General features: G+C 46.1%; 1 protein-coding gene across 1 annotated transcript; it reads left to right on the plus strand.

Annotated features, from left to right (window-relative positions):
- The first annotated feature begins 12,956 nt into the window (after positions 1 to 12,956).
- Positions 12,957 to 52,430, plus strand: LOC119443322 (hemicentin-1-like). Its single transcript, XM_037708384.2, has 7 exons — positions 12,957 to 13,308; positions 38,845 to 39,300; positions 39,634 to 39,927; positions 41,617 to 41,937; positions 46,280 to 46,579; positions 51,752 to 51,858; positions 52,419 to 52,430. The coding sequence occupies exons 1-7, from the start codon at positions 12,957 to 12,959 to the stop codon at positions 52,428 to 52,430; spliced, it is 1,842 nt and encodes a 613-aa protein (XP_037564312.2).
- The last annotated feature ends 19,659 nt before the right edge of the window (positions 52,431 to 72,089 follow it).

Raw genomic sequence — 72,089 nt, forward strand, 5'->3', positions numbered from 1 at the left:
TGTGATGCTAGCAAGACACTACCAAGAAAGAAAAGAAAATACATTTTCTTGCCAAGGCGGGAGTCAAACCCACGTACACCCGATTACAGCACTGCACGGGCCGATTTTTTCAGCCCGGACCCAGCCCGGGCCCGTTTTTACGTTGGGCTGCCCGCCCGAGCCCGATCAAAACATTTATGGCAAGAACCGGGCCCGGCCCGGGTCCGGAAATAATCTACGTTACCCGCCCGGCCCGGCCCGCCACCCCTTTACCTTAGGCCCGAGCCCGGCCCGAGCCCGACTCGAAACCCGCCCGAACCCGGCCCGAGACCGAGAAATACATGTTTTCAGAGTTCAGACACCCGAGAATAACTCGCTGCACGTTACATGCACACCACCAGAAACCCCGAGCCCGGCCCGGGCCCACGTCAAAAAACCCGAGCCCGGCCCGGGCCCGGGTCAAAAAGCACACGCCGTGCCCGAGCCCGGCCCGAGCCCGAGAAAAAGCTGCTCTACCCGGCCCGGCCCGGGCTTTCGGGTAAGCCCGAGCCCGTGCAGTGCTCTACCCCCGATCCCAATACGAGCGTCGTAACCACTAGGCTATAGAGCCACGCTTGGAGAATGTGCATTTATGCGAACCATATGATTGCGTTCGAGCATCGTCGTCTTCGTTCTCAGCTGGCGCGTTCGTACGCTCGTGCACTGCGAGGTGAAGAGGTTTTGCGCGCTACGAGAGCGAGAGAGAGACGCATTCACGGAGCGGGTCTCCTGGAACGCGGTGTCGGTGTTGCAAGCTGAGCTATGCAACGCGCAGTGACGGCCGTAAGTCTGAGGCGCGCGAGAAGAAAATATCATCATCATGAGTAAGAAGATGAAAGTTCGCGCGCACTTCCGGAAAATGCTGGGCTACGATCGCCCAGCTTCGCCGTTTCAAGCCGTTGCCCGGCCAAGTGCAAGGTTAAGCGTTTTTTTTATTGCGATAGCAATTATATGGACACTCCAAAGCAGATTTCTGCCGTCGGCGTCGCCGTCGCCGTTGCCGTCGCCGTCGCCGTCGCCGTCGCCGTGAGGTTCCGTATGACGTCAATGGAGATGAAATCGTCGCCGCGCGCCGCCGAACGCTGTATGTGCGAGTGAAAGGGCGCGAGGGACGCGCGCTTTCACTGGGAGTGAACGCACGGCGGAGAACAAACGCGCGTTCTGTGCCGTGCTCCCTTAAGGGCTGCAGAAGTAGGCGTCTCTTTCCTCCTTTACAATCACCATATATGTAGAGCAAACGCGCCTTCTTCTGACGCACGAAAGGCCGTGGGGGGGAGGGGGGGAGGGAAGGGAGGCGACGTTTAGCTGCGGCACCAAGTGCCTATTTCTATCAGAGGCTCCGGCAACAGTCACCAACGCCGCACGCATTTTGAGCGAACGCGGGCAAAACGCCGACGGCGTCGACAACAGTGCTGTGTGTTGCCGGTGCTGCTGCATGTCCAAGTTTGTACAGCGAATAAAACTGCTATCCTTACTCCGTATAGCTCTCTACTACGTTGCTATCGCAATTGATGCTTCGCCTTTCGGGTGAAACTGCGACAACTTTTTTTCATAACTCACCTAGGATTATGTGGTTTGAAACATCAAGCAACCACCTTATGAGTCACTCCAATTTATTTGCAAAAAATAGCGGCCATTGCGCTGGTACAAAACTATACTAAAGGTCAGTGGCTAATGAGGGTTTATCACCCAGCCAGATAAAAAAATTTAATAGAGATTTAGATGCGAATACGGGAGAAATGCGTTATGCGGTGCGTCGCACCTCTCTGAGGTCCCGGATCCATGAATTAAACCGCGTACACCGCACGGCAAAGTGTGGTTAAGGAGCTCATTCGAAACACGGTGTGCTTGTTCGATGAGCGAAGTGCAACTGATGGTGATCCGGAGCAGACAACCGTCGGTTGCATAGATATATAGCAGAAAAAAGCGATTCTGGGTCCGGGTAAATATTCACAGTGAAGTAGACGCGCGTATAAAGCGGTTTATTGACGTTTCGGCCGGGGTCCGGCCTTCATAAGAATACAATGCATGGCGTCAGTATAGTTTACACACATGTGCATATCAAACGAATGAAGATATGTTTACATGAAAAACGATTCAAATGGGCGAACAAAATGCATGTCAATCGTTGAACGAACAGCTGATACGTGTATAAACAGATGGCGCTTGCAAACACATCATCTACAAATACAAAGCATAAAACGCACAGAACTGAAGTGCAAAAACCAATCGTCAGGTGACAACAAAAAACGTCACCCAATATGTGCTATGTTACCAATCAAACAGACACAAAAAAGTGGATTAGTGATGTACTAGTAGAAAGGAGGAACAAGTGACAGGCTACGAAGACAGGACACTCAATTTTCCTACACTTTCATTCAAACCAAACGCGACGGTATCAAACTTATAGATAAGAGAGGATTCACGGGCTTCTCTATCATAATTTGAACGAAATCCAGATTCAAGCAAGGTGACTTTCAGTTTATGAAATGAGTGGTCAGGGAGGTGCACGTGTTTGAGATGGGCAGGTTGGGCAACGTGTTAGCGTGGGATTTATTTTTGTTAAAGCGCAATCTAAAAGGCCCTCTGTTTGTCCGACGTACCGTTTTTTGCGCACCGTACATTCAAGAATATATATGACGTTGTTAGTGGCACAATCGTAATCGCGTTTGATTTTTAAATGAAAGTTTGAAGTTTAAAAACTTGCACGTTCCATCGCTGCGAGCACGTCAGCGTCAGTGCGTAATTAAGAATAAACACATTGGCTTATATATATATATATATATATATATATATATATATATATATATATGCCAATGTCTCTATCCTTAATTACGCATTGACACTGACGTGCTCGCAGCGATGGAACGTGCAAGTTTTTAATGCAGTCTCCGCTGCATACATACACTTAATCTAACGAGATATGTGCGCCGCAGGGCCAATAGGTCGCGAAATTCGCTCGAGCATGTGCGGCTAATCCTCGCGCGTGAATATATAAATTCATATATTGCGGCGTATTCAGTGCTCTGCGACTGGTGCACGCGTTGGTGAAATCTACAATGAAGTTTAAATTTGTCGATGAGGTTTACAAGGAATGTGCATCCATGCATTTATGCACAAATGAGTGCTAGAGTTTTTTGCTGTGCAACAGTTTACAAACAACTAAGTCACCCCATTCACGCAAAATGCGGCTACACTAATATAATTACGCGTCTGGGGCTAAATGTAAAGCTGAATTTACGGGCTCATTGCTCTCAGCTCACTCGAGAAATAATTGGGTCTCGCATACAGAAGCAATGTGCTCACTCAGGATCTATAGGAGCCGTCTAAATGAGATTAATAAATAATTATGCTAAGACCTTTTTGTAAATATTTGGCCTAACCCCCATTCTGATCTCCTAGCCACGGGAGTTTGATTGCACTCACGCTTAACATTTAAATAAAGTAATATTAAAAACGCCCATTGCCCCCAATTTTTTTCTTAACTCTGTTATGGCCGTTTTCCATTTTGAGGGACTTAGAATGTAAAGCCACAAGTGTCTGCTGCTCAATATATTGCTTATTCAAGAGCTAGACAGTTACGCAAACATGTTAAAGCTCCTTAAAGTGAAAACGCGGTGTGATACAACGTGATGTTTACTAATTATTTCGGGTGGCTGGTTCGTGACCGAGTGTAACAATGTTTTGAAGTGCGCAGCGAAGTGCACATAATGCAGATCAGTACTTTGAGCATGCGTTTTTTTGCCATAGCGGGGCCTGTAACACATCGCTGAGCACATCAAAGCTAATACATAAGCAATCTGAAGGACACAATAAACTTGCGCATACATGACACCACGCTAAGGGGTTGCCTCCGAGCAACGATGTAACTCATTAACATTCCGGTATTAGATCGACGTAATGCTTTGTTTTTGAGTCCCTATAGTTCCCCGAAGTTTCTGGCCTTACATGTACCTCCCGACCACGTGACCGCAAATTGCGGAATTTCACCACCATGTGAAAGAACACGGACGTCAAGATGCTTTTAATGTCGCCGGGATAATTGGCAGCATAAACGGCACTGAGTGCGCCGACAAGCCCTCTCGATCATTCGACAAAGAAGGCCATTTCACTATCGACGACATATACTGAACCACATGCGGTGTCTCTGGATGCATAGAAAGCTTTGACCGCCGATCGTGCCACTGTGCTCAAATTCATTTACTGAGGCAGTCCTTCTCCAACGCATTCAGACGAATGAACGCTTGGCGAATTGGTGAAATAAATTATGTCACAATAAATGACTTCAGAGCCGCATGGATTGCCGAAGTGTTCCGGTTCTTTAGCGTCATTAATCGCTAAGTCTCTCCAAGTGCTTAAGGTGCGGATGCTTGGTAGTGCGACCAATCCACTGTACCGCTGAAAGTCTTCAGCATCAACTATTTATATGTCCGTTTGTAGCACCATGGCAAGGATTGGAATATGTGAGGGCAACATAAGTAGCGGGGAAGTTCAAATAAGAGAGAGAGAGAGAGAGCGCCGCAATGTTCTATTACTTCTGCGAATAGTTAATTAGGTATTTGTCCCACATTAACCATGAAATGGTCGTAAAAGACAAGGTGTTCAAAAAAATGTCGCAGTTTCGCCCGAAAGGCGAAGCAACAATTGCGATAGCAAATTAGTAGAGAGCTATAAGGAGTAGGGATAGTAGTTTTATCGGCTGCATAAACTTGACACATTCGCTTACTAACTGAATTAACAAGCGTAGTGTCAGCGCGCACGAGCAAACATGAATAGATCACACTCGATGACCGCAGATAAGCACTGTCAAAACGCTGGCGTAGGCAAGCAAGGCTGCAGCAGCGAGCGAAGGGTCGTGCGGTCTATCGTTTCAAAGGAAACTGAGCGGCGAAAACACAGGGCGCACAAAGGTAAGAACCGTGTGGAGATCGCTTGCAAGACACGGTGCGCGTGACAACACCGACAGCCCGTACAGGCGCAAAGTACAAGAACGAATTTGTTTGCAAAGAAGAGTACCCCCCCCCTCCTTCCCACGCTGACTTCCCGCTTTATTCCTTTCGCGTGGGAGATTGCGTCGCCAGTTCTCCTTTCGCCCGGTTGCAAGATACGCATTTGGTGCCGCAGCACAGCGTCGCCCCCTCTCCCTTCCTCCCATACCCTCACGGCCTTTCGCTCGACGGATGTCGCGTTTGCTCTCCGCCGTGCGTTCGCTCTCTGTGACAGCGCGCGTCCCCCGCGAGCCTTCACTCGCACATACAGCGCGCGGCGAGGATTTTATCGCCCTTGGACTTTATACGGAACCTCACAGCGACGGCGACGCCGATGGCAGAAATCGGCTTGAAGTGTCCATATAATTGCTATCGCAATAAAAAAAGTCCAACTCGTATTTTTCCATTTAATATGTTCACCAAGAACCAAGCATTACAAAAGAACATACAAAATAAAAAACACACAAAGAAATGCTTACTTGGATGAATAGGCCCGGCCCTGTCATATTAAATCTGCCAACGCCCAGAAGCATAAAACCAAACATTCACGATCTGCAGAAGTTTGACGCACAGAGCCATGTGCATTCCAAAAGAGTGCACATACGAAGTGCTGCACTTGAGAAGCGGACAGAAAGAATGAATAGTCACAGAACACTAAATACAAAAACAAATAAATCCTTCTTAATTTACGTTACTCAGGTAATAAAATAAATGATTATACAAGTACAGATACTAGAAAAGAAACAAATAAGAGGAAAAGAGTGCATGTAGTATCAAAATGAAACAATAGAAAGCCAAGCCTTCGGTTATGCGATATTTCTTGCGTACCGCGTTCAAATTTTACTTCAGGATAACCATAGTGCGTCAGTTTTGCGTCATAACGTGAACAACAGAAAAGAAAAAGCTCAAAGCCATTCATCTACATCACCTTTTTGACAGCTTCCACACACTTTTTAGAAGCTAAAATATTTCATCACATGGTCTCACGATAAGCACGCCGAGAGGTGCATGTACAGCGAGTTCTAAGGTTAGAAAACATTGTTCATATCGAGACCGCGGAGTGCGCTCCGGATTCCCCGGTCGTTCGGTGAGCGCACGCTGGATGAATACGCGTGAAGGGGTTTTCAATTTTTCTTTCATTCGATTAGGGAGACAAGAACTGCTTAGTCATTGTACGACACAATTTTAGGACTCGCTGCACATTTTTTATAGTCCACATAAGATGTGTTTATCATCCGTGGCCACCTTTCTTATAATCTTGTTCTTCACCATCAATGCAGAGAACCTGTGAGCCATTATCGCATGTACAAAACTTTCGTTAATCAGGACCCGTAATCCACAAAACAGTTTGTACGCTATGAAGGTAAATATATGAGTATAAGCAGAAACGATGGCCGATCATAGCAAGAATATTTTTAGCAAAGGTGACAAGCAAATAGCAAAGATTTACTTTATTACGAAACAAATATTTGTAAATTTGGCCTCAAATTGGCTTCACAAAGTTTTTCCTCATTAGTATTTGCCACATGCCGCACGTTTTCACCTGTGCTCGATAATGCTCTCGACAGACGCCTGCTCTTATAACCAGGCTCAGCGGCTGAACTGTATGGCGAATAGTGACCTAGTATTCAATTTCTAAAGCCGAGCTTTATTTGCCTTAATGCCCAGGGTTCGGCGGTGCTGTTCGATATCACACCGGGTAAACTGAACCGATATCGGGGACAATAGAACAGTAAACTTGGCTGATCCCGGAGATAGTGTAATCATAGCTGGGCCTAGCGCGGTGATGTCTTGCGTGGGCCATTCCTGACACCTGTGCCCGATATGTGTATTCGCCAGTGTCCTAATCTCGTTTGTAACGCGAGCCTATGCTGGAGGAATGACACTATCACATTACGCTATCTCAGGCGCAACCCCAGGAACGCGGGGCATGAGGCTGATGATGATGATGATTTAGTGGCCTACCCTTTGAAACGGGACGATGACAAATAGTCACCTATCCTGCTAGATTCAGGTATGCTATACATGTTTTTATATAGCATTTTTGTATACATCTCCTTAATCTTTTTCCGCCTTCAAGATCTTTCTTGTACCGCTACCTATGACTGTTACAGATCCGGCCTACTGTTTTTCAACCAATAATCTTAACGTCTCTTGCTTATCTCGACTGCTGACCCGTTTATGCTTCCGTCCACTTTAAATACAAGCGCTTCTTGAAGGGGAACGTTACCTACGGTTCTCGCTGGGTGAATCCCTTCGCGTTCCGTCAGGATGGGCTGAGTAGTCTCAGGATTTTTGCTGCCGCATACACATGCCTCATTTACTTGCGAATATTTGCTCCAGTATGTCTTGGTCCTTAGGCAACCGGCTCGAGCCTCAAATAGCAAGGCACTGCCCTTTTTGGTATCCTACAGATCTTACCTTGTAATTTATTTCTTCTCATTCTTGTAAATCTCCATAGTCTTATTTGTTTCCATTCTTTGAATCCAATTCACGGTCTCTGTTTCTCTCACTTTCTTTCTGATGACTCCTGGTTGTCTATTTACACTTTCAGTTACCCTGTACTAGGTTGCTAACTTTGTTGACCTCTTCCTCCATTCTTTGTCCACACTTATCGGATACAGATACTTGTGCACTTAGCCGCCCATTTAATTTCATCCATGTTCCTGAGTCATTCTACCAAACTAATTTTGCTATGTGCTTCTCTGACTTCAAAAGAGGCCCAACCCATGACACCTTCAACTGCCTCATTGGTGGTTTTACCGCGGGCTTCCGAAGCTAACCGGCCTACTGATCTTTCGTTAACTTCCAACCCGGACAAGATATCCGATTTTAAGCATAGAATGACATCCGCGAACGTTAGCGCTGGCACCATTACTCCTTTCCAGGTTCCACGCACCACCTCCTACTTAATTGTGCCCCACAGGGCTCTATGTTTCAACATTGCTGCATTCCGCTTCCCCTCTATTTTCAGGTTGTCTTGGTGAGTGCTTGAGTAATTCTTTCCTTCGTTTATGCATACGCCGATGTATTTATATTGGATGACTATGGTATGACTCGCTGTTGAGTTGACACCACTTAATTACTGGTCTCTTCATTAACGACCATAATTCCCGATTTCTGTGCACTAAACTTGAGGCACGTACGGAGATTAGCGCCCTCTCTCGGTGGGCATTCACTCGGCGCTGCGTAACTGAATGAGCACGGCAGTTAGAAATATAATATTTTTAAACACCCATTTATTAATTAGAAGGTAATTGATATTTTAGAAAAGACCCTTTTGCGAACTTCTTTGTAAAGTTACAGCTATGTGGTAATAAAGCTCTTGGCTCCCTTAAAGTCCCTATATAAGAAAAGTACCGCCATCCTTCGATAAACGCCGCTTCCCTCTCTCCTGTATCTCCAACTGGACGATGATAGCGCGCGCTTTTCACTTCTTTATATTTTCTTTTTTTCCGCCTCAGAGCCATGTTGAAAGTCCTCTGCGCAGCCGCAGTCGCCGGCGGCGGCGGCGGCGCGCGCCCGGCCTGAAAGCTTCAACGTGGACTTTCTAGGTGCGCCACCATCGACTTGGCTTTCGCAAGCAAAAAGTAAAAAAAAAAAAAGAAGCAAGCGCTTTAGGAGAGGAGGCGGCGGAGGAAAGAGTAGATGGCGGTACTTTTCTTATATAGGGACTTTAGGCTCCCTCGCAGTTTTTTTTTTTTTATTCAGTTGTACCTTATTGAACTATAATATAACTGCTCAGGAACCACGAGCTTTATTAGAACAGTGCTCGAACTTTCCGCATATGTACTTAGTTGGGCGACTTTGACATGACGGTCATATAAATGCGCTTAAACGAAGAGGACGATAGGTGAAGACGAGAGACTTATAGCGCATGTGTGTCTCGTCTTCACCTATCATCCTTGTCCTTTAAGGGCATTTACGTCATAATTTTGGGCATGTGTTTCCAAATGGGTATTTTTATATATGCGTGAAATGCTACGAGGATAAAAGTGTTTTTTTTTTCATGAGATTACTGTTTTTTTTTTAACTGCGGTGTCCATTCACTTACGCAGCGCTGAGCGAACGACCACCAAGAAAAGACGCTAGGCATCTCGTGCGCTACTTCATCTGCCCATGCAGAACGTGTACCAAGCTTATTTGCCTTCTCTGCGGGTCTGACGTTGCTGTATCGCCGAATAGACGTTGCGAGGGGTCTTCGTCGCAGCTGTCACGTTAGCAAAGAAGTACTGATGGAAATAAAACACAATTGCATGCCATAGTGTGCCTCTTTGCATAGCATTTAACTGAAACGATTCAAGAAAGCTCCGCGTAGAACGTCGATTCCAACAAGAGGGTAGGATCTGCCGTAATTTGCTTACGCTTCCCAGTAACACGCTTCTTCCGCTGAGGCGGCCACGAGACGATGAAGCGGCCCGTACGACAAGAGTGAAGCGTTAGGTCATTGTCGGAGTTCTCTTCACTTTGCCGTTTCTTTGTCATCGCCGCGGGCAGTTTAATTAATCCGCCAGCGGTCACTTGGCAGGGTGACCTCCATGGTCTCCGTGACTCATACTGTAATAAACATACGGAAAAGTTGACGTTACACCTGAGTAGGAAAAAAATTCAAACAAACGAACATAATTCGCGGCGTGGTTAGACGGCCGTCCGTATTGCTTAATGCAGCACTTGAGCCTATTTTCAGAGTAGAATAATGCAGGTGACCCTTCAGAGCACAAATTTAATTTGTGCGACAGAAAATCGTGTACAGGATCATAGGCTTGTTATAAAAAAAGTATTTAGCTGTTGGCTTTTCCTTTTATTTAAAAGTGGCGCCCGACTCGCCGTCGCGCTTTCAGAAACCGCATTGTAGAGCGCGTGCTTCTCTTGAATTCTCGAATCGATATGGGATAAAAATATACACGCCAAGGGCGGCGCACTGAATTGCACCCACGTGGCCGACCAACTTATGGGCGCGATATATTTTTGGAAGGGAAGCATTTGTCTCCGTGCTGTGATCCAATTACGCTTAAGCATTTTTCTAAACGCGCACATGCAATTCATGGTATCAGACGTTCGTTTGATGTGCGGGCGTTCAGTGGTTGCTGCTGTACGGTGTTTATTTGAGCGCTCGCAGCTATGCCGTTAAGTTAATGAGCCACCAAGGATATCGAGTATCGGCTCGACATAGCTTGCATGGACGTGGTTATTGCCCGCACTATGTAATACCTTCATGTGCAAGACAGAGAGAAAAAATAACTCGTACAACGGCACCAAAATTGAATCAAATTAGATAGTCCGGTGGTAGGAGGTTGGAGAAATAATGCGGACTGAACCAATTCACAATATCATTTGGTCTCTGAAAGATGGTCGTTCCGTGCAGAATATGTAATGAGCCACTCAAGAGGCGTATTTCAGCTAAGTCTTTATTGCTATTTTTATTGATTGCTAACGATAGAAGAGGAGTACCTCATTTCGCTTTTAATGTTTTATTCGAGTCTTTCAAAAGGTAGATGACGGTGTGCTAACATCATGTATAAGGCCGGTTCAGTATATTGGCGCGATTTTAGTTTGCCTGTATAATTTTTTCTACGTAGGAATGATTTAAGCAAGCCCTACTATCACAGTGTCCAATTAGGAGCCGACACCTTCTGTAGTCTCAAGTTATTAAACAGCTGAATTAGCTGTGTAACTGGTAATAACAAAGTTGTATCCGCTGTATATGTACTCCACATTGTACATTCGTGTACGAAGCGTCCAGTTAAAATTGAATCGAATAAAAAATATTTCTTTTTTAATGATTGCTTTAGTGAACGAAACGTTGCTATCACAGGAGCCGTCCTGAAATACGATATGAAAGCAGTGCTTTAAGAGATTTTGAAAGAAAATATCATGGGAAGCCGAGGGAATATTCGTAAGATTATGATAAGCGAACCAAATAACATCAATTGTTAGTGTGTTAAGTCCAATAGCTAATTGGTTATGACGCATTCCGTATCAAGGTGCTCCATATGCAGTTTTACAACATTCCTGTCCCTTGAATTCTTATTTCTCAATTACGCTAGCCTTTGTTTTTATTCCGTCCATACTAAAATGCGGTCTTTTTGGCCGGGAATTAAACCCGTAACCGTATAGCCCACAGAAGAAAACAGAACTTGACCTATTGCTACTGTGAAGAGTCAATAGGGTGATGAAAGTTTAAAAGCGGTATTCTTTAACATAACTCCTGATGTCAAGAACTGATATCAGCATTTACTTTCTGAAAATTTACCTCGGTGGTAATTTGCTTGAAAAATAGTTCAAGAATATATTCAAGCGCTATAGAATGATTGAACGAGAAGTTAAATTCTGGTGTTTTACGTTCCGAAACAATCATCTGATGATGAGGCACGCCGTAGTGGGGTACTCCGGATTACTTTTATCCACCGGAGGGTTCTTTAAGGGGCACCTAATTCTAAGTATAGTAGCATTCTAAGTATACTATACTACTATAATTATAAGTATACTATAATTGTAATTATACTAGTATCTCGCCCCCATCGAAATGCAGCTGCCGCGATCGAAGCTGCGAGCTCGAGCTCGGCAGCGCCACACAATATCCACTGGGCGGTGGCCCAGTGGCTATGGTTGAAAGAGAAGTACGCAACAAGTAAATGATACCGAATACACTGTCGTTATCGGCAGTCAAAAGACGAATGGTTGATTTCACAGTGCGGCTCATTGAAACTTACCTAACCCAACCTGACCTAACGCGGCTGATTACGCCTACACGAAAGAGTGAAAATTGCTGTGAAGTCATGGATAGACAACGATAGAATAATTGCCAGCTCCATCTCCAGCGGTACGTAGTGTGAATCGTTGTTAATTTCTTGGTGGTACAAAGGCCCTCACGAACCATAGTAATTTTCTTAAGAGATGCGTACACACCAGGTTGTGAACATGAAAGGTTCATACCACATTTTTCATTGTTATAGTATGTACAATTATGTATACGTAAGGGGCATCACTAACGTATTTACTCGTCCATCGGTTCACTGGTCGTGGATTCCACAGTGTCTTGAATGGAAAGATCACTGGTAGTTTCCCTGGTTAGTTCCGAGCAAGCCCATGGCCTCCGAGATTGCTACAGCACACGTCTCGGAGGCCACAGCAAGCCCAATGTGCATCATTGCTGACGTCAATGTGCATTTGTGGAAGTACCCACGCGCGCTATGCCTAGAATTTGAAAGCGTATCTTTCAAGCAATAAGTGATTGCACATTGTTTGATTGGTGTTCTACCGGGTCTGAAGGTTTAATTGAGCGTTTGGTAACAGCTGTGGGCTTGAAATGCAGCCCTAGCTCACTGTTTGTGATGCTGTGTTAGATGGCACTGCCTTCGGGATACACCGTAAGTAGTAAGATACTCCGCAAAAAAAAAAAAACATGTGTAAATTCGACAACAAGGATTCGCATTGAAATCTCTGCTTGTATGCGACTGTCTATATTTTATAGTGCGACCAGTCCGTCTACTTGAATTGAAGTGATTTGTTTCCATCCAGTAGCGCTGCCTCGGTAGATTGGCTCTTCTTGCAGGTGTGGCCATTTACGTTGGACTCAGAGATTAGCAATATCCGGAGCAAGTGGTCTGGTCTTTAGTGGTCATTAATGAATTCGGCCACCATTTCACAGAACTGAAAACAGGCAATCTGCGTATTTTCTTTTAAACTTTAGCTGGCGGTTATGCCATGTGCAATATCTACCTCAGTTTTAGTGGCAAGACTGTTAAACTGCGCGACATTGTATTCTGTGTACTAGCGTAGTTTCACCCCCAAATTGACAGCGGTTTCTTTGATGAATTGGTGAATCCTTCGTCGGCTTCGGTTGCAGACGAATCCTGGTCATCCCTGCGGCGCTTGAACGTTTTGGAAGGGGAGCAGACGTCACTTCCCTGCCCCATCGATCTGGTGACGCGGGAACCCGTCTCCGCCATGTGGTTTCTCGTGGTAGCAGATGCCCCCCACGTGCGTACAGGCGTTGCTTCATCACTGCTCGACAACAGCCACGAAGCGACGAAAGTTTACGCTTTAGTGGCACCGGATCCACCCTCAAATGCTGTGCTCGGCGGAACTAGGGGCCTGGTGGACGGCACCCACTGGAAGCAACCCTCGTGGTCAGGCAGAGCGTTTCTCTCGCTGCTCAGTGATCCACCGGCACTGCTTCTCAATCAGCTGGAAAGAAGCGACAGTGGAAATTACGTCTGCAACGTCACATACCGCAGCGAGAACCTTACTTCTGGCGCCATGACCATCACCGCAGCTCGCGTCCAACTCTTCGTTGCTGGTGAGTGTGCTCATTCCTTCGATACGGGATTATTTGCACTATGTGTTCTTTTTTGCCCTACGCTATTGATTAGCACGATGCTATGGCCTCCACTATCGCCGGTATTGGCCACTGGGCTGGACAGATAACAAGAAATGAGTAGAATCCTATGAAATGCGTGCTTAGATGGCCCGGATGCAAAGCTTCCTTTCTAAAAGGGCCTATATATTTCAACATTTTCTTTTTTTCCCTTTTCGATTCTTCTTTGTTGTCGTGTATCGTGCCGAATGGCTAATCCCAGCGATAATAGTGGTGCGGTGATGTCCAAGCAATCTTTGAGCCAGTGATGAATCTTGAAAAGAATAGAAAATTATAAAGGTTGTTACGAAACGAGTGCCCCTTGTCAACGGGCATAGTGTTTACGCGTGTTAACGTAAAATATAAGGGGCCAAAAGACAGTGACATTTGACGCCAGAAAGTTTCCATTTGTTTGTGGCTCTGATATCAACTTTCTGTCCCATGTAACCAGATAATCTGTAGACCTCGTTTAGGCTGGTGGCATGCTTTGCAAAAAAATTATGTTTAGGTGAGCTTAGAGTCTGGGATGACTAAAGAGTTTTCGTCTCATCGATACAGTGAACCGGGGTCGAAATATGCCACGGTATTTATATTAAAATTTTGAATTATGTGCTGCGATAAGAGAACACGGAAAATAATCACAAAATGCAGTGGGGGCTACTAAAACGCCTTTCAGTAAAGGTCATTTTCACATACACGTTGTATGCAGGAGAATAATTGTTTAGCCTAAATTCTGTGACGCTCCGATGCTTTGACCGCTTCGTAACCTTACGTGAGGAGCCCTCCATGTCTCCTTGAAGCGAAGTGTCGATGTAGGAAACAAGCGATTCTAAATGCTCGCCTCACTCGCCCTCACAGAAGGAGGTCTGTCGTGAGTTATGCCATCGGATACCGCTAGTCTGTGTTTGATGGCAGTCGTGAAATATTTACGAGAAAAAACATCAATAAATTAAACAAAAGCAATCGGATATTTGTTTTTGATTGAACTATTCATATACAGACGCGTGGATGCTTTCATCCGATTTCGTAACTCAATGTTAAAAACAATCTGAGACGATCGTACAGGGTGGCATGGTCTGAAGCCATCACCTGCACGCCATCTGCACGACACAAATTCAATTGTTACATCTACTACACCTTCTGTGTCAGTTGTGGTTGCGAGTTGGCTGCACGAACTTATCTTATTCAGCACTAATTGAAATGGCTGACAGTCTTGCATGTGATGTCTGCGGCTGCGAGAAGAACATAGACGATCTATTGGGCACTGCCCTCAATTGTACATACAAAGACAATCAATGTAATTGAGGCGACTAGATGATCGTCCACTGAGCGTACAGATATTGCTGGAACACTGTGCCCACTGTTTATCGGCCTAGAAGGCAGTGAACAACTGTGCGTTTTGAAATGACTGCCTTGTATGAGCGCCCCTGACTACGTGGCGCTGTCTGCGCATGTTTACACATTCACTACATTCCTCTCTCTCTGTCTATACTTTCTATTTTCCTTTTCCACTTCACCAGTGCAACGTAGCCAACCTGATACTTTATGGGCTAACATCCCTGCCTTCTTTTTTTTTCTTTTATATATCTGTCTCTCTACAGATGAAACTGAGTGAAGACAAAAAGCACACGCATGAAAGAAGACTCTTTCAATGATTCCTGCTTGTTTCGGACAAAATAATCGGCGTTCTAGACTGAGAACGTGAAAAAAAAGATAATAGTAATGCAGGCTGTAATGGCATTTTGTTTCCATTTTCCATGTGCACTCAAGTCTGTCAGCTCTTTTTCCAATTTTTTGTATACCTCCACTTTTCATGACACGGGTAGGCGAAGGCTCTAGTCTTCTCAAAGGTTTGTCGCCGACTCCATGTTTCGATTTGCGATTCCGGTAGACTAAAGAGATGAACGTGACTGTTGCGCGTGAAAACGACCTAAAGGGGGAAATTCCTTTCTAGACAACGAGGATCGTTTAGCGAACCAGAGGACGCGAGTAGGTGCTACGTAGAGGTTTCCTTTTTCATTTATTTTTCTATTCTTTGTTCTTTAGTTCCTCTTGCGCTTCACGCGTTACTCCCTTGTTTTTGTGCGCGCGCAATTTTCCCGAAGACTTCAAAACCGTATTTCTACCCGTTACTGTCTCGTCCGGTGAGGCATCTGCCTCGATGGAATTCTTCTAAAGTGACACCGAATATCCCCTTCGCCAGCCTCTTTGCTTACTCTCCTAAGAGACATTCACAGTGCTGTTTACAATATAGTTTTGTATCTATGTTACCCTAAAGTGTTCACAAACAGGCATTCTTGGGAAACTTGCCCAATAGTAATAACATTTTCTTATTTCAATTGTCTCCGTTAGAAGACTGAGCTGTCTTTATTTGATGGAATGTTGCACCAGACTCCAAAATGCTGTGTCATCATGACATTTTAAAAGGATACGAGCGTATACTGTCTGTGTTGTTGTTTCTTAAGCCTGCTTTCAGCAGCAGCAGTGGCTCATTGAGTATATCGTTCTGCTGTTGACAACATTGACGCGAATTGGATTCTCGGCCGCGACGGTCGTATTAAGCGCCTACCCAGCTCTTGGTGCATGTTGACGAAACCTCGGCAGTCAAAAATTATTAGACCTCCACAATAGCGCCTCTCAGAACGCCTGTGTGGCTTACAGTATTAGAGTGAACAAGCCAGTCAATCAATCTTGATTTAATAAATGAATAAATTAAGGTAAACTATTTTTAGCGGTGCTCTAGATATTTCTGTTTGAATGCTGTCCCAATTGTTGGAGTATTCCTAATAGAGCACTGCACGGGCTCGGGCTTACCCGAAAGCCCGGGCCGGGCCGGGTAGAGGACTTTTTTCACGGGATCGGGCCGTGCTCGGGCTCGGCGTGTGCTTTTTGACCCGGGCCCGGGCCGGGCTCGGGCTTCTCAACTCTGAAAAACATGTATTTTTCGGTCTCGGGCTGGGTTCGGGCCGGGTTCGAGTCGGGCTCGGGCCGGGCTCGAGCTTAAGGTAAAGGGGTGGCGGGCCGGGCCGGTGGGTTACGTAGATTATTTGCGGGCCCGGGCCGGGCCCGGGTCTAGCCATAAAAGTTTTGATCGGGCTCGGGCGGGCCGCCCAATGTAAAAACGGGCCCGGGCCGGGCCCGGGCCGCAAAAATCGGCCCAAGCAGTGCTCTAATTCCTAACACTGCGGAGTGAATTTTTGTGCAACCAAACACCTGGGCGTGTAGGCAATACCGATGTATTATCGACAGCGAACATTTCCGATTGGAATAGAAATTCTCAGTATAATTAAAGGTTATACGTTTGGGTATGTTAGTTCCGATCACTTATTTGCCGAGTTAACTTTTTTACGAAGAGCTTTGTCAAAGAGACTTGATTCCCACAGTCCTTCTGATATCCTATGCAATTTAACCCTTTAGAAAATGTATACCATCTCGAAAACAGTGAGTGTGTTCGTCGTGGAGGACTATGTCATTCCAAATGCCTAACTTGAAGATAACAATACAATAAGTAAATAAAGTTACTTAGGCCTGACCGTATACTAAACATAAAATCCGCTTGGTGATTGCTGTGTTCTGAATACCCCATTCATTGCCGTTCTTTTTTCCTTAAGCGCCGCCGTGGATCGAGGGACGCTGAGAAGCGTTATGTTTCTGGCTACGAATTGACTGCTTTTGTTAAGCTAAATACTTGGATAAGGTGCAGAGCACGAGCGATAAGTAACAGCCTCAAAGGGAGTTGCGGTAAAGGTGAGGCTACGAAAACGGGTAGAAAATGAAACTATACAAAAAAGAGCGCATGCATAATTGATTGATCCGACTTTGTTCTTTCTGTGCGCGGCCTAATTAGTGTTCGGTGAGTTCCTCATGAGCTCTTGTACGTTTGAAGAACCAGGTCTTGCTTACGGTTAACATTGCTTTCCCTCGTCTAGATACATAGAAAACTCACTATACTCAATTAGGGCACTCAGAAGTCAGCCGTAGTCCGGTACGAATCCTTTCTTCTTGTGACGTTGTATAGCAAGAAACAAGTCTCCTTTAAAAGCCATTGCATGTTTTTAAGGCCTTGTGGATGCTAGAAGTGATTTAGGAATGCAGCTGTGTCATACCCATTTAACCCGAAATTTGCATTTTGCTGAAGTGCTTTCGAGAAAGCCGCTGTTTCTACAACGAGGCCGCACGCGTGTCTATAAAAACGCCTTCAACGGTGTACATCTGCATATGCCTAAAAGGTGTCGCAAGAATGGCACAACCGCTCTTTATGAGCAACTCTCACGTTTCTGAATATTTCCGTGCATAAAAATCTTTCTTAACCGCACTGATCAGTCTAAGTCATGCGCTTCTATTGTTCCAAATCTGAATTTATTTATTTATTTATTTATTTATTTATTTACTTATTTATTTATTTATTTACACTGCACGGCTTCTGCTACCGTGCATTACGATAGCATTTGCGTATGCGCGATATACACTTCGTTCTTTGTCTGTCCGCTTCCTATAGTATATAGCCGGCTATCCTTGATCTATGGCATAATCTGTTCCAACTATATTTCTGTGCCTGCAATTTCTTTTAATGCGGTCTGCAAGCGCGGCAGTGCGGTGAGCGCACGCGGTGAGCGCACCCCGAGTGAGGAAGGACACCGTCAGTGCGGACATTATTGGAGGGTGCTGCCGCCGTCGCTGTGGCGGGTGGTGTCATTGCCACTGATCGCTTCATCAGTGTTCGCTTCTGCGCAGTGAAGTCATAGATTGCTCAAAGCGAAGAAGCAGAATTGAGAAGCAGGTCCTACGGCCTATAAAGGCCGGGTAAAAGCGTTTCTAGAAGAGAGAGAGCGGGAAATTTATTATAAAATAAAAGCTGTGAGGTTTGACTTCCAAGAGAGGTGTAAATCTACAAGCCTGCCGCGTTCAGCGGATAGAGCTTTTGCTGAAGGATGCTGATTGCGGGAAGGACGTAACCCATGTACATGTTTTCATCCCTTTGGATATGCTGCAGTTCCCGTCAAATTTAAGTGTTGAAATCTGTTTCACCTGTTATGTCTTGCTTAATCAAAAATGTAACTGCTTGCATGTATTTGGTAACTGAAAAGAGCAATTGAATGACACATTGCCGAGTAGAAAAACTAATCGTGAAATTACCAACTTACCAAAAATTGTAATTGCTTACAAGTAATCAATTGCATGATGAAGTTAAGAAATTTGCAGGCGCAAATTGGAATCAGCTAGCGCAAGACAGAGGTAATTAGAGATCACAGGGAGAGGCCTTCGTCCTGCAGTGTACGTAAATATAGGCTGATGATGATGATGAATCAATCGTATGTAATTTGTTATGCACAAGTCTGGCCACCACCACCAACAGCGTCTAAACTCAGGGTGCCTCAGAGCATGATGCGCTGCAGGTCGAGCGTCTAATGGGTAATATGCCGCATGTGCTGTTGCGCGTCCGTGTTCTAGCGCGCGCGTGCTACGAGACGTGGTGCTGCCGGCCATCGTCTCAACTAGCTATTTACCTTTGACGCGAGAGAGTTATGCGTGCGGTTGCGGCCTAAAGGCCAAACTACACGTACATACGCTTGCCGGCGCGGGAACGCTCGCGCCCGCGCGCCTACGCATGCGCAGATGACAGAGCGCACGCGTCGAGGTGTGGCGCGAGCACACATATTTTCTCCAGACTAATATCGGTGCTCTGGCTGCCTCACAAATATACCAAACGATGTCTACCAAGGTAAAAATAGTCAGTCAAGTGGGCGCGCTTCGTATAGGTTCAAACCGCCACTTTGTGGGGGCCTGTGGTTTCGTCAAGCTTTCAATCTCTGCAGCTGTTTCCGTTGGTCTCCAGCATCATCTATATCTGTTGCTTTGACGCAAAATAAAATCAACTATTTTATTATTATTATTATTAGTAGTAGTAGTAGTAGTAGTAGTAGCATTGTTGTTGTTGTTGTTCTTCTTCTTATTATTATTATTATTATGATTATTATTATTAGTATTATTATAAAGGTGAAGCTGAGGCAGTGTAGCAAGAGACTGCGTTCAGATCTGGTGCGCGCTGTAGCACTTTGTTGTTTTCGCGCGTTCTTTTGAAACAGTGTCAAGGTCTTTTGTGAAATGCAGATATCTTCAATAAATAATGATTATTACGGTAGCAATTATAAGGACACTCTATGCTAAATTTCACCGTCGCTATGATATACATGAAATCAAAGTGCGATAAAATCCTATCGTTGAGTATTGCGCCGTTTGCTGTAGGCGGGAAGGTAAGTGCGAGAGGGTGAGCCGAGAAGGATGGTGACTTGATGGGCGCTGTCTTCCCGCTCACCCAGTGTTGTACGCGAAGGAGGAGGGGGGGAGGGGGGTGAACGAGTGCTAAGTGGGAATAACGTGGTATAAAGGTTATAAACAGGTATCAGGTGCCTCAGAAAGACTGGCCAACGTTTCGATAGGAGGACCTATCTCCTACCCCTGATCTCTGTTCCCTACCCCTATCCCTGTTCCTATCCTGATCCCTGTTTACAACATTTATACCACGAGTGCTACTCTATCTGTCAATCCACTTTTATGATAAGTGGAAAGAAGGAAGGCAGATGAGTGTGCTAGCCCTGCTTATCCCGGCCGCGCGCGGCATCTCTTGGTGGTAATCTGCGGCGGGTACGAACGTATACAAGAGCCGAGACGGCTTGCGGCTTCGTGGGCGTTGCATTCTCGCACGCCTCGTGTTGGAGGCGGCGTAATGTTAAGTTTCGAAAACGCGTGGAAGCTAAGGGCAGCTCGCCGCTTCTGTGGATATTAATCACGCCGTGGAGCCTTATTACAGCGAGGATCCGCGGCCATTGAGTGAGATCGTTCGTCTTTGCCTGTGCGCGCGTGACACCATCGTAGTAATTTAGATTGTAAGCGATTGATTATCGCAATTTTCACAGCCGATAAAACTACTAACCTTACTTCGTACAGCTGTCTACTGATTTCCTATAGCAATCCAACTCTTTCTTTCCTCTTTCCTTCCCACCTTCCTATTTTCCATTTCTGTGTGTCTGTCTTCTCCTTTCTGAAGAGTAGGCAGGCGTTGTGCCCCTTCCGGTGGCAGTTGACAGACTTGCTCCTCGCTTTCCCTTTTCTGTGTATATGTTTTCAAATGAAATAATAATAATAATAATAATAATAATAATAATAATAATAATAATAATAATAATAATAATAATAATAATAATAATAATAATTATTATTATTATTATTATTATTATTATTATTATTATTATTATTATTATTATTATTATTATTATTATTATTATGTATTTAGTGTGAAGAAATGTTCACTACGTTGTAATAACATATATTTAATTTTTGTTTTCTATGTAAGCATGAAAATATGTCCACGCTACTTGGAATACCATGAATCTAATTTTCTTTTTATTTGCACAATGTTTTGTCGGCAGTAAGGTAACGCCTGTATGTACATACGCTGACCTCATCGCTGTTGCCGGCGCTGCCGGGCCTAGTCACACAAGCCATTTAGGCTTCGACAGGCCCGCCTACTATGTATTTGTTCTTGTGGTGCATAAATTAACATTATTATTATTATTATTATTATTATTATTATTATTATTATTATTATTATTCTTATTATTATTATTATTATTATTATTGTACCATTGTACCATTGTGTAAGGTCCGTGAGATCAATGATCTTGGTGTACTTTTTGATACAACCTTACACTTTTCAGCACACACAAAACGCGTTGCAATGCGGGGCATGCGCACGCTTGGCTCTGTTTGCAGACTGTCGAGAGAATTCAATTCTCCTACACCGTTCCGCAAGTTGTACACAACAATCTGTCTTCCTCAACTTGAATACGCGTCGGTCGTCTGGAATGGCATTTCTAGATCCAACAGTGACATTATAGATCGGGTCCAGAAAAAGTTTCTAAGCATATATCATCACCGCTTTGCAAACACGGACTCTGGGCCCTGCTCTAGCACAGTTGGATAATTGCCATTGCCCTTACTTCGCTGCCGACGTAATCGTGCTGACCTGCTTTTCCTTTTCAAACTCCTTCACGGTATCCTCATGTGCCCCGAACTCCTCAGTTGTATCACATTTCGTATTCCGCGCAAAATCACCAGAGAACACAGACCTGTCCATGTTGCTTCCTGTCACCACCAACACTCAACCGTCCATAGAATACAGAGTCTCTATAACGCCCACTTTCATGACCTTGATATTTTTCACAACTCTCTGTCTTTGTTCTGCTCTCAGCTTTCCGTTGTTGTGTCTTAGTTTCACCATATTGTTCAACTTCCCTTCTCCATTTTATTATGTATGCATTTTGCGCCTTCGGTTACATGTATGTACACTTTTCTTTTCAAGATTGATATTTTTTATTCATTGTTTTTTTTCACTGATACTCCCCTGCTGTATTTCTTTTTCTATGTATACGTGCGCCAGCACCCAGACCTCACGGTTGTTCCTGGGCACGATAAATAATTCATTGATTATTATTATTATTATTATTATTATTATTATTATTATTATTATTGTTGTATCGGTGTTGTCACCGCTCTTATTAAATTTATTTATGAACGACTTTCCCTCGATAATCAGAAAAGCGACGGTGTATCAATATGCAGATGATACAGTCCTACTCACACGCCACATACGTTATGAGGCAGCTATTAACACTCTACAGAATGCAGTTCATAAGGCCATTCAATGGTTTGAAGAAAATTGTGTATTTATAAATGCTAAGAAAAGCAAACTCATGTCCTTTGGAAGTCCATTAAAACATAAACTTACCAATATTTTTACATGATGAACAATGCAATTCATGTACATGTACTGCTATAGAATATGTAGAGACATTCAAATACCTGGGTATAACGTTCCACAGCGGCATGTCATGGCACTATCATATGGCATTTTTATGTGGTAAACTAAGGAGTGTTGCATATATACTCTTTAACATAAAGGGTTTAGTACCTGTACCAATCAAGAGAATGATAGTTCACGCACTAGCATACAGTGTGCTGAGGTATGGCATAACAATTTTCGCCTTTTGTTCAGAGAGCTGGAAAAATCGGATTGATAAATTACTAAAAAATATATTAAAAAATGTGGCATATGGTACTGCACTAAATTCCAATAATATATTTCATGAATTGGGATTTTGCACTTTCGAGGATTTGTTTATCAGGACGGTTATTATTCGCCATAATTGGAGTGATGAATTTAAAGAGGCATACGTTGATCCTCGATTGTTGAGAGAAAAAAAAACGTTTTGGAATACCCTATTCTGCTACTAAGTACGGGGAATCTAGAAGAATAGTATACATCCCAAAAATATTTAATGATTTGTCTGATGAATTCTTTTCTGCAACTTCAAAAAAACAGTTGAAGAAATTATTGTCGAAATGTTGAATTATTGTTCCCATTCGTTATTGCAATTATTTATGCTTTTGTATCTTTCTTTGCAATGTCATTGTCTGTTAACATGTAATTACTACCAACTATTTGTCTGAATGATGTTAAAAAATGAGTTAATATGTAAATATGTAACCACATCGCTGTACCAACTCTGCCGGGCCTAGTCACACAAGTCCTCATGGACTTAGACAAGCCCGTTTATTTGTATTGCGTTTGGATGTGTATCAATAAATTATTATTATTATTATTATTATTATTATTATTATTATTATTATTATTATTATTATTATTATTATTATTATTATTATTATTATTGCCTTTTGGACGAAACTGTGACTTAGGCAGGCAAAGGGAAAGCGGGGCCAGTGCAGCAGCAGATCACGTTCAGATCTGGTGTGCGTTGTGGAGCTTTGTTCTGTTCGCGCGTCTTTGTAGTACAATTTCAAGGCATTATGTGAAATATATACAGTTAATTTTGTGTTAATTAATACAGTTAATTTTGTGCTTCAATGCAAAAAGCGACGTTTTGTTAAGAACCTAACTGGAACGCCAACGCATTTCTCCGCAAAGTTCGGGAATTAATATCTCGATACTGGTGTCATCCCGAGAATTCTTTCCAAGTGGATCCGCCTTGCGAACTCCACGGCTACAATGTGTAAATTGCAATATGGCCCATCGGGTAATTAGTTAAAAATTTAATTAGTGAATATCTGTTAATTATTCGATTATGCATGTCAATTTCATGGACAAGTAATGTCCGCCTCTTTGAGTTGACCAGCTCATGAACTAGAATTGTGCTATCTGCCACAGGCAACCTTTTCAAATTTTTGAACGTGTTCACTGAAACACCCTATATATATATATATATATATATATATATATATATATATATGTATTCAGGCCGCATAGCAACCGCCGTTATTCTTAACTTTTGTCCAGGGTAGATGGCGCTATTATAAGCGTAGTTTGACTGACAGTGTAGGGCCGGTAATTTGTAGCGATGCCTTTCCGGTAATAATGCCTTTTCGCGCTTATCGCACTTTGTCAGTGGTCAGAGAGACGGTCCGCTCGCATTATCAACGGGATCAGCTGGCCGTGAGCGTTCGATGATAAGACTAGCCAGTATCGAATAAGTCATAAGGCATCGCTACAAAATCGCGGCCTTGGTTATGTCAGAGAATATGAACTCACTTCCTCGACACACGCCCCTTCTACGAAAAGAGACGACATCAATGTTGCAAAAGCAGCGCCCCCTTTTGACAAAAGCCTGTCTCAAATAGAGACAAGCAAGCGCAAGAACATCAGTAGTGACGTAGAAACAATTTTATATGAAAGCCGAGCGCAGCTGATTAATTATAAATCACATCGTATGGACTGCATGCACTGTTGATATATCACCGCAGTGACCCCTTATATATATATATATATATATATATATATATATAATAGAGTGCATTTTTGCACTCAATTCTGCCTATTCAAAAATGAAGTTCTTCCTTGATCGGATAAAATCGCGGTAGTTAGGTCAATGCAAGAGGCGACCTTTTCTTCCGCATCATGATCCTATTGTACGATTTCGAGAATTGTTCGTGCCATCTGGGCCATAGACACATAATGACAAATTGTTCGCTTTCGGCATGAATATCAGTCGCGTTTCGGGCTCGACTTGTTAATTATTATTTTTTTACACTTGCTGCCTGGGTAGAATATAAATAAAATGTATCGCTAACTCTCGTTGGTGTATACGGTCGTCAGTTCAACTAGCACGACTCTAACAAGATTTCGTTCTGCCAGACAGATGAACCGTGCCACTCAAAGACGCCGCAGCTCGCCCTCTGTAACAGGATTGCTCATGAAGTGCGCTTCTTCCCTCAGTCGTTCTATAGCATTTCCACCTGCTTGATCCACTTTAGAAGCAAAGGCCTACAATCTCGTTTCCTGCCTCCGTAGCAAGCCGCCGAACGACGCGGATATCAAACGGTGCGAGGCCATCGACTGTCGACACCTCACAACTTTTCCGAGTTCGTAGACGCGCCCGGCTTAACCTGCCACTGTATAGAAACACAAGCTAAGTGCATTGAGGGTAATAAGCTAGGCTTGTTGTTTTTTGTCGAAATGAATGTTTTCTAGCGCAACAAGCTGCGACCCTAGTAAAAGACGTAAAGGACAAACGCTAGACATTTTATTTTAACAGCTGTGTGCGTCACTCGCCATGCCTATGGGACGTTCACATTTTATTACGTACATTTGCTTACTGTGTTCACTCTCCGTTATTGAACCCCGTCCATTTCATACGCTGTTGGGCAGATGAACATAGCAGTTGTCCATTCGCATCAGCACAATCTCAATGCGGGAGGTATGCCTATAATTGTGCGGTAGTCCGTAACTCAAAGACGGAAATGCTAATGCTTAGGAAACAGGGAACAAGTGATCGAAAGAGGAAATAATTGTCATCGACTAGACTGTACCACAAAGCTACAAAGGGAACCCACAAAGATTTCTATGAAAGAAAGCTTTGCAGTTGAACAAAAATTCGTCCTGGTGCGGGACCAGGACGAATGTTTACTCAACTGCGAAGATTTCTTTCTGAGAAGCCTGTATAGGTTTCTCAGAAAGAAATGCGTTTCTCAGTAGAAACTCGATTGGAAACCCGTATGGGTTCCCCTTGTACACATTCGGGGGGGTGCCAATTTTTTCCTTTCATGAACTTTCCTCCACCTTGCGGGTTCCCGCAGAACTGATGTACCTGAACAAGTGATTGATAATATTGTGTAAGCGAGTAATCAGCGTGGATTCCTTTAATTTTATTATCTACTTTTATGTGTGAAGGGGGAAGAGTGGTTAGAAATTCTATTCCATGTGCAAGTGATATGTTGTATGTACACTTGCGTAATGGTGCCACAGAAAAAAAAGAACCCGGAGTGTAACGGAAGACACGGTGATATATGTTCAATACCATGGGATTACTGACCGATCACTCTTGTGAGATAGTTTAGCTTTTGCGTGGGGCGGCGCCCTCTTCGTGGGATTGTCGATGTGTATACTGACATATAGTGAATGCAACGCGCACTGAAACAATATCCCCAAAAGAAACAAACCAATAGTACGGTCCATAGTTGCAGCACGCCGTCAGCTGCTGTTAATTTTCTGTAAATGTTTTTTTTTTTTTTTGTCTAAGGGCGTGGGGAACTGGAGGTCTCCCAGGGGCATAGAATACCACAAGCCGAGTTCCATTTTCAAGGCCCTGCTTTAAGATTGCAGTTTTAGATCATGCAGTCAAAAAGGTACAGTAGTACTTCACTTAGGTATAGGTATGCTCCTGAGTACGCGCATTCGCTTGGTACTGGTCGAGTGATTCTTATGATCGCAGATCGAGCTCATGATACATGTGCGCTCAGTTCTTGGGTTCCCGCACGAGGTGTATGATTGATATTGCGCGCTTCGGGCCTGCTCTATGCAATCACTAGCACGCACGCATGCACGCATGCACACACACGCCCACACACACACACACACACAGAGAGAGAGAGAGAGAGAGAGACAGAAACAGCTGCGTATCACCGGCCGACGATTTCACTATGGTTTTGTTCGCCATCACGTTAGAAACCGTTTTCTCTAAAAGCTGAATATTGGCAGGTGCACTTTACTTATACCGGAAACTCCCTTCTATCGCCATGCTATTTATCTTAAAAGAGCCCTTACGTCTTCTATATAGTCTTGTCTGAGGATATCTTTTTCGCCGTCAATTTAAGTGAGCGCGCAACATCATATAAGGTTCCTCCCTGCTTGTTGCGTATTTTCTGCATCGCAAATCTGCCGGATGCAATATGCAAAGTTGGAGAAGCAAGGTGATAAATTATTTGTCGGTTACGGGTTATAGTCTGGGAGGTTGGTTTTATTTTTTTACTGTGGGGGTGTGGGTGGAGAAATAGTTTCAATTGTGCACTTTCGTACACTAATACCATCGCCTCCTTAAGTTGAATTCTTCTGAATTTAAAACCTGACTGGCAGGTTGACATTCACATCGGATGGCTGCACGTACGTGATACAGCTTGAGATTCGATATTGCCCAGAGGTTTCGCCGGGATTCTACATGGTTTCGCGCATTTTGCCTTCATATTTCGATGGCTGCCGTAACTACACGTTTACTTCTTGAAATGAAATTATGGGGTTTTACGTGCCAAAACCACGATCTGATTATGAGGCACGCCGTAGTGGGGGACTCCGGAAATTTGGACCACCTGGGGTTCTTTAACGTGCACCTAAATCTAAGTACACGGGTGTTTTCGCATTTCGCCCCCATTGAAATGCTGCCGCCGTGGCCGGGATTCGATCCCGTGACGTCGTGCTCAGCAGCCCAACACCATAGCCACTGAGCAACCACGGCGGGTACACCTTTACTTTTTACCCCTGGAGGAGCACGTGCCTAGGGGCATAATTGGCTACTGGAGAAATGATCGGGCTGATGCGGTGTGCTGATGGTATCTTCTTCTATAAAGCACTCTTGTTCTTGCGAGGACGCATTTTCACTTCACAAGATTGATATCTAAGGCATCCTAACTCAGATACTTCATCACAATGCCTGCGCCACAAGCTCCTCGCATCCGCGTTCCGCGGTCTTTTGTTGACTTACGACGTAGGCCTAGTGCTTTAGACGGACGTACAACTTATTGCTGTGATGCCGCGGACGAATACAGAAACAGTAAATCTAGTGCCGTCATCTTTCGGTGTAGTGTACTACCAGAATGCTTTGAGAAAAGTAGTTTTTGCTGTTCGTATACCTACACGTCGCCATAGGTAAGTGAAAGCCATCAGATAATTTCCGTAAGTTTTGTACCTTGTTGTCGACCGTGGCTCCACGCGATGTCACCACAAGTGACATTGCGTTTGCCTGCGTGTCCGGTATCGCGGTAAAAGGGCAACATTAACTATACCATACGGCAGGGTTTAACTCTAATAGCAGCTAGTACTTTAGCTTGAGGGCTCTGGCTAGCTCCGCAGCTTTCTAGTAAAACCTTCTGATGGAGTATTGTGTTAGACATACTTGTAACAGAAGGTAATGAGATGGTAGTAGGGGGAAAATGCTAGCTTACCTGAGCATTGTAACACATGCAGTTAAGTTGATTACAAACTGCATGCCATTGTATTAATTTCTTTTACCCTAGAAGCCAGATATTTTGTAAGCATCTATTTCTTATGATTGATTATATACCTTTACCATCGTAACCTACAGCCAGTAGCACAACCCGGTGATACCAACGGCACACGAGCCAATCTCTCGAAAAGAGAAAATAATGGAGAAGGAAGTGAACCACTGCAATATACTGCTTCGGGCACAGTGCTGCCATTTTTTTCCCTTCTTTTTTTGGGGCCTATATTCCCTGTTGCACTCGTCTAGATTGCGGTTGCCGTGGCTGTGGCCTGTTCCGAAAGGTGTTTGCACCATCTTGGAGAAAAGCTATAGCATTGCCAGACGGGCGGCCACTACCACGTCTCGCACATCAACAACAGTGCTCCTGCGATAGGCGATGGTGAGTTCTAGAAGGTCCTTCCTCATGACGCCCTGGCTGTACAATAAGGCATCCCCGAAACGGAGCAGAAAGCTCATTTCTTGGCGTTAGACTGCCCACATGGGAGCGCACACCTAAAAGGCAACAATTGGTAATATTCATCTGTCCCGAACTAGTACAGAGAGTAAACGACGAAAACCCACATTGGGTTGCAGCACTCCTTTCCTTCTGAAGGGCTGTAAATTCTTCCGCATCATGGTACAGTAAGCTGAGAAACTTTCGTAGTAACAGCAGACAAAACGCTACGCATTGAGAGAGAAAGCGCAATACTAAACAACTCCGCTCTGTTTGGAACATCCGCTTCTTAATGCATCAGGAGGAGAAGGAAGTTGGACTTCCCGCACTCGGATGAATTATTCGACTCCAAACTCACCTGCTGCGGCCTGCAGGGTTTCTTTTTTTTTTCTCCCGTAGATGTGCAGTCTGTGCGCAGTGTGCGGGTTGATTGAATCCCTCTTGAGTGCAGCATCCATCCAACTTCGTCGGAACATCTCTTGTTTCGCACTAGGATAGAAAAGCTAACGGTGCAAAAAAACTGCGTACTTAGCAGTTCTATGTGCTTTTAACGCCGGTGACGACGAGACGAAGGGAAGGTGATAAATGGAGCGATGGGCCACGCGTGCTCGCTGCCCGCTCCAGCCTCGCGCTTGATTAAGCGTCTGCGGTGGCTGCGAGGCCCCGATAGTGACGCTTGAAAAATGCACCTTTTGCGCCCCTGTTACAACAGCAAAACGACGGATGTCCGCTCGTAAAGCTTTCAGTTTTGTTTAAGGCTCTTGAATATCAGTCTCCACGGCGTGTTGTCGTTTCCGTTTTGCTTATTTTATCATTTACATTGCGCCATTTCTTCATTTTCGTTTTCTTTTGGGTGAACTAGCTCCCGTATGCTAAAACAAGCCCCTACTCGAAGCAATTCCCCTAGTCTACCGATTGGAGGACAGTGCCGTACCTAATACGGAGAGGACGCTGCGCTCGAAAGACACCCCTCGGTGATTTTTGCTACTAGGAGTTGCTTGACCTTCAGTAAAGTGCATTTGTGTAATCGCTTCGAGTGTTTGGCTACAAAGTGTCGCTCAAGAATTGCCGTGGAGTGCCGTTGAACCACGCTGACTAATCCTCCGGTCCAGTGACGACGCTGGCATCAACTTTCTTGGGTCGAGGGGGAATATCGAGTAAAGAAACGCACCACAATACGGCGCTTTGCAGAATTCCTTTGTTTCTCGTGCTCTCCCTTTCATGTAGCCCTTACAAACGAGCGAAATGATGTTGGATGTGACGTCCATCGACCCGGGCAAGCGGAAAGTGCTAGTCTAATCACGTGTAGTTATTCTAAACTTTTTAAAGCGTAGCCTTCTTCTCTAATCTTCCTGGGTTTTTAAGACAAATGCTGTCTTGTTACATTCACTCGGAAGGCAACGAGGCCTTACACTGTAAGTGTCAATAAGCAAGCGATTGCAAACGCGCGGGAACACCGCTCTTTAGGGGCAGTTATCGACCGCGACTTTTCATGGAGCCCGCACGTTTCATACCTGAAGAGGAGGTTAACGACAATAGCACACCTCCTCAAATTTGTCGGCGGAAAGTCAAGGGGGAAATCGGTGCGGTCATTGCTGCAGCTTTATAATGCCTTGTTCCTCGGTTTCGCACGATACAGCGTCCCTGTGCTAGGCAACACATGCAAAACAAACCTGCGTGTACTCCAGGGACTACAAGCTCAAGCCCTAAGGACGTCTTACGAAGTGTGCGTCTACAGCGGCAACGACTGTCATAACGCGAGATCACCCAGTATCAACGTACGTAGCCACCGACGCTCTCAGGGCACATATTCGACACGTTGCCGGACTACCTTCTCACCATCTTGCTTCTTTACCTGCTGAAAGGCTACACACAACTTTCAGTCGCATAATTGCGGCCAATCGTATCTCGTTTCCATCAAACTACATGCCCGCAGTAAGACCATCCTCACCTTTATGGTGTCTGCACAGACCTTAAATACGCCTCACCATCCAAGGAATCCCAAAGAAAGCTAACACGCCGTCGTTTTCCCTGAAACACAGGCCACATTAGGACCAATAGATGATGTGCACAGTGGCTGCCTAGATGTTTTTATTGATGGATCAGTCAAATGTACAATTTCATCTGCCGCGGTAGTGATTGCAGCAAGATGCGTCAAAATACAGCTAAAAACGTCACGTGTATCATCAACGACAGCTGTTGAACCGGTAGCCCTCCGTGCGGCTCTTCATTTCATTTCCTAATGTGGCCTGTGTTTGATGGCTTGCAAGTTCGCCCTGTTAAATATGTCATAGATATTATCTCCCCGGTATTAGAGCATGTCTTTAACCTCGCATTTTTAAATGGTACATTTCCAAAAGCACTGCAAGTAGCGAAAGTTACTGTTATTTTTAAAGGCGGTGATAAGAACCTATTATCCAATTAGAGACCTATATCAATCCTACCGGTCTTTTATAAATGTATTGAAAAATTGATTAACGTTAGAATGCTTTCGTTTTGTGAAAAACACCACATCCTTACCGACGATCAATTTGGCTTCACGAAAGGACGTTCAACGGAACAGGCACTCTTAACCCAAAAAGAATTTATACTTAACGCATTTGAACAAAAGTTATTAACACTAGGGGTGTTCATAGACTTTTCCAAGGCCTTCGATCGTATTAACCATGAAACACTAATAGGAAAACTTGAAACCTATGGCTTTAGAGGCGTATTTTTAAGTATAATAAAGAGCTATCTGGAGCACCGATGTCAAGTGGTTGTAATAGGAAATCATACATCAGATCTTAAATTAGTAACAAGTGGGGTGCCTCAGGGGAGCATTCTTGGGCCGCTATTATTTAATGTTTATATAAACGACATAACAAACATTACTTCTGCGGCTAAATATATTATTTATGCCGACGATACCACCTTATTATTTAGGTCTGCTAGCTGTAGTGAACTGGTGACTTGCGCAAATTCAGCATTAAATAAGCTTAATACATGGTGTCAAGTAAACTCATTAACCATTAACACAGACAAAACGAAAGCCATTCTATTTCAACCTAAAAATTCTAGGGCTAATATTACTGACCGTATATTTATTGGAAACTCAAGTGTAGATGTAACCTCCTCAGTTAAATGCCTTGGCGTCATTTTTGATGAATATTTAACCTGGAATAAACATGTCGATTCGCTCAGCGGTAAACTTGCAGGCGTCGTGGGTGCCCTTGCAAAGGTACGCTCTTTTCTGGCCACTTCCGTCAAATTATTAGTGTATAACTCTCTCTTTTTTTCACACCTTAAATACTGTCACCTTGTCTGGGGAAACACAACACAGTCAAACATTACTAAACTTTCTCTACTACAAAAAAAAGCTGTGCGTGCTATTAGCAACTCGGCTTATGACGCACACACTGAACCCCTTTTTAAGAAACTTCAAGTTTGTCCTGTAAACTTGCTATTCAATGAACTGCTCTTGCAACGGTACCTCACAGAAAGAAAGCAAGGGAGTCACTTTATTGAGCACCTATCTAGCCTACGCAAGAACATTAAAAAGTACAACACTCGTCATAATGCGACCTGGTTCATACCCCGCGCACGCACAAATTATGGAACACAGCTACTCTCCCACTCATTACCATCCTTGTTAAATTCACTTGGTTTCTGATTACTTACTTAATTCCTTACAGTTCTGCGACAACGATGATTTTCCCTGTATTACATTGCTTGAACCACACGTTTCTCATTGTATATATTTAGACTTCTTTCCTGCCACTGTACAATGCTACCTAACAATGTCTGATTGCTGTTGCTAATTATTATTGTTTTTTACGCAATTTTGAAAGGGGCGCAGACCCCTGTCAAGCCCAATTGATTTTGGCTTTTTGTCTGTGCCGCCTACATCATGTATTGGATGTGAAATAAATTTGATTTGAAATTTGAAATTCAGGAGGAACCACCCCATCCATGGTCAACGTTCTGTCATTCCAAGGCCGCCCTCCAGATTTTACTCTCAGCACTGCGTCATGGATGACATGAGCATCTCGTCGCAGAGATTAGACAAGTCTATCATCAAGCAGTTGACGAAGGACACAATATAATATATCAATCGTTGCCTAGTCACTGTGGTACACATGACAATGATCACGCAGCTGCAGCCTTCCGATCTGCCCATGACGGCGTCAACTGCATTGTCAGTCTTCTTTCAAGAGCCGACGCTGCGAAAAAAAAAAAAAAAACTTTCCGCGCTTGCGCATAACATATCTTTGGTTCAGTGGAATTCGTCGGTATTCACAAGTGCTCGATTTCATGCCCTAGACCATAAATTACACCTGCGTATTCCATTCGATCTTCCACGACGTGACTGCACCATACCATAGTATGTCTATGGCTTGGAGTAGCATTTTCAAATGCGTACTTTTTTACTTGTCGGAATGGACAATAGCCCACTTTGTGACTTCTGCGGGTGCAGCAAAACGATCGCGCACCTTTTTTGCGAGTACCTTCGTTTCAACCCGCAAAGAGCAGGCTTCTCAGCGACGCTAAACCAACTGGAAAGTGCCGACTCACGGAAAACATCATCCTTGAAAACTGGTCTACACGAATATCAGCGCGAGCCGCTATGAAGGCACTGTTGCGTTATTTAAAAGACACCGAACTTTGTGACAAATTATGACTGTACACTGTGACGTAGAATGTATTAGTGAGACGTCGACACTATGTAACACTATTCAACGCCTTCTAAGACTGAGTGGCAGCGCCAACAGAAACAGTTCAATAGAGTGTGTATTTTTTGTGTGCGTGCGTGCGTGCCTAAGTGCGTGCTTGCACGTGTGTGTGTGTGTGTGTGTGTGTGTGTGTGTGTGTGTGTGTGTGTGTGTGTGTGTGTGTGTGTGTGTGTGTGTGTGTGTGTGTGTGTGTGTGTGTGTGTGTGCGTGCGTGTGCGTGTGTTTGTGCGTGTGTTTTTCTTTTCGTATTCTTTTTCTCTTATATATCGCATCCCTTTCTCCTCCCCGGTAGAGGGTAGCCAACCGGAGATAGTCTCTGATTAACCTTCCTGTCTTTTCTTTGCCTTTCTCTCTCTTCTCTCTCCTTTCCTGGGTTTGGCTATAGCCACAGTCGACGTTTTCCCACCCATTAGGCACGCGAGTCAGGCTTCGACCGTCACTATTGTAATCAATGAGCGCAAAACTCTTCCGCATAATCAAATACATCACGACACAAAACCTAGGCATAAGGCACGTCTTTTTATACGCATAGGTAAATTTTGCATCATATACGTAGTGAACACGATAACAGTGCAATATTGAAATTGACAATTTTTCTCATAGTCACACTTGCTCTTAATGTTTTTTTTATCTGCAGTTCCACTACAGCCCCCAATAATCATGGATCATCAGGGAACCGTATTAAATTCAACGGCTGGCCCTTACGCTGAAGGTGACGTTGTACAGCTCACTTGCCGAGTTCCGCCAGGTATGAAAAAACGTTCCGTAATTTAACATGTGATTGGTTGTGCTTCTATTTGCAACATTACTTAGTTTTTGCCTGCACCTCTCATGGTAATTAGCAACCGACCCAACTTTTCTTACTTCCATTCGAGTTAGATTAATGCTGCGCGGAGACTTTTTGCGATATTTCTTCCGTTATACAAAGAAACGGGGGCGGAACTTCCTCTGTAGTTCGCGATGCAAAATCGAGTCTTCTTAAGGGCGCTAAGCCGTAAAAAAAGGAAGAGAAAAAGAAAAGGAAACCAAGGCGCCGAGACAATTCTAAATATTTGCCGTATTCTGGCGAAGAGAGAATTGTTTTGTGACTCGATGAACCCGATACCTAATCAAGCCGTATCCACATCTAGCTCTGTGAAGTACGTAGAAGCTCTTCCACGGAATTCCTTCATTTGCTGTTTCTTTCTGCTTGGTTTCTCAAGCAGCTTCGCGGACATTTTTCAGACGTTTGTGTTAATGGAGTTAGGCTGCGCATTCTCAAACACATGCCAACTGCAACGAAATTCTGGACCACGTAAAAAGCCCCGTTTCGCATAATTTAGGCGCACACCAGGCTCTGTGGAAAACTTTACGCTTGAAATGCGAGTGGCCACTTCACAACAAACTCGGAAAAGCTCGATGTTTTTCATACAGAAACTGAAAAAAAAAGACCGCCATTACCAGTGGCAGCCAGTGACGACGTGACGGTCTTTGGAGGGATCAGCAGTAGTTTGTGCGCAGGCGCGAGTACAAGCGGGTGTGAGAGAGAAAATCTGTGGGCTTTTGCTCCTTGAGTATCTGACTTTGCCTAGGTACTACGGTGGAGAACTTTCTTTGATGACGCGCGCTGAGAGCGGCCGCTGTATCAGCTCCTCCTCCCCTATCCACCTGTGACTGTTGGCTTGCGCTGCCCCTTCTTTATTTCATTCTTTTGGATCTCTCTTCATTTAGGAAAATATGTGAGAAAGGGTGCGCCGAAGGACAGGAAAAGGCAGACCACTGTCACCTGCCAGACTTGTAGGCACAAATGTGGCTGCTGTTAAGGGATTGATGCTATTCCTAAATAAACGCTACACTGTTTTGATGATCCAAAAATAATCTCACTATCAGGGGGGGATCCGTCTACCTGACTTGAGCAGTATTTTTTTATTTGAGGTGTTGCTACGCTGCGCTCCGCAACACCCCAACGACCGCCGCTTCGCGTCGGCGCCCTGCCCCGCAGCACAAACGAGAGCAGTATTCGCTTGCGCAGACAGAGCCACCTCCAGGGTGCTAAATGTGTTTCAACACGTAGAAGTGCTTTCATTCACGCAAATCTCCTGAACGGTGCAGTATGCACTGATAACCAATACATGAGCACGGAGTGCTTTCGAATTAAAGTTATCCGTTTCGTCGTCAATCTCACAGTTTCAATGATCCCCTCGCGACTATCGCACGATTTTCTATGTTGCCGTTCGAACAAAGAACGCAAAAAACTCACCAGAACCATCCTAAGAGCACAAGAGCAAAATTTGTGCACGGCGCCATCAACGCAAACGCACATGGCGGCTAGCCTAGGGACAAACGCATACAAAACGAGAAAAGGAAGTTCTCCGCCGCAGTACCTAGGCGAAGTCAGATATTCAAGAAGCAAAAGCCCCAGATTTTCTTTCTCGCACCCGTTTGTATTCGCGCCTGCGCACAAACTACTGGCGGTCCTTCCAAAGACCGTCTCGTGCCAGTGACGTACTTTGGAGACTGTAGAGAACCAGCGCCCGGGTCGTCTGCTTATCTTGCTTGTATACCGTTTCCGTGTAACAGCGAACAGGTCCCGCACGTCTGCTATAGCCACAGAGTTAGTATACTTTGCAAGCTGCTTCGTGCGCTGTGCCAAGTACGTTGCGGACCCGCGATGTTCTTTTAATGCGAAGTATTATCCGAGTCAACAGAGTTCGTATACTTTGCTAGCTGCTTCGTGTGCTGTGCCAACGCCGTTGCGCGCCCGTGGTGTCCTTTTAATGCAAAGTATTCACTGAGTAAAGCCGGGTTTCTCTATCTGGCTGTCTCCGTTCAACAAGTAGAGCCTCGAGGCGTTCTGTCCTCGCCCTTAGAAGAGCGCACTTGGGTGGCCTTGCTAAATGTGCTGATATAGTCCGGCTTAACGCGGACGCGATCCACGCATGGCAGAGCTTTACGCTACGACGGCGAAAATTGGACGCTGTACAGTCTAGTGTGGCTGGCGCGGGAATAGAACATGTCCTATTACACGCCGGAGCCGCAGGAACAGGGTGCATCGCGCGATAGCTATAGGTTGACCAATAGCAGGCGGGTTCACTGATGCAAGCATGTTGAGTTCGCTCCTTCGACAAACAAAGCTTTCGCTCGCTGCGCACTTCTGCGCTTGCGCTGCGACAACAACTACTAAACGCATTGCTGCTGCGGGTCACGTTTAAAGCGCAGGGTAAAATTTTAGCGATCGCGCCACCGGAATGACGTATCCGACTTCACCGGCCACTGCCTGGCGCGCTGTTAACTCTGTACTCGTTGACCGATCAGGACAATTACCGCCACCTGTAGTAAAGGTTAAAAAGTAGCTGAAGCTTGGCACGGCGGGCAAGAAGGGCTATTATAGGCTATTATAGCACGGCCGTGCACTCGGTGCAAAGTGCGCGTAAACTCACGGCCAGATAAGCCGGGCTCCGGCCATGATTAAGTTTCGCCCATTTTGCACTGGCGGCATCGCATTCCTATATGGCTTGCTGCGGCATTTACTCCATGCCCGCCACGTCGCGTTCTCCTTCGTGACAAATGCAGCATATGCGGTTCCTAGTGACAGCGTTTCTAGCGCTGCGTCAGAAAGGCTTTCATTCGTCTATTTCGACGCGTCCGATGTAGAGACGCGCGAAATGTCTCGAAGATGATGCACAACCGGAAATTATCGATCGAGAATAACACCCCTGAATACAACTTACCTTTGGTTTTCGTGCGCCATCGCCGCTTATAGTACTTACAGTCATTCCAAGAAAGCGTTTGCCAAGCAGATTTTTCTATGGTAAGTGACTGTGCTGTTGAAATGTAGCTTGTGCAGCTTTGTCAACTGCAGTTTACATGCGTTGTGCGCGTTGGCGGGTGCACGTCGCACTTGCCTGCTGCGCCGCGGTGCACGTTTTCGCTCTGTACGCTGGGACACGGAAGAAAGATGTGTTCGGTTTTCCTCTGCTCAGCGTTGCGTACTACAGAGCCGCCGCTTCTGTTCGAGTACGTGTTCGAGCACTCGACGGCCACGCATTGCGTCGGCGTTCTTTCAACAGTTCAAATCATTTACGTGCGCAACGAGAAAGCATGCCGAGAAAGACACCCATCAACTTGCGTTTGTTGAGCGACCGATGCGCCTGGCCGCCTAGGCGCAACTGAGAGATCAGCAGTCGCGTATGATTCTCCAACGTTTGTCATTTCCGCCTCGCTACCACTTTGCCGCCAGGTGCACACGCGTCGTCTGCTTAAGCGCTATTTAAACGCTGCTAATGAGAAAATTAGAGAATTACCAACTCTGCGGCTTTGCCACGATTAGGTTGATAGTATATGCTAAGCATTTAGAGGCAATTTAGCCCAAGTGAAATTTCGTTGCAGTTGGGTTTAAGGCAAATCGCTGTTCGTATCTGCAGTGGACCACGAGTTGGCACTCTCCTGGTGGCGAAATGAAGAACCACTGAGGTCAACGTTTGGGACAGTGCCGACATCCGGTGGGGGCTGGGAGAACACTCTCGAGTTGGGCCCGCTTCTTCGAGAGCATTTGTTCGCGAACGTAACCTGTGCGTCAACCAGTGACATCTCCGTGTCCGTTGCGAGCTCGGTGCTTCTAGACGTTTTCCGTAAGTACATGTAACCATCTTTAGTAATAACGGTAAACACGACGCCATCTTCTGTCTTAGGTCTCTGTTACGTTACTGATCGCGGTATATTGCTGTGTATCACAGTTACAGTGTATAATTTATATAGGCTTTCTATAACCGAATCACATTTGAGAAACTATGTATCCGCCAACGAGCGCAATATCAGCGTAAATATGTCATCGCTATCGAGGCTATGAATGCGAGCGAAGCCACGTGTAAGGAGCGTGATGGCTGCCAGCTGCATATTATACTCATTAGTATAGGCTCGTGGCCAAAATCGCGCTACCTGTTGTTCCAAAAACTTGTTGCCAACAACGTGAATCTCCCTCACACGCGGTGATCTGCGATGTGAGGGAGAACCAACCTCCTTGGGGTTGGTTTCCGCTTCGTTCGAAAACTTGCCTTCCATAGTGGTCTTCCGTCTTCTGTAGAGCCGGCCACACTTGCGGGGCCCTTTTACTGCACCCTAAAGTGGCACATTGACATTCCTAGTTTTGATCTAAATCGCATCATTTCAAAGTGGCTCTGATTGTTGTGTTCTTATTTTCCTTTCTTGTCCTTGTGCTTCGTCAGTAGAAGAATGCAGGCCGTGTATCTTATTTGCCCTGAGTAGTTTATAGTAGCGTTATGGTCCCTTATAATTTCAGGACTTTTTTCTCGTTTTATTTTCTTTACAGTTTTGTTTTGTTTCTCTATCATTCATTATTCTGCCCCGCTCGAAAGGCTTTTCGCTGTAGCAGTATATCTCAAGTCAACAGGTCTTGGCGACCGTGTGTAGACTCGGCGCAAACCTTCAAATGTGCGCCACACTGTGCTCTCTATATCTCCTATCTTTTTTGTTTCCTATGCCCCTTCCCTCAGTGCAGGGTAGCAAACCGGACGTGCGTCTGGTTGACCTCCCTGTCTTTCCTGTCTTCTATTTCTCTCTCCAATGGCTTTGAGGCCGTGGTAGGGGCATTTGCTATAACCTGTTCGTTTCAAATTTTTTTTTTGTCTTTGTGAAAGTTTGATGCTTGCAAACTTAAACGACCATAATGGTAATGTTCTGCAGAATCTTACTAATGTTAACTATTGGGTTAAGGATCTATCAGAAAGTTCTGCACGAACACCAACGTCATTTACTTTAATTTTTTCAGTGCCGCCAACTGAGGTGTCCGTCTGGAGCTGGCCTTACGACAAGCAGGAAGCTTCCGGCTGGGTGATGCTCGCTGCCCCCACGAGCACCACTGGTAGGGTTGTAGCGGGGCTTTCGACCCAGGAAGGGAAGGTCAAGTCACGTGACTCCCAGGCAGTTGCTTGGTCCACTGTGGATGAATCCCAACAGGCCATGGCCACCGGTTTCTACACCCCAAGAAGCTTCGAGTGCGAGGTGACCGGAAGCCGCCCGCAGCCCAACGTCACGTGGTTCCTGGACGGACAGCCGCTGGACGATCGCCTAAGCTACACCCTCGTCGAGGGCAACGTCACAACGAGCCTGCTACTCCTGCCGTTCTTGGAGCATGCGGGAAAGCTACTCGAATGCCGCGCTACCAACGGCAACATGCCGGGTGGTCGGGGCGTTCTCAGTGGAGTCCTATCGGTGAACATTTCGAGTAAGTGAACTTCCAGTTTGTGTAAGGTTTGTTGCTGGTGCCCTTGTTCTCATAAATGCAATGTTTGGAGCAATGGACACAACTAAATAGTTGGCACTTCAGTATGACGTTCAATGCAGCCATGAGAATGTCTTGCCAGATTTCTGCGTGGAATTACCTAAGATAAAATTAGCGTGGCCGTAATAAAATGGAACTTTAAGAACAGTTCATTTACACGCGTAGACTAGAGAAATACAGTCGCCTACCACGCATATGATTTATATATCGCTAACTTCTTACGCGAGAAACAAGTAAATTTTTTTCAAGGTTTGAAAATTTTGCTTCGTCACGCAGATAAGCCCGAGGTGAATGTCAGACTTGGCGCTGGCCTCAACGCCAGCTACATCACCGAAGGAGCTGATGTGTACATGGAGTGCTCGGTGCTCGCCGCTTCAAGTGTCGCCGATGTCACGTGGAGTCACGATGGGCGCGAGCTGGGGACACAACCGGCCGAAGGCGTGGTGCTGACGTCGCGCTACCTGGTGATTCGCCGCGTTAGCCCCGGTCACACGGGGAGCTACACTTGCCGAGTGACCAGCACTGAGGGCGAGTCTGTCGAGAGCACGCCGCTCTTCTTCCACGTCAGGTGTGAGTAGTGGCTTCACGGTGCGCGCTCGTATCTCATTGGTGCCGCCCCACACGCAGATCCAGCAAGCCTCCTGCTTCAATTCCTTTCTTTCGACACAACGTGCTCAGTCGGCCGTGCGCTGAGTGCCGGCCGGCACTCTTCAAGCGCTTCTTTGCATCGAAACCTTTTAGACTCTCTCCTAGCATGTGCTGAAGAGACGAGTGTCCTGAGTCACCTCTAACCTCCCACCCCATAAGCTTTGGGTCATCATTATCACTAAATACTTACTCAGTCAATCAATTTCTCCTGTGGATGCATCTTAGTTTTGCAAGTGACATGGCTTTGTGCGTGCGAGCTAGGTTTCTCATCTTTCAACAAAACTGAGCGCTTGCTGCTTACAGCTTCGAATATACTGTGCGCGACCAGCACACTGCTCGCAGTAAAGTGTTGTATATTATACGTATGATCAGCACTTGATTCCCATCTTTAGCAGGTAGCTAGACTAAAATGCGCAGAAATGCGCATGTTTGGAAAAGCTTGCAACCTGTGCTCTCTAGTGCCAATAATACTGTGAGTTATAACAAGGACCGCAGAAATGTCACTCAAGACCGAAGGCTATAAGTGCCTAAAAGGCAGCCCGGTACTTCATACTCCAACGCGATGGTAGCTTACTCGGTATTCAAAAGTGACAATTGCTCTCGAATTTGGAAAATAATCGCTGCATGTGTGTTAATGATGATTCTATTATATCGGATCACACTGCGCAGTAGCAAGCACTGCCTACTATTATTGGTAATTGGAGATCGCACGGAGAGGCCTTCGTCGCGCAGTGGACATAAATATAGGCTTATGATGATGATGATACATTTGACAGGAAAGGGAAAGCGAGGAGCAGGCTGGCAACTGCCACCGGAAGGGGCACAACGCCTGCCTACTCTTCAGAAAGGAGGAGACAGAAACATAGAAATGGAAGATATGAAGGAGGAGAGGAAAGAGGAAAGAAAGAGCGAGATGACAAATCTCAAAGAATAAAGTATGAACATACAGTACAGGTCACACACAGTAGGGCCGGTCACAGTGACTGGTGAGCATGATATGGGAGGTTCTATATCTGTAGCAGTGTTTCTGCCTGCATGAAGGCGCGTTCAATAGAAAAATGTATTTTTTTTATCCACGGCCTCATTTTGCGAACGCGATAACAATTAAAATAGCCATGCACAGCCTTCCTTTCAACTTCAATGCACTTACCTTACCTCTTAGCGAGCCTTGATAAAAAAGTGGTAAAAGAAAAATCTGTTCCTGTGGCCGCACCTGTCATTGACGCAGTCACCAATTAAGCCTCTTCGCCGGCTTGCCAGATTGTGTAACTGTTTGCGCTATTCGGTGGACTGAAGCTATAAAAATTCGATGAGGCAAGGTCGGGTGCCCTTAACAAAAGTCAGGTAAAGGCCGCAGATACAATTTGTGAGCATTGACGGCGTCTTTATATCATCTTGAATGACAGTATCACAGGCCACTTTATCATGTATTTTTAAGCGGAATAATTTAAGCCACAGCATAGTTTTAAACCTAGAGTGTCGGAGACCACCGTAGCGTATATATGGTACCGACTCTTCTTCACTATCGTGCACAGTACATCAGATAGCTCTAGAGACGGTACATAGATTCAACTTTTTAACCCAAAACTTGTTTATGCTACCTCCACGCAGATTCACCGAGATGCGAGTCCGACGGTGACCAAACATTCCACGTGGAAAAAGACGAGGCTGTCAATGTCACCTGCGACGTCCGAGCCGATCCAAGCGAACCACTGCGCTATTTCTGGCTGCTGGAGAACGATGCAGAGGCCGCAAATAAGACGAGCAAGGAAAGAGGGACACCTTCTCTACAAAAGAGCCCACAAATTACTTATTCCGAAAGCCTAACAATTGTCGCCAATGCATCAATTTTCAACGTTGCCCTCGCCTGCTGGGCAGAGAATGCTGTGGGGACGCAGAGAAAGCGGTGTCGTTTCAAGTTCTCACCTAAGGGTAGGTATCCTACAGCGATATAACTTTCTTAAGTTGGCTTGTACAACTGATGTGCTGTCGCCAAACGCAACACGTTGAAGGACTTCCAAAGCTATAGCACTCCTGTAACGCAAGATAATTGCATGGCAGTGCATATCAATTAAGACCGGTGTTTGTAGTGCCTACTATAGGACCATCAAACTTGTGCCCATTGTACGTTTACGTATGCATGCTCTTACGCATCATTATCTTTCAATCACCCCAGAGCCGCTCACGTACGCTTAAATAAAGCGTATATACGCTACTCGTGCACTTCCGTCAAGGCACTATATTAGGATTACGTAGGATTATTACACGCGCGAATTATAATTCCCCAGCGCACACGTTTGCTGAGCCTTGTCTATGCAGCATGCTACAATTCCACACAACGCCTGTGACGCACGTTCTTGAGGACATAGAGTCTTCGGCTATTGCACTGCGCTGAGAGCTCTCCACAATTGTCCTAGGTTTTTTTTAGGCCCAATAACACTTATTATGCCCTGTCCGTCTGCTTCTTATAGCAAGATGTTTCGTGAGCATTTTCAAAACATGGACATGCGTAACGTGACTGGATTGCGTGGAGGCGGTTGTGCCAGCTGTGTGAAGTAAATCGGTGTCACTCCAAGCAAAAAAAAGCAGTATATATATATATATATATATATATATATTGGCTGCTGCTCGATCCAAAACATTGGAAAAATATAGTGTGGCTAACAACGTACTTACGTCGTACCCCATGTATGCATGTATGTATGTATGTATGAATGTATGTATGTATGTATGTATGTATGTATGTATGTATGTATGTATGTATATATACAACCTGTGTCCGTAAACTTTTGACACTGATTAATTTTCTTCTCTAGAAATGATTCCCCAAAACAAATGTTGGTGCGTATGTGTAGCGCCATCTTTTCGGGCTCACCTGAGCTATTTATGTTAATTGGTGTAGCAGCCGCTAGATGGCACTACGTGTAGAAAAATACTTTGTCACTAGTCGTCTGCGCATTCTACCGTGAGTGAATGTGGAGAGATGACGTCCACCTCGAACTGCGTGTAAACATAAAATTATGTGTGAAGCTTGGCAAGACAGCCACACAGACGTATGAGCTCCTTCGTGACGCTTACGGCAACGAGAAATTATCGCGGGCGTGAGTTTTCGAGTGGCACAAGAGGTTCGTTTCGGGGATAACGTCGGTGGAAGACGACACAAGGCAGGGGCGCCCTGCAACCTCACGGAATGACAACACCGTGGCTCGGATCAGGGAGATCGTACAGCAAGACCGTACCATTACAGTCTGCATGCTATCGGATGCTCTCGACATTAGTAAGACAACATGCCACATAATTTGGCGTGAGTACTTAGGGAAGCGAAAGCTAAATGCCAGACTTGTTCTGCACTCCCTCACACAGGACAAGAAGGACACGCGGGCATCGGTAAGCGCTGACTTGCTCTCCGAGGCAGAGAAGGATGCTGCATTCGTTGACAGCATCATTGCTGAAGACGAAACATGGTGTTTTCAATGCGATCCTCAAACAAAGAGGCAGAGCGCCGAATGGCAGTCCACGAGCTCTGCGGCGTCGAGAAAGGTGCGGCGACAGAATACTAAAACAAAGACGACGCTGATAGTTTTTTTCAGATGCCAGAGGTGTCATACACCACGAGTTCGTCCCACAAGGGCAGACGGTGAATCAGGAGTTTTATATCCCCGTGCTCCAACACATGCGTGATGCACTGCGACGCCGTCGCCCTGACTTAAGGGCATCTGGACAATGGAGCCTTTTCCACGATAACGCAAGGCCGCACACTGCTCTCAGCGTGATAAAAATTTCTCGCCAAGCACAGCATTACCGTATTTCCCCATCCGCCATACTCGCCTGACCTCTCCCCGTGCGATTTTTTTCAGGTTTCCTCGTGTGAAGAGAGCCCTAAAAGGTCGCTGGATGGGAAGCGTGGAGATTTTACACGCTACGACAAAGGAGCTGACAGCCCTGCCAAAAGAAGCGTTTTCTAACTGTTTCCAAGACCTCAAGAAGCGTTGGAAGCTGTGCATAGACTGCTAGGGAGACTATTTCGAAGGGGTGCTGCAAAAATTATTTCGATGTTCAACGCATTTTGTTTAATGGACTCAGTCTCTGAACTTTACGGACAAATGTATGTATGTATGTATGTATGTATGTATGTATGTATGTATGTATGTATGTATGTATGTATGTATGTGTGTGTGTGTGTGTGTGTGTGTGTGTGTGTGTGTGTGTGTGTGTGTGTGTGTGTGTACGTGTGTGTGTACGTGTGTGTGTACGTGTGTGTGTGTACGTGTGTGTGTGTGTACGTGTGTGTGTGTGTAAGTGTGTATGTGTGTACGTGTGTATGTGTGTACGTGTGTACGTGTGTACGTGTGTACGTACGTACGTGTGTACGTGTGTACGTACGTATGTATGTATGTATGTATGTATGTATGTATGTACGTACATAACACTGTTGCGCAAAGCGACGAAGGGTCAGGACTTAAGCAAGATAAACAACACAGGACACCTGAGCGCAAAAGGTTGCGCTCAGGTGTCGTGTGTTGTTTTGCTCGCCCAAGCCCTGCCTCTTCGTCGTTTTGCGCAACAGTGTTAATTACGTCGAACCAACTAGCCCACTTCGGAGTTTTCCTATATATATATATATATATATATATATATATATATATGGGAAAATCAGAAGCACAACTTCGCGGTTATCTTAGGTGTATTATTAACCCAACAGCTTCGGTCAGTGAACCGACCTTTTGCAAGATCGGTGGACCGACCCTTGAAAAAGGTCGGTCCACCGACCGAAACTGTTGGGTTAATAATAAACCTAAGATAACCGCGAAGTTGTGCTTCTGATTTTCCTAAATACGCTTGGCCCATTGAAAAATCCAGTTACTATATATATATATATATATATATATATAGTTAGAACCCGTATTAGCGGCACTATTTGTACGCAGAAATGACTTAACTTTATGTGACAGGCCTCAGAGCAACATGGATGAAACAAGACAACGTGATAAGAATGGCTCCGGTTAGGGATAAACAGCTTTGTCAAGATAAGGAAAACATTACGGAGTTTGCGCAAGAGGAAAAAATGGAGCTGCGCAGGCCATGTAATGCGTAGAATGGATAACCGGTGGACTATAGAATTACAGAATGAATACCCAGAGAAGCGAAGCGGCAGTAGAGGACGGCAGAAAACTAGGTGGGGTGATGAAGTTAGGAAATTTGAAGGCGCAAGTTGGAATCAGCTAGCGCAAGACAGGGGTAATTGTAATCGCAGGAATTGGAATTTCTTCGTCCTGCAGTAGACATAAATATAGGTTGATGGTGATGATGATGATGATGATGATGATGATGATGAGAGCATGTTTTTAGACCAGATGGATCTGTGCAGGATAGTCTCTTCTTCTACTGCACCGCGTTTTCCGGCATGCTCAACTTAACCGAATAGTGCATGCAACAAGTATAAACAGTGTCCGAGCATTCGACTAGAACACTTACTATTGAGAGCACTCTGTGTCGCTTGGGTGGTGTATTTATCAATTCTTACGGCTTGATGGAAGCCTATAAATGAAACTCGCTCATGCTTGCAGTGCCTGCTATGTGCAGTCAATATTAAGTGAGAGGTAAAGCGAGAAACGAAGAATGCTTCTAGCGTTTGTAGTTTCGCCATTGTGTACAATATGCTCGCGTTTCGTTCTCTAACGCGGAGTTATAGAAGTGATGTCCACCGATAATTTACCGCTGGGATTATCATCTTATTTTCAAGCATCATCCGCAATGAATCTTGTGATTTATAACTATACCTGTTTGCGTTTAAAGTCATGGCGATCCCATAGTGGAATGTTGGTTAGTGTCATCGCGTGTCTTTCTGTCTTCTATTTCAACCCCTCCTTCCTGAAGAGTACGGAGGCGTTGTGCCCCTCTCGGTGGCAGTTGCCAGCCTGCTCTCTCCCTATTTCCCTCTTTCTCTATTTTATATGTGTGTTTTCATATCGCGTAATAATATTACTGTTGAAAGTTTCCTGTCTTCTGTTCCATGCCTCCTTTTTTATTGAAAGGAAGATAAATGAAACATTTAGTAAGCTTGTAATGGTAACGGTTACTCGTTCTCACATAATAGTAAAATTTACTATTCATAGTGCTGTTTTTTTTCACTGCGATTATAGCCTCTTCAAGATCATTCTTGAATGTTCTTGAACAACATTGTTTTTTTTTCATTATCCATCGCTCATTCAACAACAGCAAGACATTAAGTGGTCTAACCTGGGAATGGCAACCACGTGTGCGGTCTTTGCAGGTGAGAACTCCGGCTTAGTGTGCATCGTCGGCAACTACACAGACACCTCGTTCTCGCTGACTTGTTCGGTGGTACTCGTCAGCGATACAACTTCACAGCGACTCCGAGTCGACGTGTTCGACACAGGGCAGAGCAACCGCTCCGAGCGCAGCTTGTGGAGCCGAGATATGGGTCCTATATTTGTTACTAGGCTGCACCCTGCCACCGACTACCTGGTCACGGTTCGAATGCATTCGCAGGCAACCTTCAGCACTTACGTCCGCACACTCAGCCCAGCCCAGACACTGGTTGGTCAAGGAGGTGAGAATACATTTACGAACTATCTTGCAGCGGTTTTAGCGGTACAATTATTGTAACAGCCGGCAATTTTGTGAGCCACGACAGAAGTGACGCACACGCCATGATAGGGCACGTCTTGTCCGAATTGATACGGTTTAATAATGTGTGGATATTCTACGATGGATCATATCCATGTAATAAATCAGGTAATCGAGAAATCTGCGGAGTACAATCAACCTCTATACATGGCTTTCATAGATTATGAAAAGGCATTTGATTCAGTAGAGATACCAGCAGTCATAGAGGCATTGCGTAATCAAGGAGTACAGGAGGCATACGTGAATATCTTAGCAAACATCTACAAGGATTCCACAGCTACCTTGGTTCTCCACAAGAAAAGTAGAAAGATACCTATCAAGAAAGGGGTCAGGCAAGGAGACACAATCTCTCCAATGCTATTCACTGCATGCTTAGAAGTATTCAAGCTGTTAGACTGGGAAGGCTTAGGAGTGAGGATCAACGGCGAATATCTCAGCAACCTTCGGTTTGCAGATGACATTGTCCTATTCAGCAACAATGGAGACGAATTACAACAAATGATTGAGGACCTTAATCGAGAAAGTGTAAGAATTGGGTTGAAGATGAATATGCAGAAGACAAAGATAATGTTCAATAGCCTGGCAAGAGAAAAAGAATTCAGGATAGCCAGTCAGCCTCTAGAATCTGTAAAGGAGTACGTTTATCTAGGCCAATTACTCACAGGGGACCCTGATCACGAGAAAGAAATTTACAGAAGAATAAAACTGGGTTGGAGTGTGCATACGGCAGGCATTACGAAATCCTGACTGGGAGCTTACCACTGTCGTTGAAAAGAAAAGTGTACAATCATTGCATTCTACCGGTGCTAACATATGGGGCAGAAACTTGGAGGTTAACAAAGAAGCTCGAGAACAAGTTAAGGACCGCACAAAGAGCGATGGAACAAAAAATCTTAGGACTAACGTTAAGAGACAGGAAGAGAGCGGTGTGGATCAGAGAACAAACGGGGATAGCCGATATTCTAGTTGACATTAAGCGGAAGAAATGGAGCTGGGCAGGCCATGTAATGCGTAGGATGGATAACCGGTGGACCATTAGGGTTACAGAATGGATACCAAGAGAAGGGAAGCGCAGTCGAGGTCGGCAGAAAACCAGATGGGATGATGAAGTTAGGAAATTTGCAGGCGCAAGTTGGAATACGCTAGCGCAAGACAGGGGTAATTGGAGATCGCAGGGAGAGGCCTTCGTCCTGCAGTGGACATAAAATATAGGCTGATGATGATGATGATGATGATGATGATGATGATGATGAATAACGTGACTGCATGCTTTATGCGAAGTGACTGCTCTAATAAAAGTATGCTGAGTGAAAGGAGGCACTGAAGCTGTAATTGTTGTTTCCCCTTTCACTCTCAGTAGCCAAGACACGTTGTGGAACTCCAGCCTCTGCATGAAAAGAAAACAAACACAACCATAACTTGTTCGTCCCCCCCCCCCTTTTTTTTGCGTACTTCGCTCGGGATGCGGTGTATAACGATCACTCCTGTCGATGGCAAAGATAAACGAAACGCCCATGACAGTGAACATGATTTTCAAATAGATTTAGGAAAACAGCCGTGATAGCTTTATCAGCCCTGATAAGCCGAGTCTAACGTAATGGTTACAAAGCCCTTGTTTTTCCAAATATAAGAAACTCACTTGACAATTCCATTCTGTGCTGTAAAACAAACGTCTAAATTGTGGCTTTCATGACTCGTTAAACTAGTTATTTTCTAGTGAGATGTAATGTGAACATGTTACGGCGTTACTGCTTATGATTTATTTGGAATATGAAGAATGTTGTGACCAAAAAGTGGTATGTTCTGGGATCCATGCTTTCTTTCACTGTATATCAATCAAGTTGCTATTATTTTTAATTAGCGACTATAACAGAGGGAACTGAGGGGCTCCACTTCTGTCAGTCACAATCATATATATACGAAGTTACAGATAATGAAGCCAAAGAAATCACATGCGAAGTTAACTGTTATGTTTATTGAGATGCAGAAATATTAATGTAAAGGAAAATGAAATTGGACGAAATTGTAACTTGCCGCAGGCGCGGGCATTATATGGACACGGGACCACCGCATATAAATAGATATTCAGTGTGGCTGCAGTGAAGAGGACGAAGACGAAGTGGGACCGATCTCTGTCGATCTCCATGCTTCGTTTTAAATGTTTGCCTTTACCCCATTTTGCATTTTGCCGGGTATAATTTTCAATCAATTCAGTGGATCCCAATCCCCCTCGTGGGTACGAGCCATGTTCTGAGGCAGCAGCAACGACAACAATCTCCATTTTGATCGCGTTTGCAGTGACACTGTAAATATATCTTGTAAATAGCTTTCTGCCTGTGCTTCACGTAACAATTTGGTTGAGGTGAATGCTCCGCGTACTTCGCCACTGGAGTACCGCAGCGGCCGCACCGTCCAGCTTTCGGCCATGACTCCTAATGATGGCACTTCGTCGCTGTCGGCAACTTAAGTCCGAGCTACCGCGAACGTCGTGCTTCCTCACCCCCGCGATCGTGGCACAATCTCCGGCCAGAATGTTACCGACGTTGACGACTGGCTCAGTATATACGAGCGTGTTTGTCAGAACAACCACTGGGGCCAAACTATAATGATGGCTAATGCGATCTTCTGCTTGGCTGGATCACCGCGTGTCTGGTTCTAGCCACACGAAGAACTCATTAGCTGAGAAGTTTTCAAGCAGAAGCTCCGCAATCTCTTTGTAAACTCGTCAGGTAGCAAACTGGCTGCTAGAAAACAACTCGCTACACGCCCGCGGTCTTCTACCGAGTCATATGTGTCACCAAAATACAATACGCCCTCGATCTTTGCAGAGAAGTGGACGAGAACATTCCCAAAACTGACAAAGTTGACCACATCTTGAAAGGTACAGCGAATGACGCGCTCCGCTTACTCATTTTACACGTATACAACGTCTCCACCATCGGCGCCATCATCAAGTAATGCCGACGCTTTGAGCAGGCCAAGAGCTGCTGTGTAACTGCTACGTCTTCTCGTCTCTCTAATACGACTGCGACGTCATCTTGCGCCAATTTCGTCAGTAAACCACCTTCCTATGAGAACGTGACACGCATCGCTCGACATAAGCTTGAGGCTGCGTGTCCTGCCCCACTTCGTCCCCAACCACACGACCATGCCGCTGACCATTCTGTCCTTGCCATCTCTCTTATTCAAGCAGTTGTGCGACAGGAATTTGCCAACCTGGACTTTCCTTCGGTCTGTTCTCTCTCCCGACCGGACACTGCACCGAAACCGATAGTTTTCGCCTGCAGTAACCCGTACTTTCCGTACCGTTTCCGCAACCCGGTTGAGCGGAGAACCCCAGACGACAGGCCGATCTGCTTCAGTAGGTGCTGAATTGCAAATATATCCCGGCACTGCCACTCCTGCCTTGGTCGGAGCTGCACTGACGACCTAGGCAACAAATCCGCGCTTGACTTTACCCACTACGCACAACCTCTTGAACGCTCATATTGACGGCATTCCTGTAAGAACGTTGATCAACACTGAGGCTACGTGTCTATTATGAGTGCCTCTCTTCGCCGTCGGCTAAACAAAGTCCTTACGCCTGCACCGAACCGATTTGTAAGCGTCGCCGACGGCGGGACAGTCGCTATTAATGACATGTGCTCTGCCCGAGTCACCATCCCCGACTGACACACTGTCGTCCTTTTTACGGTCATAGTCCACATCTTTCACGAACTCATACTTTGCCTCGACTTTCTTTCCACCCATTCTACTCTCATCAACTGTTCGACCGGCTGTCTTCGCCTTGCCTTGCACCTTCTCTCCGACGCCAGTGACCCGCCTCCGAGCCACCTAAGTTGCCTTGACTTCACTCGCCTGCCCTTAAAGCTGTGACACACGTCGATGTGTCCTCCGCGCCAGCTGCGCCTGATGGTGACTATATGGTTACACCGATCAGGGACATTATGCTTACGCACGGTGACACCGTGCGTAAGCATACTTTTTAAATATGGCCTGTGGCAGGTAGCATAATTCTTATCATTGAGCTGGGATATTCGAAGAGGCGGACATTAGTTGCATGATAAATCGAAACACATATTCAACTAATTACCAAAAATGACTAATGAACTTCTTAGTTAATTACTTTACGACACATGCAACTTGTATTTTAATTTACGAATTGAAGCCGGTGAGTTTGCGAGACGATGCCACTTGAAATGAATTTCCAGGATGACGCCAGAGATATTTCCCAAAGTGTGGGACGAAATACATGGACGTTCCAGTTACTGTGGTGCTTCAATGTATAAAGCAGCATTTTGGTGATAAAGTAAGTGGAATAGCTGCATTTTTACGGCGAGTTTGATGGCGCGTATCTCCAAAACTGGTGTCATTGTGGAGATTCATTCCAAGTGGATACGCCTGACAAGCTCACCGGCTAAAATTCGTAAATTGCAATATGTGTCGCAAAGTAATAAACTAAGAAGTTAATTAGTGAATTTGTTGATTAGTTGAATAGGTGTTTCGATTTCTCGTGCTACTAATGTCCGCCTCATCGAATAACCCAACTCAATGATAAGAATTATGCTACCTGCCACAGGTGATTTCTAAATATTCCGTAAAACTTAAAAATGAGCACCTTTTACGTATACAAACCGCATGCGTAATGCGGACATGCTGTTTCGGTCCCCACCAGCGGTTAGTTATCTTTTCGTCCACTTTCATTTTCTTTTCCATTATTATATTTACATTTCAATTAAACGTAACAATTAACTTTCCCTATGCTTTATCTAGCTTCATTATCTGTCACTTGGTACAGTTGTGACTGCTACTGTTGACATTCTGATGTCTCTGGAATATGCGGATCATATTGCTGTAGTATTAATAATAGTTCAATATGTTCAATGCAAGATAACGTGCCGAACAACCTACAGAAGATGTACTCTTTCGTTTCGCGTCGGTCAACTTACACAAACGTGAATCAAACACAATGTGCTTTTTTCCACTCTATAAAACACTGGTCACTTCGGCCATAGGTCGAACTATTTATGTAGTGCATTCCTCGGTATGTTCGATGAACTTGTCCAATAAAGTAAATTTCTAAACTTGTACGCAGACTTCCAGAAGACGACTCTGCGGAGACGTTGGACGCTCACCCTGAGCATCGTGGTGCTGGCGAGTGGCTTGGCCTTCACTTTGGTGGCGTTTCTAACCGGGTACCTGGTATGCGTTCTCAAGAGACGGCGGAGGAAACCACGGCGCCCACCAGACAATGCTCAAACCGCCAGTTCCGAAAGCGCGGAATTAGAAACGGGGGATACTTGTGACCGCAAGAAATATTTAGCAGCAGCCGACAGTTACTGAGGTTTGATGGCGTGATACGAGAATGAATTCTGGGGTCTTACGTGCCAAAACCACGATTTTATTATGAGGCATGCCGTGGTGGTGGACCAAGGGATCTTTAACGTGCCCCCCAATGTACGGGACACGGGCCTTGTTGCATTTTGCCTCTATCGAAATGCGGCTGCCGCGGCCGGGATTCGATCCTGTGACCTTGTGCATAGCAGCGCTACATGTCATAGCCGCTAAGCCGCTGTGGCGGGGGGCGTGGTACAAGAGGGGAGGAGAGTAGATGTGGGCTAAAGCTAAAATAAGCCGCTCTTTTGCGTTCCTTTTCTACCTAATTAAAAAAATGATGGGGTCAATGCTGTCAACAGTTGTAACATACCTAATTAAAAATAAGCTTAAAGTTTGTATTTGTGGTAATTCGGGTTCTTGTGCAGATTGGAGGGTGAGGAATGAAAATCGTAGCCACGCGCGCTCCCTTATCGTGCACGGGAAATCCAGCACACTGACGTTTCAGCATTCGGTCGATCGCTCTAATGTGGCGTCGGTGTCAAGAACTCCCCTTCGTGCAGTTGAGGTTCTTCCTATGGCTCCCCTGTTCTTGCAATCGTCAGCGATGCTGACTGTCTGGTTATGCGTCGATTTCTTCAGTATATGCCTAGAAGAAGATATTTCAGGGCATTCTTGGCAGCGCGAGCGCGCAAACTTGAACACAACACATGTACACGACACAGGCGCATTTAACAGCTATTGTGCAAGAAGCCAAGTATGTATGTAGTATAATGTGCGCCAGTTAGTGCGGGCCAAACTGTTTTAAGAAAAAAAGGCTACGGGATACGATGATGGGACGTACCAACGGTGTTTTGTTTGCAGTTGCCTTTCGCGCTTGTGAAATTTCTGTTATCCCTGATGAACAAATTAGGCGAAATTAATTGCCTACATATGCTATTACTTGCATAATTGCATAGGCTCGAAAGTGAAATTGTGCATCGCAGAGGAGCAGAAAAAAAGACAAAAATCCGAGCACACCTAAGCACTTTTGATGAGTTGCGAATGCGAAAGCATTATGGCCAATTGAACGCCGCTGAACAGTCCTTCGAGTTTTGCGCTTCGATTAATGTACCATAGCGGGGCGCGCTGCCCGAGCCAGCAAGCAGCAGCAGCCTGCGGCGCCAAAGCCGCATGCCACCGACGTCCTGCACGACGAGAGACCGAGGATGCAGCAGCGGCCACCAAGGCCTGCAGGGGCGTGCAGCAACTGAGCCCAGTGGGGGTGAGAGAGAGAGACACGGAGCGCGCGCCGGCTTCCTGGCGCTGAGCCGTGCTTCCTCAAGGGCTGCAGAAGATAGCGCCAACCTTTCCCTTTCAAGTCAGTCAGTCAGTCATAAAACTTTATTCTCGGTACTGGGAGTGATGGGTTCTGCGACCCCACCAGATGGCCCTCACTCAGTGCTGAAGGCGACCTCTTGGGTTCGCGCTGTGACCCGGACTTGTACTTCCGGATCAGAGGTGGCCAGCAGGGTCTCCCACTTTTGCGAGCCTACAAGCTTCTGGAGTTCTTCGGATGGGGGGTCTGTGGGGCAGTTCCAAAAGATGTGTTCCATTGTGGCTCTCTGACCACATTTCGAGCAATCGGGTTTGAATTCGTCTGGGTTGATGTGGTGCATTCGGACCGGGTTTGGAAGAGTATTGGTTTGGAGTTCTCCTCATTTAACCTCTTGAGCTTTGGTAAGGCTTTTGTGAGGTGGCGCTAGCGTTTGTCTAGCTAACTTTAAGTACTGGGTGATTTCCTGGTAACTGATGAGACCTTCCTTTGTGCGTTCCGGGCTCGAGTCGTTGCTCACGGCTCGGCCGATAGATCCTCGAGCCATACTGTGAGCTGCCTCGTTCCCAGGGTTGCCAGAGTGAGCCGGTACCCAGATCAGTTCCGCGTACCCCCGGATTTCGGGGTAGTTTTGAAGGATTTTGAGAGAGGTTTTTGAGATTCTTCCTCTCGAGTAATTATTAATGGCAGTTTTGGAATCACTTATAACTGTTTCAATTTTGGGGTTAGTTAAAGCTAGTGCTATGGCCGCTTCCTCCGCAACGTTAGAGTGTTTGACTCTGACTGTAGCTATTCATATCGGTTCTCTGTTTGCCGCGGAGACCGCTATCGCGAAGGCGTTGGTATTGCCGGGGTATGCCGCCGCATCAACATACGCCACGTCCTGCCTTCACCCGTATTTCTTTGCTAGAGTTTTGGCTCTAGCTATTCTCCTACCCTCGTGGCAGGAAGGATGCATGTTCTTTGGTAGAGGTTTGATAGTTATGGTGTTCCTTTCAAACAAACCACTTAGTAGTCCGAGTGGGAGACGGCGGCACCCGCACTGCGCGTCATGCCTCGCCCCGCGGCGTCGCGTCGCCGTATCTGCTCCGTCGAGGCGCGCTCATGACGTGTCGTTTTAGGTGCCGTTTCGCTACTGCAGACGCCGGCGTTCTCGCTCAATGAGCCATTCGATGCTCTAGCCCAAAAAAAGCAGAGGCAAAGTTTATTATTTTATTGCGATAGCAATTATATAGACACTTCAAGCGGATTTCTGCCGTCAGCGTCGTCGTCGCCGTCGTCGTGAGGTTCCGTTATAAAGTCCAAGGGCGATAAAATCATCGCCGCGCGCCGTATGTGCGAGCGAAAGCGCGCGGGGGACGCGATATCACGGAGAGCGAACGGACTGCGGAGAGCAAACGCGACTTCCGTCGCGCGAAAGGCCGTGGGGGTGAGGGAGGGGGGGGGGCGACGCTGTGCTGCGGCACCAAATGCGTATCTTGCAACCGGGCGCGAGCGGAACTGGCCACTCAATCTCCCACCTGAAAGGAGGAAAGCGGGAAGGCAGCGCGGGAGGGAGGAGGGGGGTGGGCAGCTTCTACTCTGCCAACAACTGTGCTTGTACTTTGCGCTGGTACGTGCTGCCGGTGTTGTCGCGCGCACCGTATCTTGCAAGCGGTTTCCACACGGCTCTGACCTTTGTATGCGCCGTGCATTCGCCGCTCAGTTTCCCTTGAAGCGATAGACCGCACGAACCTACGCTCGCTGCGGCGTTTGTCTGTGGTTGTCTGCGGTCATCGAGTGTGATCTATTCGTTTTTGCTTGCGCGCGCTGACACCGCGCTTGTTAATTCAGCTAGTAAGCGAATGTGTCCATGTTTATGCGGCCGATAAAACTACTATCCCTAGTCCCGAATAGCTCTCTACTAATTTGCTATCGCAATTGATGCTTCGCCTTTCGGGCGAAACTGCGATATTTTTCTTTCATAGGACTTAATGTCGACCTGCGAGCAGTGTGACTTTATTAGAATAAGGGGACACTGCCTTCGGTAGTTTACACTGCAAACAGATTTACACTCTTAAGCTTGTTTAAGGTCTAAATTACACCATTACACTTTTACGGGTGTAAGGAATATAGGCCGATTTAGCACCTTAAGTGTGGACCGATTTACACCCTTAAGAATGTAAGGGTGCAAATCGGTTTGGTGTACAAGTGCAGCCTGTAGTCGGTTATTTCGAGAAAGCTAAAAAAAAGGGGGCCGGCATTGAAGCAAGGGCAAATTATTTCTTTTTTCATTGCACAAATAAGAATGCACGAAAAAGCACTCGATGGGCCACACAAAATTTCATTCCAGATTAAGGTTGGATGTTAGCTGTAATTATACGTTCGCGTGCGACGCCCCCTTCCAATCCCTGTGCCCACCGCGGTAGCTTAGTGGCCATTCCGTTGCGTTGCTAACCTCGACGTCGCGAGTTCGGTCTCAGCCACGGCCAAAATGCAAAAAGGCTGAATTGCAAAAATATGAGGCCGAAATGCAAAAATGCTCGGGGGCGCAGATTTAGGTGCACGCTAAAAAAATAAGAAAAAAAGATCATGAGCGGGCCATTCCACTCTATGAAGGTGGACGACCAGCGAAGCTGTTTAGCGCACGACACAGAGGTGATCAACAATTTTGAACAAAGCTACGAACATATTGTCACGATATGATTCACGCCAACATCGATGAATAAGACGCTGATGATCGGGCGCGCGCTCTCCGCCATATGGTTGACGCTTGATCGCCTTGTAAATATACTGTAAATACGTTTTCCTGTTGTGTTTGCCTCCCCGTAACATCTTGGTGGAAGTGCTGGGGGTATAACGCAAGACGGAGCTCCGCAGCGGCCGCCAAGTCGCCACTCTAGGCATGTCCACCAGCGGTGAAACTGCGTCAGCGGCGGCCGCCATGCCAACCGTCGTCCTGGCTCCACCCCGTGACCCTGGGACCTTTTCCGGCACTGCTGGCGACGACGTCGACAAATGGATTCGACTCTACGAATGCGTAAGCGCACATTACAGGTGGGACCCGACCATGATGTTGGCGAATGTCACATTTTATCTAAAGGGCACGGCGAAGGCCTGGTTCGACAACAACGAAGAGGAGCTCACAAGCTGGAGCGTATGCAAGACTAAACTTCGCGAGTTGTTTGGCCAACCTGCAGGCTGCCAGCGTGCTGCCAAGCAAGAGCTTGCCTCGCGTGTGCAGACGCCTACTGAGTCGTACTTGACATATATTCAGGATGTGCTGACCCTTTGCCGGAAGGTTGACGCCAAGATGACAGAAGCCGATAAGGTTGCGCACCTGCTGAAAGGGATCGCGGACGATGCGTTTAACCTGATCGTGTTTAAAAACTCTTCGACAGTCAACGAGATTATTACTGAATGCCGACGCTTCGAAGATGCTAAAAGCCGACGTATCGCCCACCAATTCGCCCGCCTTCCGAACACGGCAGCGACATCAACGTGTGAGGATGTTCGTATGCCGACTCAGCCTTTAACATCCGAGACCATCACCCGAATCGTTCGACGCGAAATTGAAGCCGCATCGCCCGCACATTTAATGCGAGGAGAGACCTGTGATGCCCCACCTACGATATCCCTTATACAATCCGTTGTTCGTCAAGAACTGGCAAACGTGGGCCTTCAAACCATCTGCTCTGTGAACCACCCTGACAGTTACCCTTCGGCCACCTTCAACCCTCTCCAACGCCGTTACACCACTCCGAATTATCGCGACCCGAATGCGTGGCGGACGCCTGACGACAAGCCCATTTGCTTTCGATGTGGACGTGTTGGACACATTTCACGATATTGCCGAAGTCCTTGGCCCTCGTCTTCTCGACCCAACTCATCCAGCTTCCGCTACCCACCCCGAAGCCAGCACCAGGTACCAAGCCAACCTGACCAGGAAACATCTGCCGAGACCACTACTACTACCGCCCATTACAGCCGCTCGCCCTCCCCACGACGCCGACCTTCTCGGTCACCCCCACCACGCCGTTCCCCGTCCCCGTCTTACTCCCGGCGTTTTCCTTCGGGAAACTAACGGCTGCAGCTCCTGGAGGTGATGCTGCTATTCCGACCTGCTCTCCAATTCCTCTGTTGACGCTCCCTACCAATCAGAACTTGATCGACGTTGAAGTGGATGGCCTACATGTTACTGCTTTGATTGACACTGGCGCCCATATTTCTGTTATGAGTTCTCACCTCCGCCGGCAGTTGAAGAAAGTTATGACCCCTGCCCCATCACGTGTTGTCCGTGTGGCCGACGGTGGTACGTCTCCCGTAGCTGGCCTTTGTACCGCACGTGTCAGTGTTGCCGGCCATCAAACTTCTGTTTTGTTCACCGTCCTCGTCTGCTGTTCCAATGACGTCATCCTCGGTCTTGACTTTTTGTCCGCCCACTCCGCCCTCATCGATTGTTCCGCTGGTACTGTACAGCTTGACCTACCAAGTGTGATTGATCCACCCGGACCAATCAAGAGTCGGCTCTGTTCTGCTGAGCACGTCCGTTTGCCGCCACAAGCCGTTACTTGTGTTGCTGTGACGCCCTCTCCTCCAGTCCCCGACGGTGATTATGTGCTCGCTCCCATCACCGCCATTCTGTTGACGCACAGTGTTGGTTTGCCTCACACTGTTATCACTCTACGGGACAATCTTACTTGTCTTCCTGTGATTAATTTCGGACTGTGTTCACAAGTGCTCCCACAAGGCATTTCACTCGCTATGCTGACGCCCTCCTACGATTACGTTATCTCGACCTTGTCTCCTCCTGATGCTGGTCGGTCGCACACCACTGATATCTCGTCTTCTTCGCCAGATCTGTCTCCTCCCGACCTGAAGAAAATGATTGCTCCAGACCTTTCGCCCCATCACGCTGACGATCTCCTTCGCCTCCTCTTCTCTTATAGGGACGTCTTTGACCTTTGCGACCGTCCTCTGGGTCAAACCTGCGCTGTCAAGCACCGCATAAACACTGGCGATGCCCATCCGATCCACCGACGGCCATACCGCGTCTCTCCAGCTGAGCGCCGCATCATTCAAAGGGAGGTCAACAAGATGCTTGCCAAAAATATAATCGAGCCATCCTGCAGCCCTTGGGCTTCTCCTGTGGTTCTTGTTAAACAGAAAGATGACAGTTGGCGATTTTGCGTGGACTACCGGCATCTCAACAAGATCACCAAAAAAGACGTGTACCCGCTCCCACGCATAGACGACGCCCTGGATTGCCTTCACGGCGCCAAGTATTTTTCTTCCATCGACCTTCGGTCAGGGTACTGGCAGATAGCCGTTGATGACATGAACCGTGAGAAGACCGCTTTTGTTACCCCTGACGGCCTTTATCAGTTTAAAGTCATGCCTTTCGGCTTATGCAACGCCCCGGCCACCTTCGAACGCATGATGGACACTCTCTTACACGGTTTTAAATGGTCCATTTGCCTGTGTTATCTTGATGACGTCATTGTATTTTCACCGAACTTTGAAACGCACCTCGACCGCCTTTCTTCTATCCTTTCTGTTTTTCGCAAAGCCGGCCTGCAACTTAATTCATCTAAGTGCCATTTCGGACGTCAGCAACTTATCATGCTCGGTCATCTCGTCGACTCAACCGGTGTTCGCCCCGACCCTGACAAAGTTCGAGCTGTGCAGCAGTTCCCCGTTCCGACTTGCACAAAGGAAGTTCGTAGCTTTCTGGGACTGTGCTCCTACTTCCGTCGTTTTGTGAGGAATTTCGCGGAAATCGCACGCCCTCTCACAAACTTACTGAAGAAAGGCGTCTCGTTCATTTGGGGTGCTGCACAGGCTGCCGCCTTCTCTACCCTCATCACGTCGCTCACTACACCACCTGTCCTGGCTCATTTCGACAGCTCCGCTCCAACAGAACTCCGCACCGATGCCAGCGGCTACGGAATCGGCGCTGTTTTAGTCCAGCATCAGAATGGGCATGCCCGTGTTGTCGCCTATGCCAGCCGTCTCCTCTCCTTAGCCGAACAGAACTACTCTATTACAGAACTGGAGTGTCTTGCTCTCGTTTGGGCGGTGGGCAAATTCCGCCCCTATTTACATGGCCAGCATTTCACTGTGACTACCGATCACCACGCACTTTGCTGGCTTTCGTCGCTTAAGGATCCCACTGGGCGTCTTGGTCGCTGGGCACTCCGGCTCCAAGAATACACTTACTCTGTTTCTTATAAATCTGGCCGATTGCACCGGGATGCTGACTGTTTGTCCCGCAATCCCGTGGATCCGCCTGAAGCCTCGGATGACATGCCTGCATGTGTACTCTCGCTCTCCGCTTTAAGCCACCACATCCGTGATGAACAGCGCCGTGATCCCATTTTAAGTGAGCTTATTCAGAAGCTGGATTCCGCCACGCCCGATCCTTCCCTTCGCCTCTTCGTGCTTAAAGATGACACGTTATATCGCTACAACGTCCACCCGGACGGACGCGAACTGTTGCTCGTCGTTCCTACGCATCTGCGCTTGAGCGTTCTCGGCCAGCTACATGACGTCCCGACCGCTGGTCACCTTGGAGTCTCCCGGACCTACGATCGCGTTCGGCGTCGCTTCTTTTGGCCCGGTCTTTACCGCTCCGTTCGTCGCTACGTAGCTGCTTGTGAACCCTGCCAACGCCGAAAGAAACCACCTAAGCCTCCTTCTGGCCTCCTTCAGCCCCTTGACGTCCCAGCTGACCCCTTCTTCCGAGTTGGCCTTGACCTCCTCGGTTCTTTCCCGACCTCTACTGCTGGAAACAAATGGATTGCCGTTGCTACGGACCACTCCACCCGCTACGCAATTACACGCGCTCTCCCTACCAGCTGTGCTACGGACGTTGCAGATTTCCTACTACACGATGTCATCTTACATCACGGAGCCCCTTGTCAACTCCTCACTGACCGTGGCCGTTACTTTCTCTCCAGAGTTATCGATGACCTGCTTCGCTCCTGCGCCACCAAACACAAATTTACGACGGCTTACCACCCGCAAACTAACGGCTTGACTGAGCGCTTCAACCGGACGCTTACTGACATGCTTTCTATGTATGTCTCATCGGACCATCAAGACTGGGATGTTGCGTTGCCCTTCGTTACATTCGCTTACAATTCCTCCCGTCATGATACTGCTGGTTTCTCACCCTTTTATCTTCTGTTTGGCCGCGACCCAACGTTACCTTTTGACACTATCCTCCCCGATGCCGTCCATTTGCCAACTGAGTAGGCTCGTGATGCCATTTCTCGAGCTGATGAGGCACGTCAAATTGCTCGCCGTCGCCTTACTACATCGCAAGGCCACCAGAAGCACCGCTACGACTCCCGTCATCGCGACGCTATCTATACTCCGGGTGCCCTTGTGCTTCTGTGGACTCCGACTCGGCGTGTTGGACTCTCAGAAAAATTGCTTTCGCGGTACTCCGGACCCTACCGTGTATTACGTCGTGTAACAGACGTCACGTATGAGATTGGCCCGCTCGAGTCTTCCTCGCCAACCGTTTCATCACCTACTGACGTTGTTCACGTATCCCGCCTGAAACCTTATCACTCGCCTGGATCATTGCAAGCACCGTGACGGTGCTTGAGCAGCCGGGGGTCATGTCACGATATGATTCACGCCAACATCGATGAAGAAGACGCTGATGATCGGGCGCGCGCTCTCCGCCATATGGTTGACGCTTGATCGCCTTGTAAATATACTGTAAATACGTTTTCCTGTTGTGTTTGCCTCCCCGTAACAATATTTATTGTCCTTATCGGTTGCCATCGTGACAATAAGTACGCGCCAACACGCGCATATCACCTGTTTTATTAAATCTCTCCGTCACGCAAGACGGACATACATCCTTAAGAATGGACTCATACGCCCCCCCCCCCCCCCCCCCTTCGGTAAACGCGGCCTCTCCATTACTACGAGAGAAGAGAAGTGAAAGTTTATGCCGGAATAAGGAGCGGCAACGGAGCCAGCTGTGGAAGAAGACGACGACGACGAGCACGGTCGCGCGGTTTTGCCGAGGGGCGCCAAACCTTTCCCCTTGGTCGCCTTATCAGGCGCACATTACGTCACACACTACGTCAGACATTCACAGAGACACATCGTTTTAGACACAGGTGGCCGTTAACTCTTTCTTTACCATGGGAAAAATATGTGTTTTTGTATGTTACGGCAGATGTTTTTTTCTGAAGGAACTACTGCAATGAATATTTAATGTAATACATAAAGAATAAGCAAAATGAATGTACTTTTCACGTATAAACGTTTTATTTACGAGATGCATGTCATAAAAAAGATATAAACTGTTAAAATCAAGATTGTGCGATAAAATTGAACAAAGCTTGTAAAGACACACGTGTATCTACTAAGAAAAAAAAAATGTTACGAAAAATATTAGATATACAAAATATACTGTCATATATAAGGCACTATTTGCGAAAAAATACAAATTTTTCATCGAATAGGTATTGCGCTACAAAAATTTTACTCCAAGCACTGCAGTTGGGCGTGCCGGGCTGCGGCCGCCGATGTTCCGGGCTGGTTTGCGTCGTCGTCGCTTTCAGACTCAAAGTCAGATGAAAAATCAGCGTCCTCTGACTCACTACTATTCGATGTATCAATAAGATTAGCCGCAGAGGCAGCGGAATCGCGATATCTGGAATCTCCCGAAGTGCGCGCGGCGTTTCCGGAGCCGGACGTTTTTGCGTTCTGCTTTGACGATCGCGAAACTTCGGAGCGCGTTTAAATAACACCGCCGGGCGGGAAAAAAAGCGAACTGCTCAGAAAAGAAAAATATATTATCTCCTCCATCACGTCCTATGGCGCAATGTGTCCCTGAGCGACGCGGAAGGTCTTGAAAGCGGCGTTTCAAACCATCGATAGCAGGCGGCCATCTTTTCGTTCTCCTTTGACGATCTGAAACTTCGGAGCGCGTTTAAAAATCACCGCTTGGCGGAAAAAGCAAACTGTTTAGAAAACAAAAATATTGTTTCTCCTCTTTCACGTCCAATGGCACGGTGTGTCCGTGAGCGGCGCGGAAGTTCTCGAAAGCGGCGTTTCAAAACATCAATAGCGGGCAGTCATTTTTGCGTTCTCCTTTGACGATCGCGAAACTTCAGGGCGCGTTTAAGAATTACCGCCTCGCGGGAGAAAAGCGAACAGCTTAGAAAACTAATATATAGTTCTCCTCCTTCACGTCCGATAGCGCAGTATGTCCGTGAGGGGCGGGGAAGGTCTTGAAAGCGGCGTTTCAAACCAGCGATAGAGCGCTAACGATGCCCAATAAGCGCGACACGGAAAGAGTTAAACCGAGCTCTGACGCGAGCGGCGATATGCATTTGCTTTTGTTGTTGGTCCTTTCACTCTCACTTCTTACGGGGCAGTTTTTCCATGCGGACGCCATAAAATCCTGTGTCCTAGCCATAGACAGCTTCGCTGTAAAAAGAAAAAAAAACAGGTGGTGAAAATAATCCAAAAACTACAGCGTGCCTCAGAATCACATCTGGGTTTCGTCACCGTAAAACTCTAGAATTTTTTACCCTTCTCTAGAACAATTCTACGATTGTGGCATGTAGGGATGGGTGAGGCAACGGTAGGGCTTCTACAGGGATTTATGAGCACGGGCTACTAACTTCCAGTACACAAGCAATACAGTAATTTTTGTGTCGTACTATTCCTCCATCTCCGTTTAACTGGAAGGTCAAACAGAACTGGTGAGTGTTGTGCAGCTCCTGACCACTATTAACTTAGGTACGAAAGAAACACGGGAAAACAAATTACTGCCACTTCTCGTTCTCGACAAGCGTGTAGCATGACCACCACTCACCGCTCAGATCCGTCCAGACAACCTTTTCGCCTTCCCGAGACCAACTAACAGCATCATACCAAAGGTCAACGCCGAGGCCATATCGCAGAACATGATATTTTTCGCATCTTTGTCAGCAAAAGAATACCCGCATGTTACACCATTTAAGATACCTCGTTATACGGACGTATTCTTGTTCCGCATCTAAAAAAATTACTCACATGTTGTTCCTTGTATAAAACGTGTCTGTGTAATGTGACGGCCTACACGCAATCGTGTCCGATGCTTACTATACACTTACAACAGATGAGACAATTATTTATGCCATGCAAATTTTTCTGTACTTGCTCAAGGGCATATTTTGCGATTTCAACACTACAGTCCTGATTGTTGATATTATATATGAAACCTTTTTCACTGGACCAAAAATTACCTCAATGTATATATAACCAATTGCCTTACCCAAATGTAGGTATACTATGCTGTTTTTTATCAATAAAGGAGATACTGTTGTTATATCCTTGAAAAATGGGGCTTTGACCATTTCTCATACGTATGCTACAGTGATTACGTTTGGCGCACGGTGAGTGAATTCCTACAAGAAGTAGCACTTCACTGAGTCCTGGCACTGTGCTACGGGGACATCTGAGTTCATTCCACAATGTCGAGGTGGTGTCTTGATGGTGGCACAAACAATAACTATTGAAAGACACGGAGCTGCAAGCCACATCCGACACAGGTAAGAAAACTGTTTTCACTCTCAGCTATCAAAGAAAAAAAAACGTCCAGGGCGAGAAGTTTGGACGATTTTATTTCTATAGGTGGCGTTCCCTAGAAATAGAAATCGCGTCATGACCCAGATGTTCAAAAGCCGGCGGCCATAAAAGAGCTGCCGACCACAACAGTTGTGCCCCTCAAGAACGTCTTTGGTGTGATCTCATAGCTTGTATTAGGCGCAAAAATAGCTTCCAATCATGATCTGCTACTTCGCAATTACAAATTTGTTTGGAGGATGAAAACGTACTTCCTAGTGAACTGAAATGATCACGGATTTGTGTGTGTGTTTGTGTGCGTGCGTGCGTGCACGCGCGTGGGTGCGTGGAGCTCACACCACGGAGACGTACGAAACTACCCGAATACTGAGATGTAAAAAGTAATATAGAATACGCGAGGCTGCGAACAAGGGGCTCGGATACACGCCAATTGCGCTGTTGGCGAGTTTCCAGCGAGGTTCAACTGAGCCTAGGACGTACAAAAAGTTTATTGATCTGTGTAGGTACAAAATATACAGGGTGTTTGAGCGAACACTCTGAAAATTTTGTAAAGGTTGCCTGTGGCAGGTAGCACAATTCTAGTTCATGAGCTGGTCTACTCGAAAAGTTGGACATTACTTGCACAAAAGTTCACATGCATAAGTGACTAGTTAGCAAAAAATCTGTAATTAAGTTTATAACTAATTACCTTAAAATGAGACATCCGTCTTTTTGTAAAAATTGCTACAAAGAAAAGCCTCGCAGTTGAAGAAAAATTCGTCCTGGTCCGGAACTCGAACCCAGGACCACCGCATTACCGGGGCAGCCGGCGGTGTTGGATACGGACCATTTTCCGGAATCACTCAAGTTTTCCCACCACCTCAAAAGGCCGTCGCATTCCAATTATGGTGCGCCGAGGCGCATCAACCACGCTACCGAACGAACAGTGAAGTTCGACTTCACTGTTGTTGTCCTCATGACAGTAATTTCCTGGTGCTGTCGGGATCGTGCCATCGTGCTTTGTCACGCACTGTATTTCCTAGACGGCTATTGCCACAGCGCACTGACGCATTTCACAACTTCTGTGGTATTCTTGTTGTCTATTGTATCAATTTTTTTTTCATAAGACATCACGTGATAGTTTGTTTATTTCGTACAGATACATATTCTAATGGCCTGATTGTCGCACAACTAATCATCTGTTTTTCAAAACATATTTCTAACTTTTCAATGACAATTGCTCCTATGTGCTAGTCTTCAGAGAGCATACCTTATCTTAACTTGCCCATCAGAGACGTTACAAAAAATTACCAAGTCAAGGTGATTGCCAAGAGCATGTCAGAACTTTCATCTTCGTGTGACATACTGTTTTTTGAAAGTTTTAATGCCATTTAGTTACATGGTACAACCAGTATACCCACATTTTAGTTTTCTCGTCCAAATTGCATGGCAACGCATTTTGATGCTTTGGAATGCGCTCCTCTGCACCATGTGGAGTCGTGCTGAGCTGGCTCCTTGACACCATTTTGTCCTTGCAGCTGCCTTCGTGAGTTTTTATAGAACGGGTGCCTGAAAAATATTGTGCGCGGAAATGACCACGAGGAAATATTGTGAAACCATATAAAGACAGTCAAGGAAAAAAGGTCATGGCACTGAGAAGCGTTAGCACTAAGTATTTCTACTGTAATGCATCTGAAACATGTAAATGACTATAATAGTCAACTTCCAAACCAATTTCAATTTTTAGACTTAACGAAAGAAAAAGAAAGAAAACGCCGTTAGGCCTCAGTCCAGCACCAGTGTAGCAAAACATCCGAAAAATAAAATATTGATTGTTGGGACACTTCGTAAATGCATCCCCTAATCTAGAGGAGATAGCAGTGGTGGTGTTGTCTGCACCTCATTTCTGACGTTATCAACAAATATAATTCCTGAAGAGAATTCGGCCTCTTTCGCTTATCTAAAACACAAGAAATCAGCAGCCAAAGTAAAGGGAACATAGCTAGTGGAGGTAAGACAAGTATAAAGACTACACTCGACGTACAGAAGTGGCCAACAATAACGCAAATGTGGTGCTAGAACAATGAGGGGACATGACATGAAAAGGAGTTAAACCACCTTTAAAGAAACCCGTCAAACTTATGAGACCGAATTCTGTACGCTCTGCTTATGCTGCACTTTCAGCTGATTACAACATGAAGTCCTCAAATCTGCAGTCTTTTAACTGAACAGTGAAGCATGTAGTTTTTATGTAACCTACAAAAAAATCTAAGAGCGCAAACCTGTATGACGAATCCAGATGTGTCAAAAACACCGCTTGTGACACATCCGAGGCACGTGCCCACTGTGCCCCCCCCCCCCTCCTCTGGTTATGACACTGCTCAAGCTATAATTTGAGGATAATATTTGCAGTAGGCATGACATCATGGTCATCTAGTTCAATGGATATTACTGTGTGTGATTATATGAAGAGGTAGCAAGGCCTGTTATGGCAAGCTTACCCACATTTCATGAATGACAACAAGCAGTTCACTGCGGCCTGCATCTAAGCTTTCTAAAAGCATGAACTTATTTTCATTTATGAGGTACGCAGTGGGGTTCATCTTTTGACGGACTTGAGTCTTGCTGCAGTTTGAAATCTAGCATTTTACATTCCTGAAGGCATGTAAAAGCTTCAGTTAGACCAACGTTATAGGTTTATTAGACCAACTCATAGTTTGTGCATGACAAACGACTGGTAAACTACAACAAAAGATTTTACATTGATACTTTATTTTTCCACGAAAAAATATCAAGATGGTAAATACATTTGAATCTGCCATGCAATAGCAAATATGCACAGCTTACGCTTGGATCCCACAAAGGAAGGTTGATTTAGCTGTTTATACGAGATAATTTTTAAGTGCCAACTGATACTAGCATATGCACAAGCATATCGAAAACACTAAACGTGGAGACCGAGCCATTAGCAACAATGTAGAACGTCCCTGCTACTGTAATCCTACAACAGTAGCCATTATATTCGATTCCGGTGCATAACTCGCCGCTTGACCAGCCACCGAATCCTTACACAAAGTGCCTGTTCACATTCGCACCGTGCTCGGAAACCGCAACACGAGACACAAAATCAGACATAAATTCACACCAATTTAATACATTGGCAAAAAAGGTGAGTCTTATTCAGCCCAAAACAAGAATTCCCAATGCGTATTCAGGCAGTTAAACATTACGCGCCAAACTGACCTCACGCAGCGTGTAGCTTTATGCCTGCGACAAGTTTCTAACTGGCGCTAGCGCTGCACGTAACTTCACTGGCCGCATATTACCCATGGGCGAACCACGCTTTCAAGCGCGCGCCTTAATACAATGGAAGCATTCCACCAACAAGATGACGCCTTTTGTTATGTAAGTCCTTAGTTAAACAGCGCTCCACACACCGTGGACTGCGAAACTGAATAAATTCAAACACATAAAACACACGCTAAGCAAGCTCCGCATTGGCACGGAATCATGGGCTGGTGAAGAAACCTTTTTTTGCGAAGCCACGCCTCACTTATTATTCAACACACAGCGCTTAACTAAGTGTTTGTGATTTTGAAAACTCTTACGTATAGCGGCAAGCGATAACATCGCATGCAGTCATCGCGACGACTGGCTTTTTCTATTGACATCGAATGACGCAGCACGCATACCTAGTCCGTTGGCAATCGCGGCGGCTTAACAGGCTTAACCTCGCGATCACTGCCTGGCGATAGCATGTCATATACGCAGAATGTGCCACGCAAGTTAGAAATCACTTACCGTGGAGTATTTGTTGTTCATTTCAACGAACGGTGAACGACTGTCCTCTTTTCGCGGCGGCGAAACGTGGCTGACACAACAGTTTTCTTGGATGGCCTTGGCGCCCGCCGCCTGGCCGGGCCTTCCCCCTGATCGGATCGCCTTTCTCAGGCGCTGTGCTGTTCCGCAATGTTGTGCGGGCGTGCGCTGAGGCGACTCCGAAACAAAAAGTAGTGCGCTGATGTGCGCACCAGTTTGCGCACTGGATGCCTGTTCTCTTACAAGAAAAACGATGCGCTCTTTTCTCTGCCTGCATGAGCGATACATCGCCATGTTCCCGACCAGCCTCATACAGTTTAAGCAGCAGTATATACTACGTTTTGCTCTCTGTTGCTGCAAGAGTAGAACAGGCATTCTACTCTCTCTCAGATGGGCGGAGTAGAAATAAGATTTTACTCTCTCGCTGCGGATAGAGTGAACAATGCATTCCACTCTCCCCGACATTTTACGAGAGTAAAACAATGCCTTGAAGAGTAAATCGGCCCCTTCACTCCGGCGATACTCTCTCTAGTTTTTAGAGTGAAGAATTGAAGAATTATAGACCCATTAGCTTGTTTTTAGTATTGTATAAAATATTCACCAAGATAATTTTCAATAGAATCAGGGCAACACTTGACTTCAGCCAACCAAGAGAACAGGCTGGCTTCAGGAAGGGATATTCTACGATGGATCATATCCATGTCATCAATCTGGTAATCGAGAAATCTGCGGAGTACAATCAACCTCTCTATATGGCTTTCATAGATTACGAAAAGGCATTTGATTCAGTAGAGATACGAGCAGTCATAGAGGCATTGCGTAATCAAGGAGTATAGGAGGCATACGTGAATATCTTAGCAAGCATCTACAAGGATTCCACAGCTACGTTGGTTCTCCACAAGAAAAGTAGAAAGTTACCTATCAAGAAAGGGGTCAGTCAAGGAGACACAATCTCTCCAATGCTATTCAATGCATGCTTAGAAGAAGTATTCAAGCTCTTAGACTGGGAAGGCTTAGGAGTGAGGATCACCGTCGAATATCTCAGCAACCTACGGTTTGCAGATGACATTGTCCTATTCAGCCACAATGGAGACGAATTAAAGCAAATGATTGAGGACCTTAATCGAGAGAGTGTAAGAATTGAGATGAAGATGAATATGCAGAAGACAAAGATAATGTTCAATAGCCTGGCAAGGGAACAAGAATTCAGGATCGCCAGTCAGCCTCTAGAGTCTGTAAAGAAGTACGTTTATCTAGGTCAATTACTCACAGTGGACCCTGATCACGAGAAAGAAATTTTTGGAATAATAAAATTGGGTTGGAGTGCATACGGCAGGCATTGCTAAATCCTGACTGGGAGCTTACCTCTGTCGTTGAAAAGAAAAGTGTACAATCATTGCATTCTACCGGTGCTAACATATGGGGCAGAAACTTGGAAGTTAACAAAGAAGCTCGAGAACAAGTTAAGGACCGCACAAAGAGCGATGGAACGAAAAATCTTAGGACTAACGTTAATACAGGAAGAGAGCGGTGTGGATCAGAGAGCAAGCGGGGATAGCCGATATTCTAGTTGACATTAAGAGGAAAAAATGGAGCTGGGCAGGCCATGTAATGCGTAGGATGGCTAACCGGTGGACCATTATAATTACAGAATGGGTACCAAGAGAAGGGAAGCGCAGTTGAGAACGGCAGGAAAATAGGTGGGGTGATGAAGCTAGGAAATTGGCAGGCGCAAGTTGGAATCAGTTAGCGCAAGATAGGGATAATTGGAGATCGCAGGGAGAGGCCTTCGTCCTGTAGTGGACATAAATATAGACTGATTATGATGATGATGAAGAAATATAAAAACGCGAAGGCTCTTGCTCGCTGCCTCATCGAAATGTGGCCACCGCAGCCTGGAACCAAACCCGCGACCTCATGTTCAGCAGCAGAACGCCATAGTCACTGAACTGCCGCAACGTGTTCGATGAATTAAGGAAGAGTTCACTATAAGACAGGCAGACACATTACGAATGATGCTCTTTTAAAGCGAAGGTGTCTTTGCGAACCATCCCCGACTTTCCTGACTGTGGCTGCCACCTGCTGCTGCTCGTGCCTTCTCGCCGAATAGCTCATATTCGGCTGTGAGACGACGGCGCCATCTAGGAGCGATGGTTCACACTACTTTGCCCGCCGCAGTGGAAGGTAGAGGGGAGAACCCTGCCTACGAAGCCGGCCTGCAGTCTAGCACAAGCTGCCGTTATCCACTGGTGGAGACGGCGAAGGGGCCGCGACCAAACCCATCTTAGTTGTGTACAACTTTAGAAGGCAGCGGCATTTGCCCCTCAAAGTTGTATGAACACGAGCCTCCACCAATGGGTGCGCATTCTAGACTGACGTCATGAGCCGGACGGCCGGTGACCCCGCCAACGGAGAACATGGCAGCCCGCGCTTCAAACTGGGCTGAGTCGCGTCAAGGGGGACTATTTCTTGTAGTCGCGGAGACAATGGGCTACCGCGCTTTGGTCACATGGGCGGAGCCTCTGTTACCTTCTTAAGTTGTACCCGACTATATACTTATGGCATATTCGAGTGGTCATTGCAGAGCGTTCTGGCCGTACAGCAATTAGAGGACGCTTAAGCTTCGCCTTTAAGAGTAGAACGCGATAAGGTTATCGGGACCCGTTCGCATCCAGCAAGTAGGCTTCATTCACTGCAACACAGAACGCGAGAAAGCCAGCTTACAAAGACCAAGCTTACACCGATCCCCTTACAGTCAGCTTCACTTTTAAACAGAAACACATTGCTGGGAAGACCTTTTTCCAGGAGCAATATCAGTCGTCTATAATAAAATGTGAAGGCCCTAGGACCCTTTTTTTTCATTATTTTATTGTTTGCTATTGCCCTGACGCGCGCGCGTGTCCAAAACGCATTTGGCAGGCCAAGTCCCAATTTGACTTGTCCAGGATGCCAGCGCCTTCTGGATAACCATTTCGCAACCAGAGTGAGCCGGTGTTTTTATTGTAGAAATGCTGGCAAAAGAGGTTTGCGTTCGAGTTTCGTCGTAACAGAATTATGTTTTCTCATGCATTGAAATAACAGTCCGGCCCCACCATGTCTGTAGGTTGTGCTTAAGTTGTACTTTACCATTTTTCTGACAGATTTCACTGTGAGAAATTCAATTTTTGTTCACTAACACCTTGCGCCACGCCGAGGCCTGCACGGTCGGGGTGGTAGCGGATGATTTTTTTCCGCCACGGACGCCGATATCCACGCCGACGCCCGATTTTCTGCGACACAGGACCCTTCACGCTATCGTGGTAAAAGTGGTGAAAAACAACTTTAAACCTGTATTACGACAATAACCGGGTATGGAAGTGATGATCCTGCTTCGTTATCAAAGGAACCCGTTTATGCAAACGCTAACGCTTATTAACTGTTTTAGATGACTTTTGTAGCGCTACGAGAGTGCTCTAACACGACCTCCCGAATATGCTACTACAGAAGACCTTAGCGCTCCGCGGCGACGTCATGACTATGTCACGCGGATGTGGCCGCCGCCACGCCGCGCGATGTGCATTGCTCGGACATGTCGGGCGTGTGCACGGGTCACATGCTGATTGTTGTAATGCGCTGCGGACGCGTTTATTTTGCGCTAGTTATTTCTGATGTGCGTGCAACAAAAGTCCCGATTTCTGCGTGCCTTCTGTGTGTGTGCTTGTCCTTGTGTGCGCGTGTACGTGCGGTGCCGGCACGCTAAAAGTTTGCAGTGGAAATTACAAACAAGTGTTGTGTGCCGGATTGTCGCGGTCGCTATGTGGCGGGACGGGACGTTCACGTCTTCAAGTTTCACAGTGACATGGAACAGTGCAGGCAATGGATTACAGCTGTCCCTCTAGCAAATCTCTTTGTCACAGAGTACTCCAGGGTAACTTGTAATCAGTCATAATGTGGTCGCCGCCACGCAGCGCGAGGTGCATTGCTCGAACACGGCCGCTGCATGGCGGGCTGCAATGGGAGCGAACCTGACAGCCGTAGTTGCATTCTCGGCCGTTTGGCCAGGGGGGTGAATATTCCTGTATCTCCCATTGGTTCTCGCATAGCGCCTAGGCGCACTTCAGTTAGGCCCTAGGAACGGATGACGGTACTACGGCGGTGAAAAAAAAAAAGTGGCGCGATTTTTCTTATTCTCCTTCTTTCGCTATAGCACTTTTTTTCTTTCTTTTTTATGATAACGTTACTCTGCTCGCTACTGCTTTCTCTCATGACTTTCCTATCCATCCTCGCATGTCTCGCCTCTCCTCCCCTCATGCTTCGCGCAGTGCTTTTTTTTTATTTATTTAGCTGTCCGCGGCGCGATCTTTCTGTTTTTTTTTCTTTTTTTTTCTTTGGCGCGGGCGTTAACAGAGCACCGCCGGACCAAAGT

The sequence above is a fragment of the Dermacentor silvarum genome, chromosome 1, assembly GCF_013339745.2.
Source record: "Dermacentor silvarum isolate Dsil-2018 chromosome 1, BIME_Dsil_1.4, whole genome shotgun sequence".
NCBI classification, from domain to species: domain Eukaryota; kingdom Metazoa; phylum Arthropoda; class Arachnida; order Ixodida; family Ixodidae; genus Dermacentor; species Dermacentor silvarum.

What these genes read in the sequence shown, in the direction of transcription:
- LOC119443322 (XM_037708384.2), top strand. Translation starts at nt 12,957, where the DNA reads ATGTGGTTTCTCGTGGTAGCAGATGCCCCCCACGTGCGTACAGGCGTT. An exon ending in GCTCTTCTTCCACGTCAGGT is followed by an intron (nt 39,928 to 41,616) that starts GTGAGTAGTGGC and finishes ACCTCCACGCAG; the next exon opens with ATTCACCGAGATGCGAGTCC. An exon ending in TTTCAAGTTCTCACCTAAGG is followed by an intron (nt 41,938 to 46,279) that starts GTAGGTATCCTA and finishes CGGTCTTTGCAG; the next exon opens with GTGAGAACTCCGGCTTAGTG.